General features: G+C 60.8%; 6 protein-coding genes across 18 annotated transcripts in view; 1 reads left to right on the forward strand and 5 right to left on the reverse strand.

Annotated features, from left to right (window-relative positions):
- C22H6orf15 (chromosome 22 C6orf15 homolog) overlaps positions 1 to 1,547 on the reverse strand; it is a 1,820-nt gene extending 273 nt beyond the window's left edge. Inside the window, exons 1-3 of the mRNA XM_058285144.1 lie at positions 1,484 to 1,547; positions 687 to 1,370; positions 51 to 167 (exon numbers count right to left, since the gene is read on the reverse strand). Of these exons, the coding sequence (XP_058141127.1) occupies positions 51 to 167; positions 687 to 1,370; positions 1,484 to 1,547 (865 nt within the window). The remainder of the gene's footprint in view (positions 1 to 50; positions 168 to 686; positions 1,371 to 1,483) is intronic.
- A 2,631-nt stretch (positions 1,548 to 4,178) lies between these two features.
- On the reverse strand, positions 4,179 to 8,484 carry CDSN (corneodesmosin). Its single transcript, XM_058285517.1, has 2 exons — positions 8,244 to 8,484; positions 4,179 to 6,340 (listed from the first exon to the last, which is right to left on the reverse strand). Exons 1-2 carry the CDS (start codon positions 8,464 to 8,466, stop codon positions 4,812 to 4,814), a joined length of 1,752 nt encoding a protein of 583 aa, XP_058141500.1. The 5' UTR covers positions 8,467 to 8,484; the 3' UTR covers positions 4,179 to 4,811.
- A 14,429-nt stretch (positions 8,485 to 22,913) lies between these two features.
- CCHCR1 (coiled-coil alpha-helical rod protein 1) lies at positions 22,914 to 38,819 on the reverse strand. 13 transcript variants are annotated; one of them, XM_058285528.2, is made up of 18 exons: positions 38,711 to 38,819; positions 37,866 to 37,932; positions 37,574 to 37,787; positions 32,817 to 33,120; positions 30,161 to 30,324; positions 29,920 to 30,055; positions 29,702 to 29,812; positions 29,398 to 29,547; positions 28,886 to 28,996; positions 28,688 to 28,794; positions 26,184 to 26,296; positions 25,967 to 26,012; positions 25,674 to 25,828; positions 25,413 to 25,601; positions 25,242 to 25,343; positions 24,526 to 24,677; positions 23,503 to 23,617; positions 22,914 to 23,373 (listed from the first exon to the last, which is right to left on the reverse strand). In XM_058285528.2, exons 2-18 carry the CDS (start codon positions 37,924 to 37,926, stop codon positions 23,243 to 23,245), a joined length of 2,361 nt encoding a protein of 786 aa, XP_058141511.1. In that variant the 5' UTR covers positions 37,927 to 37,932; positions 38,711 to 38,819; the 3' UTR covers positions 22,914 to 23,242. The 13 variants fall into 13 exon arrangements, with proteins under 13 accessions (XP_058141511.1, XP_058141509.1, XP_071067156.1 ...); XM_058285526.2 differs by having other exon boundaries at positions 23,503 to 23,659; XM_071211055.1 differs by lacking the exon at positions 38,711 to 38,819 and adding an exon at positions 38,156 to 38,374 and having other exon boundaries at positions 23,503 to 23,659; positions 25,674 to 25,784.
- A 500-nt stretch (positions 38,820 to 39,319) lies between these two features.
- TCF19 (transcription factor 19) lies at positions 39,320 to 41,872 on the forward strand. Its single transcript, XM_004485005.4, has 3 exons — positions 39,320 to 39,647; positions 40,230 to 40,788; positions 41,183 to 41,872. The coding sequence occupies exons 1-3, from the start codon at positions 39,410 to 39,412 to the stop codon at positions 41,409 to 41,411; spliced, it is 1,026 nt and encodes a 341-aa protein (XP_004485062.3). The 5' UTR covers positions 39,320 to 39,409; the 3' UTR covers positions 41,412 to 41,872.
- Positions 41,873 to 42,892: 1,020 nt separating this feature from the next.
- POU5F1 (POU class 5 homeobox 1) lies at positions 42,893 to 46,246 on the reverse strand. Its single transcript, XM_004457852.3, has 5 exons — positions 45,842 to 46,246; positions 43,878 to 43,998; positions 43,612 to 43,742; positions 43,313 to 43,474; positions 42,893 to 43,227 (listed from the first exon to the last, which is right to left on the reverse strand). The coding sequence occupies exons 1-5, from the start codon at positions 46,244 to 46,246 to the stop codon at positions 42,961 to 42,963; spliced, it is 1,086 nt and encodes a 361-aa protein (XP_004457909.1). The 3' UTR covers positions 42,893 to 42,960.
- A 9,242-nt stretch (positions 46,247 to 55,488) lies between these two features.
- Positions 55,489 to 55,998, reverse strand: LOC139437361 (basic salivary proline-rich protein 3-like). The gene has a single exon (XM_071211085.1). The coding sequence runs from the start codon at positions 55,996 to 55,998 to the stop codon at positions 55,489 to 55,491; it is 510 nt and encodes a 169-aa protein (XP_071067186.1).
- Between the last annotated feature and the right edge of the window lie 10,692 nt (positions 55,999 to 66,690).

Here is a 66,690-nt window from a genome sequence, read left to right on the forward strand (position 1 = left end):
AGGACGGAGAGCCCTGGGCGGGGACCAGTTACGGAGGCCTGGGAGCGGACCAGGTGACCCCCAGCTGCCTCCTGGGAACCGACCGGGTGACCCCCAGCTGCCTCCTGGGAGCCGACCGGGTGACCCCCAGCTGCCTCCTGGGAGCCGACCGGGTGACCCCCAGCTGCCTCCTGGGAGCCGACCGGGTGACCCCCAGCTGCCTCCTGGGAGCCGACCGGGTGACCCCCAGCTGCCTCCTGGGAGCCGACCGGGTGACCCCCAGCTGCCTCCTGGGAGCCGACCGGGTGACCCCCAGCTGCCTCCTGGGAGCCGACCGGGTGACCCCCAGCTGCCTCCTGGGAGCCGATCGGGTGACCCCCAGCTGCCTCCTGGGAGCTGACCAGGTGACCCCCAGCTGCCTCCTGGGTGATGGACAGTCCCCCAGCTGCCTCCTGGGAGCCGATCAGGTGACCCCCAGCTGCCTCCTGGGAGCTGACCAGGTGACCCCCAGCTGCCTCCTGGGTGATGGACAGTCCCCCAGCTGCCTCCTGGGTTTTGATGGACAGTCCCCCAGCTGCCTCCTGGGAGCCGCCCGGGTGCCCCCCAGCTGCCTCCTGGGTGATGGACAGTCGTCCAGCTGCCTCCTGGGAGCCGACCAGGTGACCCCCAGCTGCCTCCTGGGAGCCGACCAGGTGCCCCCCAGCTGCCTCCTGGGAGCCGCCCGGGCACCCCCCAGCTGCCCACCGGGGGTGTGGGCATGGGCCTCGTCCCCCCACCGGCTCCGTGACCTCCTCCTCCCCAGGACACGGTGGGGCTCGGAGGCCCCCAGGGGTGGCCAGGCAGAAGCGGCCGGTGAATCCCGTTGCTGGGAGCCCGGGGCGCGCGCTGGGCAGGGCCTTCTCCCTGGGCTCCTGGCCGGTTAGGAGGGGGTGAGCCCGTGGGCTGGGGCTCCAGGGGTGGGAGTGAAGCCCTAGGCGAGGGGTCTGCGGAGGAGGCAGAGGCGCCTGTAGGCGGGGGCCGGCCGCCCGGAGAGGGGGCAGCAGCGCTGGGAGGGAGGGCTGGGCCTTCCGGCTGCACGTCCCCCGCATGGTCAGCTGCGGCCACCAGCGTCTGCCAGGGCTCCCCGGGGGGCCCCAAGTCCGTGGAGGGCAGTCCCCTGGGTGAGGGCCCCCTCTGCACCTTAGAGCCTCCTGCAAGTTGGGGGTCCGCTGGAGAGGCCACAGGTGGCGGTGAGACCCCTGCCGAGCCGCCGGGCCCCGGGCCTGGCCCGGGCCGAGGATGCGCCGAGGCGGAGGCCCCCAGAACAGCGGCTGGTCTGAGCAGGGGCAGGCCATGCCCCCAGTGCTGGGGGGCTCCGTCGTCCACTGCACAGATGCTCCGAGCAAAGAGCCCTGAGGGGGAGGGACGAAGTGACCGCTGGGGGCTGGCCACGCCCCCTCCTCTCCCCCAGCCCCACCCGTGTCTCCCCTTCCACCTTCAGCCACCCCAGGCCCGGCACCCACACCTGGGAAGTGGAGGCAGAGCAGCAGCCCCAGGGGAGCCCAGCACCGCACCGCGCAGGCCCGCATGCTGCTCCCGCTCGTCCCCTCAGCCCTGGGCACTAGCCCTTTATCCGCAGGCGGGCGGGGGCCGGGGCGGGGGCGGCGGGCGGGGCCCTGCCTCCTCATTCCCGGCTCGTCAGGCTCGTCAGTCAGCAGGTGCCGCCGAGTGTCCCGGCTGCGCGTCCCGCCCCTCCCAGCCGGCCTGGCCACAGCGCCGAGGCCGCAAGCCCCTCCCGGCTCACGCCCCGGTCCCGAGGCTCCGTCCCCCTCCTCAGAAGGGGCCGCGGCTCCCGTCTTTCCACACCTGCGCCCTGACCCGCCAGGCGAGGCTGCAAACCCAGACCTTGGAGATGCGGCCGCAGTCGCCTGCGCGGCTGCAGCAAGTCAGCACAGACGTGGCACGTGAACCGGCGCGGGCGCCCACTCCACGGTTCTCGGTTAAAACCAGGGGAGGGGACCGCGCTCCTTCGGAGCCTCGCGGCACTGTTTCCGCCTCTCCGGCTTCGGAAGCTGCCGCGCCCTTGACCCTAACCCTTGACTGGCGGCCCGTGCTCCATCTTCAGGCCAGCAGCTGTGGGCCAGGCTTCTTCTCCCACCTCCTCCACATTTTAAGGCCCCTGTGGGTGAACCGGGCCCACCGGCTGGCCCGGGTCGTGGGCCTCTACTCCGCCGCCCTTGCGTGTCCCCTCACACTGCACAGGGGCCGCCGCTGGGTATTAGGTGAAGGAGCACAGGCGGACGCTTCCAGCCAACCGAAGACGACCCGCAAATGCCCTTGTCCGGTGGCCGTAGCTGGTCGCCGGCGGCTGGGTAAGGGGCCACAGCGACTCGCCAACTGTTCTACTTTTGGTTGAAATGTTTCATAATGCAAATTTGTGGATTTTTGTTGTTGGCTTTTTAAGAGGCACCAGGAATTGAACCCAGGACCTCGTACACAGGAAGCCCGCGCTCAAACACTTGAGCGACATCCGCTCCCAATGAAAAGCTATGAAATGCCTTTGTTTCTCCATGGCTTCCGGGGGACCCCAGACGAGGCTCTCCCCGCCGCAGCCCCAGCGGGCATCACCGTACCCCGTGCCCCCCTGCTGGCCAGCGCCCCCTTCCAGAGCGGGCCCGTGGGGGAGGCAGCGGCCCCTCCGCGGACACCCCGCAGTTTGGCAAAGGCTTGAGGAGTCCCCAGGGAGCGGCTGCGTCCACAGCGCTCCGGCTGCCGGGCTCCTGCCGTTGGCTCCAGTCCCAGGCCCGAGGCTAGACCGCGGCATCGGGACAGGGAGGGTGCATCGGGGCGGCTTGGCGTCCTGCTCCGTCTTCAGCCAACCCCGTGGCAGCCGGGCTGCCTGCCATTTCTTTTTTTTTTTCCTTAAAGATTTATTTTTTAAAATTTATTCCCCCCCCCCAAGTTGTCTGCTCATTGTGTCTATTTACTGTGTGTTCTTCTGTGACCACTTCTATCCTTATCAGCGGCACCAGGAATCTGTGTTTCTTTTTGTTGCATCATCTTGTGTCAGCGCTCCGTGTGTGCGGCGCCATTCCTGGGCAGGCTGAACTTTCTTTGGTGCTGGGCGGCATTCCTTATGGGGTGCACTCCCTGCGCATGGGGCTCCCCTACGCAGGGACACCCCTGCGTGGCACGGCACTCCTTGAACGCATCAGCACTGCATGTGGGCCAGCTCCACACAGGTCAAGGAGGCCCTGGGTTTGAACCTTGGACCTCCCATGTGGTAGGCGGGCACTCTATCCACTGAGCCAAATCCGCTTCCCTGCTTGGCATTTAAACAGCCCTGAGCTGGGGGTCGGCTAGCGGTGTCCTAACAGGAGGGGGCTTCTATCCTCGGGAAGCAGCCGAGCAGAGGTCCGGGGGCCCTGTGCTTGAGGAGAGGCCCTTCTGGAGGGCCAAGTCCAGGCCCTGCTGGGACGCCCTGGCCCGCCCTCCCCCACCTGGCCCAGGACGCAGGCCCCCTGGCCTCAGGCGCGCTCTCCTCCTGGAGGCCCTCTGCCCTCCTCCGCGTCGCCTCCCTCCGCCTGCGCGTGTGCCGTTTGGCGCTCACTGCAGCACCGCTCGCGGGCAGCAGGGGTGGGGTGGAGAGCTGTCGTCTGTCTCCTGCGCAGTCGCACGGCTGGGACAGGTATTTGGGCCAGTGAGTCACGGCGCTGGGCTGTGCTCCCAGGCACGCCCCACCCTCTCTGCCCTCTGCTCGCCCCACCCCAGCTCCCCCAGCAGCGCGCCCCCAGCCTCCTACGCGGCCACCTGGAATCCGTCGGGCTGTCCCAAGCCATCCCGAGGCTCCAGGTGCCCCAGGAGCGCAGGAAACCAACCCTGGGAACGCCTGGGAATGGCATCTGGAGGGGGAGGCGAGTTTGCAGGCGGCCGGGGGGAGGGACACGGCCAGGGCTCCGTGCAGGGGGTGGGGGTCACAGGGGCAGGGGCGGGCAGGCTGGACTTCCTGGAGCAAGGGGCGAGGAGAGAAGTGGGGGAAGACCCTGCAGGAGGCACCCGCTGCCCCAGCCCAGCAGGTGCTCACTCTTCTCCTCTTAGAGGAGCTACAGGTGCACCCAGAACGGAGACGGGCCCCAGGGGCCTCCGGGGAGGCAAGGAGCCCCACCCCGGCCCTGGGAGGAGACCCAGGGTCCCAAGAAGGCACGGAGTCGGCATCTGGTTCACACAGTTTATTGTGTTATCTGTCGGGATCCAGAGAGCAGGGAGCCTGCTCCAGCGTGCAAGGAGGCCTGGCGCTCGCTCCCACGGCATCCTGAGCCCCGAGAGCAGCCACGGCCAGGAGAGCGTCTGGGGTGTGAGTCAGAGGGCGCGGGGAGCAGTGACGGGGGCACAAGGGGACAGGGAGGCGGCGGACAGACGGGGACGACCCAGCCTCTAGGACTTTGGGCTTTGCTTTCTTTGCAAAGGAGGGGAGGGGATGGCATGTTGTGCAGGCATCAGCGACGGGGCCGGGAGCGCCTGGGGGTGGGTGCCCAGTCAAAAACCATCTCAGAGAAGTGGCACAGGGACCCCCAGGGGCTAGTTATGTGGCAGACAGGGCACCGCAGGGGAGAGAACGGGGAAGGGGATTCAGAGTCTGCCATCATGGGTGGCGAGGGAGAAGAGGCGATGAGGAGGGGTCTGCATGATGGGGCAATGGAGGAAGAGGAGCAGCCCCTGGGGAGGTGAGGGGCCGAGGCAGCCCTGCCTGAGCCCCGGATGCTCGCAGCTGGAGAGGGGGTGTCGCAGGACGCCCCAGGCATGCGAGAAGGGGTGTGCGCAGGATGCCCGGGCACGTGATGACGCGAGCCGACTTAGGAGCTCTCGGGTAACTCTCCCTCGGGCAGGAAAGCTTCAGGGTCCTCCAGCTGGGACCCCAGGGGCTTCTCTTGGGCCAGGACGTCCCGGCCGGAGCGGCAGGGGCTCTTCCCGGAGCCGCAGGGCTTGGCCCCGGCTGAAGGATCGGGCTCGGGCGAGCCATCGGGCCCCCCACTCAGCATGGAGGAAGGCACAGAGATGCAAGGGTGGCCGGGGGAGCTGGACCTGCTGCCGCAGGGCAGGAGCACGACGCGCCCGCCCGCGTGGGAGCCGGAGCCGCCACCGAGGGAGCCGGGGCGCAGCGAGGAGCAAGAGACGCCACTGCAGGGGCGCAGGGACAAGCCGGGGCGGCCGGCAACGCTGGCGCCGCCGTAGGCTCCGGAGCCGGAGGGGCCGCAGGGACCCCTGCCCGAGAAGCCCGCCCCGCAGGGCCGCACCCCGCCCGAGCCCACCGGCTGGAGCACAACGTACGGGGACGCGCCGGCGCTGGAGGAGCCGCGGCTGGGCACGATGGGGTTACTGGAGAAGTATTTGCCTTCCGAGATGGGGGGCCCGGCCGCAAAGGAGGGCACCCCCGGGGAGCCCCTGACGGGGTTCTCGTTGGTGAAGTAGCCCACGGGGTAGATCTTACCCCCGCTGAAGGTCATGCCCGGGGCCAGGTAGTTGCTGGAGGGGCCGCCCACCACCTCATAGCTGCCGTAGCTGTCCGCAGAGGTGATGGGGGGGCAGGGCTTGCCGGCAAGGGCCCCCCCGCCGCAGGGGCCGCCCCCCCCGGCGCCGGCACCCCCGGAGCCGTGCTGCTCCACCACCACCACCACCGGCCTCTTGCCCCCGGACACGGAGTGGGAGCTGGAGACGTAGGAGTGGGAGACGCCGGGGCCGCTGCAGGGTGAGTCGGCGTTGTCGGGGCTGCAGGGGCGCAGGTTGGAGCTGGCCTGGCCGCCGCCTCTGGACATCCAGGAAGTCTGGGAGACGGAAGAGCCAGAGCCGCCTCCCAACTGGGACGCGCTGATCACCACGCGGGAGGAACCGCCGCCGGCCGGGGCAGCGTAGCCGGACCCTGCCTGGGCAGCGCTGGCCGCGCCCTGCTGGAAGGGACCCGACTCCGAGGAGTAGCTGATCTGGGAATACCCGGCTCCTGGCCTAAATCCGGAAGATCCTGAAGACGCACCCTGGGAGATCCCGGAGCCGCCGGAGCCGCCACTGGAGCCACTGTAGCTGCTGTAGCTGCTGTAGCTGCCCGAGCCGCCAGAGCCGCCGGAGCCGCCGGAGCTGCTGCTGGAGCTGCCACTGGAGCCGCTGTAGCTGCTGTAGCTGCTGTAGCCACCGGAGCCACTGGAGCCACCACTGGAGCCGCTGCTGGAGCCACTGGAGCCACTGGAGCCACTGGAGCCACTGGAGCCGCTGGAGCTGCTGGAGCCGCTGGAGCCGCCGTACCCACTGAGGCAGGGGTCATTGGGTGAGGTGATGCGGGTGGGGTCCTTGCAGGGGTCTGAGAAGGGCCCAATGCTCTTGGCCAAGCTCCCTGCGGGGGAAAGTGGGGTGAGTGGGAGTTGGGGCACACGTGCCAGCCGTCTCGGGGCCCACCACTCCAATTTCTCCTGAGAGGAGCCAGCAAGCGTTCAGAGGCACCACAGGCATGGGCGCCGTGGAGGCCAAATAAGCACAGCCTCGTGGCGTTGGTGGGGGCAGGGGCGCAAACGTGTACCAGAAAATCAGTGCACCGTCCACAGCAACCGAGGCACAGAGGGACCGTCCCCAGCTCCCCGGGCACAGAGGGACCGTCCCCAGCTCCCCGGGCACAGAGGGACGTCCCCAGCTCCCAGGCACAGAGGGACCGTCCACAGCAACCGGGGCACAGAGGAACCATCCCCAGCAAACGAGGCACAGAGGGACCGTCCACAGATCCTCAGGGCACAGAGGGACCATCCACAGCAACCGAGGCACAGAGGGACCGTCCCCAGCTCCCAGGCACAGAGGGACCGTCCACAGCAACTGGGGCACAGAGGGACCGTCCACAGCAAACGAGGCACAGAAGGACTGTCCTCAGCTCCCAGGCACAGAGGGACCGTCCCCAGCTCCCCGGGCACAGAGGGGACCGTCCACAGATCCTCAGGGCACAGAGGGACCATCCACAGCAACCGGGGCACAGAGGGACCGTCCCCAGCTCCCAGGCACAGAGGGACCGTCCCCAGCTCCCCGGGCACAGAGGGACCATCCACAGATCCTCAGGGCACAGAGGGACCATCCACAGCAACCGGGGCACAGAGGGACCGTCCACAGATCTCAGGGCACAGAAGGACCATCCACAGCAAACGAGGCACAGAGGGACCATCCACAGATCCTCAGGGCACAGAGGGACCATCCACAGCAACCGAGGCACAGAGGGACCATCCCCAGCTCCCAGGCACAAAGGGACCGTCCACAGCAACTGGGGCACAGAGGGACCGTCCACAGCAAACGAGGCACAGAAGGACTGTCCTCAGCTCCCCAGGCGCAGAGGGACCATCCACAGCTCCCAGGGCACAGAGGGACCATCCACAGCAAACGAGGCACAGAGGGACCGTCCACAGCAACTGGGGCACAGAGGGACCATCCACAGCAAACGAGGCACAGAGGGACCATCCACAGCAACCGAGGCACAGAAGGACTGTCCCCAGCTCCCCGGGCACAGAGGGACTGTCCACAGCTCCCAGGGCACAGAGGGACCATCCACAGCAAACGAGGCACAGAGGGACCGTCCCCAGCAACCGGGGCACAGAGGGACTGTCCCCAGCTCCCAGGGCACAGAAGGACTGTCCCCGGCTCCCAGGGCACAGAAGGACTGTCCACAGCTCTAAGGGCACAGAAGGACTGTCCCCAGCTCCCAGGGCACAGAAGGACTGTCCACACCAACCGAGGCACAGAGGGACCGTCCCCAGCTCCTCAGGGCACAGAGGGACCATCCCCAGCTCCCAGGGCACAGAAGGACTGTCCACAGCTCTAAGGGCACAGAAGGACTGTCCACAGCAACCGAGGCACAGAGGGACCGTCCCCAGCTCCCAGGGCACAGAAGGACCGTCCCCAGCTCCCAGGCACAGAGGGACCATCCACCGCTCCTCAGGGCACAAGGGACTGTCCCCAGCAACCAGGACACAGAGGAACTGTCCACAGCTCTAAGGGCACAGAGTGACCGTCCATAGCAACCGAGGCACAGAAGGACCGTCCACAACAGCTCAGGGCACAAAGGGACTGTCCACAGCTCCCAGGCACAAAGGGACTGTCCCCAGCTCCCCAGGCACAGAGGGACTGTCCACAGCAACCGAGACACAGAGGGACCGTCCACAGCTCCCAGAGCACAAGGGACTGTCCACAGCTCCTGGAGCTCTGATCGGAGCCCTGACCCCGCCCTCCTACCCGGGACCCCCGCCCGGGACCCTGGCCCCTACCTGGCAGGAGGAGGCCGGCCAGCAGCAGCACCGCCAGCCCTCGCCCCCCCACACCGCCCACCCGGGGCGCCCGCTGGGAGCCCATGTCCGTCTGTCGGCCTCTGACTGACGGCGGCCCGCGGCCCGGGCGCTTTATGCCGGGGCTGGACATTCCCCGGGCAGGAGTCACCGTGGGGAGGCCGCCCGGGGGCTTGGCGGGGCTGGGCGGGGCCGGCAGCGGCATGTGCCAACTCAGCAGCGGCGGGGGCAGTGGGGCTGCCACGGCCGGCCGCCCCGTTGCCCAACTCGGAACCCGGCGCCCCGCCCGCGGCGCCCACTGCCCGCCGCCCACGGCCGCCCGCCCCGTCCCGGCCCCGCTGCGCTTTCCCTTCCGCGGCCCCGGGGCCCCGCCCCTCGCCTCGGCGCCCCTCCAGCTCTGCTCCTGTCGGCGCCCACGGCCCAGGCTCCGTCGCTGGCGAAAACGCCCCTTCTGGGGCTCGGGGACGCAGGCGTGTGCTGTGGGTCCAGGGACGGGCAGGGGGTGGCCGGTCAGAGCGGGGCCTCTGCGCGCAGCCCCTCCCCGCCGCGGCCCTGACTCCCGAGGTGAGCAAGAGGCTAATCAGGCTAATTGGAAGGTGGGGCCTGCGGCCAGTGAGCCCGGCCTGGGTGAGTGGACAGGAAGCGGCCGGCTGTGTTTAGGACGGAGCCAGGCCGGCTCCGGGCCCCGAGGAGGAGGAGAAGGAAGGGGAGGACGGAGGACAGAGCCTGAGTGTGCGCCGCTTCGCCCCCATGCGCCCCTCCCTCGCCGCCCCGCCCCAGCCAATTAGTTGCTCACTGGTATTGCCGAGAGTATCAGTATCAGGGGAGAGGCTGGGAGGCGGTCAGCTGCTCTCCCCGGCCCACGGGAGCCCCAGCCCACTGCCCAGACTCTCCTGTGCCCCAGGCGCGAGCCGCCCCCTCGCCCTCTGCCTCCCGACCGCCTGCAGCTCCCCAGCGCCGCCCCAGCTCCTGAACCGCACCGCGAGTGAAGTTACTGGACCTCCCGTCCACCCCGGACATGGCCAGTTCTCACACTGGGAGTGGGAAGGAGGGGCGCGGGGGTGCTGCGGGGGGAGGAGGCACTCGGGGAGCTGCCCCAGGGGGCTGGGTGGTCTGGGGGCAGCTCTGGAATCAGCTGCTGGGGGCGCGAGGCCCGGCAACACATGAGACCCCGCTGACCCTCAACTCCTCGCCTGTGAAATGGGCACCTCTAACCACGTCGCCCTGTAGGACGTTGGTGAGGAGCAGACCACAAGGAAGGGGACAAGGGGTCTTCCCAGCAGGGGCCGCGGTCGTGCTGTCACGGGGGAGCAAGTAGGACGGGCTGCCCCTGTCCAGCTCTCCTCTGAGCCCCCTGCTCCTGCCCCCTGTCCAGCTCTCCTCCAAGCCGCCCTGCTTGGCCTACTCTGGTCCAGGTCTCCTCTGATCTCCCCTGCTCCTGCCCTCGTCCAGCTCTCCACCAAGGCCCCCTGCTTGGCCTGCCCCCGTCCAGCTCTCCTCCGAGCCCCCTGCTCCTGCCCTTGTCCAGCTCTCCTCTGAGCCCCCTGCTCCTGCCCCCGTCCAGCTCTCCTCTGAGCTCTCCTGCTCCTGCCCCCGTCCAGCTCTCCTCTCAGCACCCTGCTCCTGCCCTCGTCCAGCTCTCCTCCGAGCCCCCTGCTCCTGCCCCCGTCCAGCTCTCCTCTGAGCCCCCTGCTTGGCTTGCCCTCATCCAGGGTCCAGGCAGACCGACACACTGCCGTGGAGACCCCACTGCGCACCACTGCGTCCTGCGACGCCTCCTGCCCACATCTGTCCCCGCCCTCGCGCTCGGCGGCTCCCTCCTTTCTAGGGCGAGGAGAGGTGTCGGCCTCGGGGCCCAGCACCTGCCGGCCGTCCGCGTGTGGGCGGCCAGCAGGCCCTGGTTCCCTTTCCAGCATGCGCTCCCTGGGAGCCAGACGCACGGCCGTCTCGTTGTTGTCCTCGCATTCCTCCCGGGTGCCGTCACGCCGCGGCGAGGCTGTGGCTGGCAGTCTCTCTGGGCCGGCAGCCAGGGCTCCAGCCGCCCACGCGGCCGTGTTTCGGCCATTCCTTGCTCCCGCGCTCCGTCCTCTGCAGCCACCTCCCTGGGCTGCGGGGCCCTCAGCCGCTGTCCACAGCGTGGCCCTGCCCAGCTGCCGTGCTCTCGTCCTTGATTTTACTCTGCTGTGTCCTGAGCAGCTCCCAGTAGCCTTTCCCCCAGCCCACGCCGTGGAACCCTGGAGCTAACGGGGCCACGAGGGAAGGGCCAGCGCCGAGGCCGGCTGGACGATGCCCCTGGCAGCTCACGAGGGTCTGCTGCAACCACAGCCGTGGGACGCCCGGCAGCTCACGCCCGGAGCGGGTGCCTCCCAGGGCAGGGGCTGGGGTCCTGCTCGCGGCGAAGAGGGCGGGTCCTGCCCCACCGGCCGCTGCGGTGCCCGGCCGTCGTCCCGGCCTGAGCTCGGAAGGTGCCGCAGTGAGGAGTGGAGGGGCGGCAGGTGCAGGCCTCCAGGAGGGCTCGGGCGGGAGAGCTCAGAGGCGGGTCTGGCGGCTAAAGGCTGAACGCAGGGGAACGGTGGGTGGAGGGACGGCGGGCTCCCGGTGACCTGAACGCCGTGGCCGCCCCCTGCCCCACGCCTCGGTGCTGGCGGTCTTCTGCACGCCCTCCAGAGCCTGCCCCTCGCAGGGGGAGGCAGGGGCCCAGCCATTTGCCCCCCGCCAGCGGACAGGTTTGGGCCCGACGCGGTGCCAGGCCTGGTGGGCTTCGGCCTCTGAGCCCATGTCGCGCTGTGAATCCATCCCCGTGGCTCTGGGCGCGTCGGGGCTCCTGACGCCCCGAGAACCCGAGCCATGCTCCCGTGCGCGTCTCTCTGGTCACAGGACGCCGCTCGCACTGAGCCTCCCGCGGGAAGAAACGCGGAGTGGGACGGCGCGCGGCGCGGGCCGCCCTGCCTCTCGACTCCTTCCTCCGTGTGGCACCACGGAAGTCCCAGAGCAGACGTTGGTGAGGCCGGCCTCGGAGACCCCGGCGGAGAAGAGCGCCGTGTCAGAGGGCCCTGCTGGGAGCTTGTGCTCCTGCCGGCGGGGGAGCTGGACTCAGCGGGGACCCTCTACACACGCCTCTTCTGTCCCTTGTACTGAACTTGTCATTGGCTCTGGGGTTGGTGTATGCCCAGGAGACTTGACTCTCTGGACTGTCCACGTGCCAGCTGGGCCCGAGTCTCAGCAGAGCTGTGACACCTACTCTCGGGTTAGCTGGACTTACCCAGGTCAGCTAACAGGATGGCAAGGTCGACCACCACACCAGGGAGCCGAGAGTGCCTACAGCTGCAAGCAGGAGAGTCGCACCTTCAGCCGTGTGGGATCTAAGCCCCCTCTCTATTTAGAGGCAGAGTGGACTTTTCACCATTCCGGGGGCACAGAGTGGAGGAATAAAATACGGATTAGAGTGGACTTACTGGTATTCTACTATAGAACTATTGTGACTAGCAATGGAAGAAATTGTGTCAACGATGTGGAGAAAGTGGCCACGGGAGATGCTGAGGGCAGGGAGAGGGAAAGGAGGTGTGAAGTGGGGGCATGTTTGGGGCTTGGATTTGTCCTGAATGATATTGCAGGGACAGATGCTGGACATCGTGTATCCTGCCGTCACCCACTGAATGGACTGGGGGAGAGTGTGAACTACAGTATGACAACAATCCATGTGGTGCAGCAGAGCTCTAAAACGTATTCTCCAAATGCAATGAATGCCGCACAGTGATGAAAGAGGTTCTTGATGTGGGGGGAGGGGGGAGGGGATGGGGGCTATATGGGAACCTTTTATGTTTTTCAATGTGACATTTTTTGTGACCTATGTATCTTCAAAAAAATTAGAAAGGAAGTAAAGGAAGGACGACGTGCCCCCTAGAGGAGGGCCCTGGGCAGGGAGACGGGCGCGCACCGCGCGGCTGGGGCACGTCCGGCTGGCCCTCCTCCCCTGCCGGTGGACTCCGCTGCTGGTCGCACTTGCCCCTCCCCCTGGTGTGTGCGCAGAGCTGTTTTCCCACCGTGGGGATGGGGGGACGTGAGTCACCGCATCTCCACCGGGTCGCGCGTGACCAAGAAGCCTCGGGGGGCGCCCTGCCGGGAGTGCGTGGGGGTGCGCGGGGGTGAGCGGGAGCCCCTACCAGGCGGGGGCTCAGGGTGGGGGCTCAGCCACGGGGGGGGCCCTGCTGGGAGTGTGTGGGGGTGTGCGGGGGTGAGCGGGGGTGAGCGGGAGCCCCTACCAGGCGGGGGCTCAGCTGCAGGGGTGCGCCCTGCCGGGAGTGCGTGGGGGTGCGTGGGGGTGAGCGGGAGCCCCTACCAGGGTGGGGCTCAGCAGCAGGGGGGCACCCTGCTGGGAGTGCGTGGGGGTGCGTGGGGCTGCGCGGGAGCCCCTACCAGGTGGGGGCTCGGGGTGGGGGCTCAGCCGCGGGGGGCGCCCTGCTGGGAGTGCGTGGGGTGTGCGGGAGCCCCTACCAGGCGGGGGCTCAGCCGGGGGGGGGTGCGCCCTTCTGGGAGTGTGTGGGGGTGCATGGGAGCCCCTACCAGGCGGGGGCTCAGCCCCAGGGGGGGGCTCAGCCACGGGGGGGCGCCCTATCAGGAGTGCGTGGGGTGTGCGGGAGCCCCTAGCAGGCGGGGGCTCAGCCACAGGGAGGGGGCTCAGCCATGGGGGAGGGGGCTCAGCCGCGAGGGGGTCCCTGCTGGGAGTGCGTGGGGTGTGCGGGAGCCCCTACCAGGCCAGGACTCAGCCGCAGGGGGGTGCCCGGCCGGGAGTGCGTGGGGGTGCATGGGACTGCGCGGGAGCCCCTACCAGGCGGGGGCTCGGGGTGGGGGCTCAGCCGCGGGGGAGGGGGCTCAGCCGCGGGGGGGCGCCCTGCTGGGAGTGCGTGGGGGTGCGTGGGGTGCACGGGAGCCCCTACCAGGCGGGGGCTCGGGGTGGGGGCTCTGCGTCTTCACCCCCTTTTACTCTCTCCCTCTCCGCCTCTCAGGTGCCCACCCCTTCTGGGCAGGTGACCTCTGGCCACTCCACGTCCCTCTGCCCTGGCTCACCTGCCCTGTCCGCGGCCTCTGCAGCCGGTGGTCCAGCCAGCCCCACACGGGCCACGACAGCAGCCGTTTCCCCGGGCCTGGGGGTCCGGGGCGGCAAAGCGCGTGGTCGTGGCATTCCCAGCCCTGGGCGCTGGTTGGTACTTGGTGATTTTTCTGAAACAGAAGAGTGAGTGGATGTGTGCAGGCCATGCTCCGCCTCCACGTGGCGCTGGGCCACATCTCCCTCCTCTCTGGCTTCCTGGACGCAAAGCCGTGGCGCACAGGGTCCGACTGCGAGCGGCTCACGGCCTCGTGGGCGACTCTCCAGAGCCAGGCTTCTCTCCGGAGTCAGCTCTTTTTCCCGATGCAGCTTCCAGTGTCCCCATGGCGCGGCGAGGACGTGGCGGGTCTCCCGTGGCTCTGGGGTCCCTCCCCAGCACCCCGCTCTCCTCCAGAGCTCACCTCCGAGCCTGCCTGTTCGGCCTCCATGTCCACTCTGCCGCGCCCTGCGCTGCCCTCACAGCCTCTCCAAGGGACACAGGCCGTGGCTGGACCTGGAGGCCCGGCCCAGAGCAGGGCAGGAGGGGAGCTGGGCGGCTCCTCCCCCAGGCTCCCTGGAGCCACCGGGGGTCAGCTGAGGGCCCCCCCCACCCCCAGCCCCCACTCTGACCCTGAGAGGGTGATGGCAGAGGGGTGAGGGGCTCTGAGGTCAGTCTTTCTCTTTTTATTTTTAATTTTTATTTATTTCTCTCCCCTTCCCCTCTCTCCCCCGCCGCGTTGTCTGCTCTCTGTGTCTATTCACTGTGTGTTCTTCTGCCTCCACCTGTATTCTTGTCAGTGGCATGGGAATCTGTGTCTCTCTTTGTTGCGTCATCTTGCTGAGTCAGCTCTCGTTGTGCGGTGCTGCTCCTGGGCAGGCTGCACTTTCTTTCGCGCTGGGCGGCTCTCCTTACGGGTGCACTCCTTGGGCGTGGGGCTCCCCTACGCGGGGGACACCCCTGCGTGGCTCGGCACTCCTTGCACGCATCAGCACTGCGCATGGGCCAGCTCATCACATGGGTCAGGAGGCCTGGGGTTTGAACCCTGGACCTCCGCTGTGGTAGGCGGGCGCTCTGTCTGTTGAGCCAAATCTGCTTCCCAGCCCTTCTCTTCCTGCTCTGCCGAGCCCGCGGAGGGAGCCGGGCGCTGCCCTCTACCCCTGCGCCTGCTCCCAGCCACTGTTCCTCCCACAGCCGCTGTCAATGCTGCTTATTGTTTTGGTCACCCTGGGGAGGACGGCCGCACAGGAGAGGGGCCGGGAGGTGGGCTGGGGGCTGCCTGGGGCTGGGTATGTGGGGCCCATCTCCCCCTGGCACCGAGCTCTTCCCTGGCAGGGAGCCGATGCGCTGCCTGCCCCGCAGGCGAGCAGGAACGTGGAATCGCGTGACAAGCTGGCCCCGTCCCAGCTCAGCCCTTGCACCCCTGAGGCCCCTGGCGCTGGTTTTCTTGATTCTCAGCGATCCTGGGAGACGGGGATGCTGCTCCTCCCGTGGAGCTGGAGCGCCTGGTCCTTCTGCAGGAGCGGGCGCTGCTGAACCTGCGGCCATCGTGCTGCCCTCTGCCTGCTGCACACAGCCGGCCCTCTCCCCTGCCCCAGGGCCCGCTCGCTCCCGTTTCTTCCAGTTCCTGCTCCCCTCTCCTGCCCCAGGGGTGGGGGTTCCACCCCCAGCCCCACACCGTGTCCTCTGCCCCCCCACGGGCTCCAGCTGCCTGCAGCCCCTCCCACTGGAAGACAAGCCTGGAGCAGGGCCTTGCGCAGCTCCTGCGCGGTGCGTGGCTCCCGGGCGGAAGGAGCTCAGTAAATGGATGGGAGCAGGACTGACGTGGGCACCGCTCGCCCAGTGGCCTGTGCCGGCTCTTCCGGATCGGCCTGGCTGCCCAGGGGACCCGCTCCACTGTGGGAGACGCCAGGGGAAGCAAAGGGCGAGAATCCAGGGAGGGCTCCACGCTGCCCCCTGGCGGCAGGCCCTGGAACGGCGCCTCCTGGGTCCTCGGCGTTGCACCGGGAGCTTAGAGATGATTAGAGGAGTTCCCTGAGTGCTCTGAGGCCACACAGAGGGCGAGTGGCCGAAAGGGGACAAGGGCCGGGTCACCTGCTGCTTTCACCACTGTGCTGTCCTACCCGCCCACCACAGGAGCCGAGACCACGTCACAGAAAGGAAGGCTAGGGGGTGATTGATTACAGGCTTAGACTGTGAGGGGGAAAACTTGAAGAGGGGGAGTTTATTTAATTCAACGAGGTTTTGGAGCCAGCGCCAGTCACCTGATGGACACTTATTATTAGAGGGAAAGCAGACTTGGCCCAGTGGACATGGGAGGTCCACGGTTCAAACCCCGGGCCTCCTTGACCCGCGTGGAGCTGGCCCATGTGCAGTGCTGATGAGCGCAAGGAGTGCCGTGCCACGCAGGGGTGTCCCCCGCATAGGGGAGCCCCATGCACAAGGATTGCGCCCCGTAAGGAGAGCCGCCCAGCAGGAAAGAAAATGCAGCCTGCCCAGGAATGGTGCCGCACACACGGAGAGCTGACACAGCAAGATGACACAACAAAAAGAAACACAGATTCCCGTGCTGCTGACAACAACAGAAGCAGACAAAGAACACGCAGCAAATAGACACAGAGAACAGACAACTGGGGCAGGGGGGAGGGGAGAGAAATAAATAACTTAAAAAAAAATGGAATGGATTGTCTTTGGAAAAAAAATTATTATTAGAGGGGAAAGAATGTACAGTAAGAGAGCGTAAGTTTGTACCAGAGGGAGTCACGGGCAAATCTGAAACACAAAACTGGCAGGAGCTGTGCCACCCTCCCCGGCTCCAACCTCGGGTGTGCCGTCTGACTTAATTCTGATCGCATTTTCATGCCGTGATTTGCATGTTTGTTTCCTCCTGAGACACAGAGCTCCTGGAGGGCAGGGAGGGCGGACCCTGCTCCCAGGCCTGTCGCCCCCACCCGGCATCCAACCCACAGCAGATGCTCCCTAAACGTCTGTCGTGTGGACCAGTGGACGAGCGAAGGAGGGGTGTGGGGTTTCCCTGCCTGGAGACCTCAGCGCTGGACAACCGCCTCTCCTGTCCCTTCACTGGCCCAAGGGCCTGGCCCGATGCCAGGGCCGTGCACGCTTCCCCGTGGCCGCTGTCAGTGGGTGATACCACAACACTAGGTCTGGGTTATTTTCCTTCCCTGGCCAAACGGCGCTGACTCCCTTCTCAGGGTGCTGGGCCCCCGTTGCGTCAACCTGAGCTCCGAGCCTCTTATTTATTTCCATGACCTCATGTTGACGTACACCTGGGCGAGGTCGGCCCAAGCAGGTGGGGAGGAGCTCAGCCTCGCTCCAGGCCCCCCCCAGCGAGGAAGCACGCCGCATCTGAGTCCACACCCACGGCCTAGTAATAGGCTTCAAAGTCTTCGGGGATCTCCTGCCTCCCTCTTCTTCACCCACTCACCTGCCCGTGTACTGAGCTGGGAAAACCGGGTTTGGAGTCAGGGAGCCCTGCCTTCGCACTCATGCGTGTGCCAGGGGAGTTATGTCACGTGTAGTTCCCAGCTCTGTGAAGTGGGGCTAATCTTTTGCTTTATTAAACACAGTGGACCAAGTACTAGGAGAGAGATAAGGCATACAAAAACAGTTTAGGGAAGTGGATTTGGCTCAATGGATAGAGCATCTACCTACCACATGGGAGGTCCAGGGTTCAAACCCAGGGTCTCCTGACCGGTGCGATGAGCTGGTCCACGCGCAGTGCTGCTGTGCGCGAAGAGTGCCGTGCCATGCAGGGGTGTCCCCTGTGTAGGGGAGCCCCATGCACAAAGAGTGCACCCCGTAAGGAGAGCCGCCCAGTGCGATAAAAGCGCAGCCTGCCCAGGAGTGGCACCGCACACATGGAGAGCTGATGCAGCAAGATGACGTAACAAAACGTAACAGATTCCCAGTGCCGCTGACAAGAATGCAAGTGGACATAGAAAAACACACAGCAAATGGATAGAGAGAGCAGACCATGGGGGAGGGGGAAAGGGGAGAGAAATAAATAATAAAATTTAAAACGACAGTTTATACTTTACAAGGGGAGAAAGACGGGGAGGCCAGTAAAATGCTGTGAAAAGTAAGGAAGACAGCCTGACGGAAATCTCATTCTCGGGCCACAGCACTCCCTCTCCTGGAAGAGTTTTGTGTTGTTGTTTTTTCTCTCTTTCTTTTCCCAACTCACTGGCTTGGGAGATGCCGAGGTCAGTTGAGGGGTTCAGGGCCCCTTCTTCCCTCTTCCCCTTCACCCCACGCATCCTGCTCAGGGTACAGACCCGTGTCCCTCCCCATGCTGGACACAAGACCATCCCCGACCAGCCTGCTCAGCAGGTGCTCCCTCCGCAGGCTGTAAACCCTTCACTCTCTCTTGCCCCAAATCACGCTTCATTAGTGAAGTCAGCCATTCATAGAACACTTCAGGGGTGCTTTATGGCCCAGCAGAGCAGTCTGTATTGAGGTTACAAAGATGAATAAAGAAATGGGAAACTATAGTGGTTAAAGCCAGAGGCTTAGGCCAGGCCTGAGTTCAAGTCCAGCTCTGCCATTTTCCAGCATGACCTCACAGGAGTCACCGCTCCTGGCTGGCCTGTTTCTCTTTTCTGTGAACTGGAGGTAACGACCGGGCTGTTGTGCAGAACAAGGGAGAGCGTCATCTGCAGAACTTTGGGCCACAGCGTGCATAGCACCTGGGCTGTCAAAAGCATCTGTTAGGATACACAGCAGCAAATGGTACTTTGTGTCTTAAGTTGCCTTCCCCAACTAACCCGAGAGTAGGCACTGCAATTCTGCTGAGGCTCAGGGCCCAGCTGGCACATGGATGGTTCATGATTCAAGTCTCCTGAGCCTACACCAACCTCAGTGCAACAGCCAACAGGTCAACCACCACACTAGGGAACCCAGAGTCTACAGCTGCAAGCGGGAGAATCCCATCCATCAGCCATGTGGGAGCTAAGCCCCCTCTTGATTTAGAGGTGGAGTGGACATCACCATCCCACGGTCCACAGAATGGAGGAATATAAAATATGGATTAGAGTGGACTTACTGATACTCTACTATGGAAATATTGTGACTCTAGCAATGGAAGAAATTATGTCATTGTGGAGACAGTGGCCCCAGGAGTTGCTGAAGGCAGGGAGAGGGAAAAAGAGGTATGGTCTGGGGGCATTTTCAGGATGTGGAGTTGTCCTCAATGATATTGCAGGGACAGATGCAAGGCATTATATGTCCTGCCATAACCCACTGAATGGACTGAGGGACAGTGTAAACACAATGTATACTGTGTAGCAGTGCTCCAAAATGCACTCATCAAATGCAGTGAATGTGCCACATTGATGAAAGAGGTTGTTGATGTGGGAGGAGTAGGGATGGGGGGTGCGGTATATGGGAACCTCATATTTTTTAATGTAACATTTTGTGTGATCCATGTATCTTTTTTAAAAAAACATAGAATTAAAAAGAAAAGTTGCATTCCCCAGAAGCTGACACAGGTAAGATTCAGGAGGAAGGGACCTGTTGGAAAGCGTTCCCAAGCGGAGATGGGGGTGGGGAGGCAGAGCGGTGGGTCCCGGCGTCTGGAGAGGCGCCCACCCAGACGTGTGGAGCCAAGCACCGTCTCCTGCAGGACGATCCGGGCCGCGGAGGACGGGAGCATTTAGCCCCATGTCTGGGGCAGGGGAGGGAAAAACGTCAGGTGCTTCCAGCACACCTGGCCCAGCCTGAGGCAGGAGGGGGAGTCCGCCGCGAACAATCCCTGCTCTGCGTGTCGTCCAGGCACCGCGACCCGCAGCGCACGGAGACGAGGCGGGTTGGAGAGGCTTCCCGGAGAAGAGCACGGCGGGCGGCGGGCAGGGAGGTCGGTCCAGGCGGAAAGGCAGAGGCCGGCCACCGCCTGAGGCCGCGAGCAATGTCGCTCGGGACAGCGGTCGCAATGCACCACGGCGGCCTGGGCGCCTGCCCTCGGAGCAAGGCTCCCACGCTCCTGCCGCGCCCCTCGCGGCGCACGCCCTGCCCTGCCTGGAAGCCTCCCCTGACCACTTCCGCTCCGCCGGACCCTCCTGGGGAACTCCTGGTGTTTCCTGCTGAGGCCGTTCCTTTGGTGCTTACTCATGTGATGATTCGGTTATATGCCTCCTTACGATCATTGCAATTTAAGTCTGTGTGTAAATCCCTAGGCGTAATTGTAAGCTCCCTGAGAAGGACACTTTTTAGAAGTTCTCTGTATTACGCACTGCACTTGGCATCAGGGGCATATAAAGGGCATAAAATAACGAATGAGTGAATTAGCACACTTTCGGCTCTGTGACATTCTGCTAGGATCAGCCCTACGACTTGCTCTAGGAGGGACCAGAGATGGAACCCAGGACCTCGTGCATGGGAAGCAGGCGCTCAACCACTGAGCTACTTCCACTCCCCAACGAGGGTTCTTTTTTCGTTTGTTTTGTTTTTAAGAGGCAGTGGGGATTGAACCCAGGACCTTGTACATGGGAAGCAGGTGCTCAACCACTTGAGCTACATCTGTTCTCTGCCCTAAAATTCTTAGGTGTTCTAAAATTATTTCTAAGTCCTAACTTTAGTTTCCATCCTACCACATGTAGCACTTGTGGGAGTTGCCACTGAGGGACTTCATTTCTCTGAGCCCCTCTCCAGTCCCAGCTCTGGTCAGCCCCTTGAGTGACATTAGATCACTGGGAGCTCTGGATTGTCCTGCTTTCCTGCTCAAATAGTCCCTTAAGGAATTTTGAAAAACTACACACCCCTTCCATATTTTTAAGCCAACACCTAACATTTTATTATAAGTTTAAACTTGTAAAAGTTATACATTCCAGGGAGCCATAAATACGCACGTATCGAAAGTCACATCACTCAAATGTAGTTGATGGAATGGGAAACCTTAGCAATTTCATATCCAACACTTTAACAGAGTAAATGAGCAAGCCTTTCCTTAAGTCAGAAAATGCACCTCCTTCTTTATTGATTCCTTTTCCCCTACAGAACTTAATTCTAATGCAATTAATTCTAATATATGTCTATAACAGAAATGTTTACAAATCGAAGTTTCCTATGACAAGTGCTAAAATGTTATTCTGCGGCGTTTCTAATTACGACTACAAGACACATTTGATCAAAATGACCAGTACTCTCATTGAAAGCACGTCTTAGCGAGATGCAGGGGCCGACTGTTTCCCTGGAAGAGCGTCCGGCTCGGATACAGGGCGGCCACACAGCGCTGCCGCTCTCCACCCCGGGCTCCAGCACAGGAGCTGGGAAGGGGCACCCTCCGGCCCCCCCACCCTGGGGAAGTTCCCATAAGCCTCCAGGGCACAAGCCGCGAGGACAGCGGGCTGGGTGCAGCCTCAACAGAGCTGGGAGACGCCTGTGCCTCCCACCTGCCTCCCTGCAGGACCGACACCGGGTCCTGGCGCTCACCCGTGCGCTCACCACGAGTGTGCCAAGACGAGCCGCGGCAAAGAAGCAGTCTAGATTCAGAGCTAGGGCACACGGTTTTATTTTTGCGAGGGGGGGGGGGGGTGAGGCTTGGACTGCAGCCAAAGCAGGACCTGGGGAGGCTCAGGGTCCGGAACAGAAGCGAGGGGACGAGCACGGGCCTGGGAGCCGACCCCACCGGGCGTGCCTGCCACGGGGCGAGCGGCCGAGCGCGGCGCTGGGTGGGGGCGGCTGCCTCTACTCCTCCTGGGAGCCGGGGTCCACCTCGGGGGCAGGCGGCCAGGGGTTCTCCGGAGGCTGGGGTCCCGCCGGCCAGGGGTCGTCAGGCCGGGGAGGTTGTGGGGGTTCCGTCCTAGGGGGTTCGGGGGGCCAGACCCCAGCTCCAGGCGGGTCTCTCCAGGGATGACCGAGGTCTGGAGGTGGAGGGTCCTCGAAGACAGGGGGTACCCCTGGCCAGGGGTCACCGGGAACTGGGGGGCCCCGAGGCCACGCTGGGGAGCCGGCCTCCCCTGGGGGAGGGGGAGGCGGGTGGTCCCCACCGCCTGACGTGCCTGCAGAGGGATGGGGAGAACGGTGAGCAGCCGAGCGCGCACACCCGCGGTCGCCAAGTCCAGGTCACCGCCGTCCCGCGGGGCACCCGGTGAGACTCCGCGCACCCCGGAACACGCCCCAGTAGCAGGAAACCCCACGGACTGAGCCACAGACTGGCCCTACCCCGACCCCCAACAAGCCACGGGCACCCTGCGGCTCCTCGGCACCGGGCGCTGCCCGACCCCCGCTCCCGCGCACGGTCCCCGCCACCCCCTGCGCCCAGCCTGTTCCCGCTCACCTCGGACGAGCACAAAGACGAGCAGGATGCCCAGCAGCCCCCAGGCAAGCCTCATGGCTGCTCCAGCTGCCCGGGAGGCTGGCGGACTGGGGGGCGCGCAGTGACCGCGCCAAGCGCAGAGGGAGCGCGGCGGGGCAGGGAGGACCGCACGGGCGAGAGGGCCGACGATCTTGAGGGAGCGCGGAGCACCGCGCCAGGCGGAGAGCGAGCGCAGGAGCAGGAGGGCCGCACTGGGAGCAGAGGGCCGATGGCCTTCTCATAAGGGAGCGGAGCCCAGAGCACCACGCCCACGGGGCGGGGTCGCCCAGCACCAGCCTAACTGGCCACCCCGCCCGCCCGGAGGCCCGGCTACCAGAGGCTGGGGCTTTGGTCCCCCCAGGACCCAGCGCCGTGGCCCTCAGGCACCCGAGCTGGTCCCGGCCCCTCCGTCATGCCTGCAGCAGCCGGTGCCCAGACCTCCTCGTGCCCGGTCCTCCCAGGTGGGGAAGCCGAGGCGGGCGCCGGGCGCCCAGCAGCAGCCTCTAACCTCGCGCCTTCTTCCCTCCCAGAACCGGTCGGGGCGCCCGCACCCTCAGCGCTCCCTGCCCCCACCTCCGGCACCCGCGGGCCGGGGCTCCACCCTCTCCCACCTCCCCTCCCCTCCGCTCAGCTCCCTTGTCCAGCCTGAGGTCCCCATGGATCTCTTTCCAAGGACCTCCTGCCCGCCAGCCTAAGGGGCTTTCAGAACGTCCTTCCCGGGCTGTCCCAGCTCAGGGGCACCACTGTCCACTCTGTGGCTCAAGAGAGACACCTCCGTGCCTCCCCCAGCCCCGTTCACTCCACATCCAGCACGCAGCCCCGCCGCCCTCTCCAGGGCAGGAGCCATCTGCCCCTCGCCCCCCAACACCTCCCACTCGTCGCCCGGCGCCCGCTGAAGAAGGTCCATCAATGCCCCTGTCCTGTTTAGAACTACTGGGGACTCAGTGAACCCCACACTCTGCACAGCCTCGGCCTCCCAGCACCGTCCACGCCTCGAGCCCCGGGTCTGCGCCGGCGCTTGCTTCCTCGGCTACCAGGCCGGGCGGGTCCCCTTCTCGGTGCTGCCCTCTGCCGCCAGCTTCTCTCACGGTTCCTCCTCAGGGCACTTCATCTTCTTTGCTCCTCTCGGGCCTGCCTTTTGTCTCTGTCCCTCCTGGAGCCTGCGAGCTTGGAGCAAGCCCCTTGCCTGGTGAGCCCACCTCCAGGCCGGGGTTAGGACTCTGCCCTGCACGGGTGATTCTCATCGAGTGAAACAAGTTTATCTTCCTCACTCACTCCTGGCATTTATCATCTTCTACAGGCAAACACCAGGACAAAGAAAACCCGGAGCTTTGCAAAAAGGCTCCCAGAGCAACCAGAGAGAGGGTGTGAAGGACCATCCCGAGACAAAGCCGGGACCACCTCCCACTCCAGAGCTCCCCTCTCCTCCCAGACAGCACCTCCAGCCGCGGCTCCCTCCGTCCCATCTTTATTGAGTGAGGGGTCCGGGTCTGGAGAGGGCAGGGCAGGCCCTGGGCACAGCTGCTCAGGGCGCCTGAGGCCAGCATGCTGGGCCGTTCTGGACGGCGCGTCCTCTGGAGAGGGCTTCACTCAGGCCCGCTGGGGCCGCCCTGGGGACTGGCGCCGTCCTCCCTGGAGATGGCTTCGCTGGGGCCGTCCTCCCTGGAGATGGCTTCGCTCAGGCCCTGCAGGTCGTCCAGCAGGGCAAAGAGCGACCCTGGAGAGAAGCACCAGGAGGAGGCCCCTGCAGCGGCAGGCAGGGCCGGGCCGCACGAGCCGAGGGCAAGAGGACGGCCCTTGGCCAGGGTGGGCACGGGTAAGAGCAGACCCCTGCGGTCCCGGGTACCTCTCTTGGACTCCCTGGTGGAGTCAGCCACCGTGGGAGGGGACCCGAGAGGCCTGGGGCTGGGGGCCGGCGTCCTCTTGTCCAGCAGGGAAGGGAGAACTGCCAACAGCCGCTGCTGCTTGTAACGGGAGAGGAGACCCTCCTGCCGCAAGGTGGCCTGGGAAGGAGAGGGTCAGAGGCCACCGAGCCCAACAGAGCCTCCCCTTCCTCCAGACCCCCAGCTCAGGCCGTCCTGGTTTCCGCTGGCCCCCCAGCTCAGGCTGCCCCCCCAGCTCAGGCCGTCCCTCATCTCCGCTGCCCCCTAAGCTCAGGCCATCCCTCATCTCTGCTGCCCCCCCAGCTCAGGCCGCCCCCCCAGCTCAGGCCATTCCTGGTCTCCACTGCCCCCCCAGCTCAGGCTGTCTCCCCAGCTCAGGCCGTCCCTGGTCTCCGCTGGCCCCCCAGCCCCCGCTGTCCCTCGTCTCCGCTGCGCCCCCCAGCTCAGGCCGTCCCTGGTCTCCGCTGCCACCCAGCTCACACTGTCCCTTGTCTCCGCTGCCCCCCCAGCTCAGGCCGTCCCTGATCTCCGCTGGCCCCCCAGCTCAGGCTGCCCCCCCAGCTAAGGCCATTCCTGGTCTCCACTGCCCCCCAGCTCAGGCTGCCCCCCCAGCTCAGGCCGTCCCTGATCTCCGCTGGCCCCCCAGCTCAGGCTGCCCCCCCAGCTCAGGCCATCCCTGGTCTCTGCTGCCCCCCAGCCCCTGCTGTCCCTCGTCTCCGCTGCCCCCCCAGCTCAGGCCGTCCCCCCACCTCAGGCCGTCCCTGGTCTCCGCTGCCCCCCAGCTCACGCTGTCCCTCGTCTCCGCTGCCCCCTCAGCTCAGGCCGCCCCTGGTCTCCGCTGCCCCCCCAGCTCAGGCCGTCCCCCCAGCTCACGCTGTCCCTCGTCTCCGCTGCCCCCCCAGCTCAGGCCATCCCTGGTCCCCGCTGCCCCCCAGCTCAGGCCGCCCCCCCCAGCTCAGGCTCTACGTCCCTCGCCCGCGGCCCACCAGCATGAGGTTCTTGTCCCTCTCCAGCTCCTGCAGGCGCCGGGTCAGCCGCAGCCCCTCCTCCTTCCGGGCCTCGTCCTGCAGGTGCCTGAGCTCCTGGTTCCGCTCCTTTTCCCGGGCAGATTTGCGCTGGATCTGGCGCAGGGAGACCACTATAGCACACAGAAAGCGGGACGCCATGAAGACGAGCCTAGAGGCTCGTGGGGAGTCCCGAGGACGCAGGTACGTGGCCCCGCCTCTCCCGTGCCGTGGGAGGGCCCCGTGGGTCTGGACCCCCAAGAACTTCCCCATCCCGAGGGGAAGTCTGAACAGGGACTGGACGTTGGAGTCCGTGCAGTTTTCTTCAGGTTAACGATGGTGAGGTTACAAAGGCGTTTCCTACTTGTGGGGGATGTAGCTGAAGAGTCACGACGTTTGCAAGTTAACTTGAAGTGGTTTAAAGAAATACATAAAGGCGTGTGGCTAATGCTGCTCCTGGGCCTAAGGCGCCCAGGGCCATCACTGCTCCCCTCCCCTCGGCGAGGGGCTTGCAGGTGCTCCTAAGAGCTGGGGCTGCTCTTTGGAGGGCACGAGGGGGCTCCGGGCTGGCCGCACGTGTGCTCCCCTAGTGCAGATTCGCCTGAGCCTGTCCTGTCGACACACTCCTCGTCCACGTGGGAGGCTTTAGGCCACGCTCCTGCTGCTGGAAGGCCCGGCCCTGCCCTGGCAACCCTCACCGGCCTTGGTGTGCTCCCTCCGAGCCTCGCTCAGCCTCCTCTCCGTTTCTGACAGCTGTTCCCGCAGCCGCGTCTCCACCTCCGTCACCTTCTCCTGCAGGGCTGGGGGGCAGACATGTTGGGGGACGCCTGGCCCACAGACCCGCCCCACAGTGGCACCCACGCCCCCACCTTTCCCGTAAATCTCCTGCTGCTGGGTCAGCTCGTGCCGGAGGCTGGCGGCCTCCGCTGTGCTCTCCTGCTGGCCTTGGCGCGCCACCTCCAGCTGCAGCCCCACGCTGGCCAGGGACTCCTGGGCCCGCTGCAGCTCCTGCTCCAGCTGCTGGGCCACCACGCTCAGCTGCTGCCGCTCTGCCTCCCCTGCAAGAAGGGGACTCAGCCCGGGCCCTGGGCTGGCCCTGCCATGCCGCACCGCGCCCAGCGCCCGGGTACCTTGCTCCCGGGCCCGGCCCACCTCCTGCTGGATGAGGCGGGCACTCAGCTGCAGCTCTGCATCCAGGCGGTTGCGCTCTTCCCGCAGCTGCTGCAACTCGAGGCTCACGTCTGTGGGGGGTGGGGGTGGGGGTGGGGGCGAGGGTGGGGGGCAGCTGGACCAGGAGGAGAAACAGTCAGGGAAACCACTGGCCGCCTGACCCTGCCCGGGCCTCCTGCTTGAGTCCCCGCAGCCAACACCCGACGCCCCACCCTCCTCCCCGCGGCCCACAGATCTGTGCCTCCAAATTCACCTCTCCTGGCGCAGCTGGGCAAGGGCCACTTTCCGAGCCATCAGGCCTGGAGGGGGACAGGGCATAGAGCAACGGAGAGATGAGTTTTTCAGAAAGCAAAGGGGAAGCGGGGAGTAAGAGAAAAGGGGGAAGAGAGGGAGGAGGGAAGAGGGAGGGGGGGCTGGGCCAGGAGCAGGGTGGCCAGAGGGCAGGGCGGGATGTGGCCCACGCTACCCACCCTGAATGGTGAGGACCCTGCGGGTGGCGTAGCTGAGCCTTGCGCTGAGGCTGGGGATCCGGGACGCCGCCTCGTCCACCTTCGCCACAGTGCTCAGGAGCCAGACCTGAGAGCTGGGGGACACGGTCGCTGAGGCCCTGGCCCTCCGCATACCCAGAGGACTTAGGGAGCCTCCAACTGACAGCTCACACTCTCCTGTGCTCTGCCTGAGCAGGGGAGCAGCGAAGGAATGGGTGGGAAAGAGACTGAAGCCCAGGCAGGGCCAGGAGCTGCAGTGCGTGTGCTGAGCCCTCTGCCCCTGCCGGAGCTGTGCCGTGTGTACGCTGACCCCCGTGCCCCTGCTGGAGCTGCGCCGTGCGCATGCTGAGTCCTCTGCCCCTGCCGGAGCTGCGCCGAGTGTATGCTGACCCCCATGCCCCTTCCAGAGCTGCGCCGAGCGTGCGCTGAACCCCTGCCCCTGCCGGAGCTGCGCCGTGCGTGCACTGAGCCCCCTGCCCCTGCCGGAGCTGCGCCACGCGCACGCTGAACCCCACGCCCCTGCTGGAACTGCGCTGATCCCCCTGCCCCTGCCGGAGCTGTGCCGAGCGTGCACTGACCCCTCTGCCCCTGCTGGAGCTGCGCTGCGCGCACGCTGAGCCCTCTGCCCCTGCCGGAGCTGCGCCGAGTGTACGCTGACCCCTGTGCCCCTGCTGGTGCTGCACCGAGCATGCACTGACCCCTCTGCCCCTGCCGGAGCTGCGCCGTGCATGCGCTCACCCCTCTGCCCCTGCCGGAGCTGCGCCGTGCATGCGCTCACCCCTCTGCCCCTGCTGGAGCTGCGCTGTGCGTGCGCTGACCCCTCTGCCCCTGCTGGAGCTGCGCCATGCGTGCGCTGAACCCCTGCCCCTGCCGGAGCTGCGCCGTGCATGCGCTCACCCCTCTGCCCCTGCCGGAGCTGCGCCGGGCGCACGCTGAGCCCTCTGCCCCTGCCGGAGCTGCGCCGTGTGCACGCTGAGCCCTCTGCCCCTGCCGGAGCTGCGCCAAGTGTACGCTGACCCCCGTGCCCCTGCCGGAGCTGCGCCGTACATGCGCTGAGTTTGCCCCTGCCGGAGCTGTGCTGTGCGTGCGCTGACCCCCGTGCCCCTGCCGGAGCTGCGCCAAGTGTACGCTGACCCCCGTGCCCCTGCCGGAGCTGCGCCGTACGTGCGCTGAGCCCCCTGCCCCTGCTGGAGCTGCGCCGTGCGTGCGCTCACCTCTCTGCCCCTGCCGGAGCTGTGCTGTGCGTGCGCTGACCCCTCTGCCCCTGCTGGAGCTGCGCCGTGCGTGCGCTGACTCCTCTGCCCCTGCCGGAGCCGCACCGTGCGTGCGCTGACCCATGTCCCTGCCAGAGCTGCGCCGTGCATGCGCTCACCCCTCTGCCCCTGCTGGAGCTGCGCTGCAATCCTGTCTGAGCTCCTCAGCAGGCAAAAGAAGAGAGAGCCCGAGCTCTTAAATGCCTTACCAACTGTCAGGTAAAAACAACCCAGGTGCTTATATGAAAGAGCGCTGCTGTTCCTGCTGCTGGGACCCACGGCAAGCTTCTCATTTGGTGTCTTCCCTAACAGTGCCCGGGTAAAGAGAATAGCTGCTCGGACCTGGCGCTGTGATGCGGGACCCAGACGGCCACGCCAGGAAGCTCTCCCGGCCCCAGCTATGGTCAGGCCTCAGGCCTCAAGGGCCACATCTGGGTGCAGGAACTGATGGTGCTTTCTAAGGTCAAATGCCAGAGGCTCTGACTCACCTCCGACCTTTCAAACAACCTGCTGCACTATTTCAGAACCAGTTTCTGTTCACTACTATGCACCAAAGCTCGGTGAGCCGAGGGGGCTTCTCCATGGGCAGGACTGACGGGCGGTGCCAGCAGCAGGCCAGGCCCCAGACCCCCAGGAGGGCCGAGGGTGGCTCAGAGAGGGTCAGACACTGCCCTGTAACGCCAGGGGAGCCTCAGGCACTCAGCACTAAGGCTGAGAGGAGGTCATCACCAGGGAAAGCGGTTCTTGTTTTCCACGGAGGTGATTCTACGGGACAATGAAGGCCGCGCAGCAAGTCGGTAATGGGGCTAAGAGGCTGGTTGAGAAACACAGGCTTGCAAATGATTAAGAAGGAAACTGGTGTATATTTCAGGTGGATTATCTAGCAAGTAGGTGTAGTTTTAAGAGAAATAGATGAAATGTTTTCCCAACTCAACAGGGCATGCCTGTGAAATTCTAGAGAGAAGGGAAGGGGAGAGGAGGAAGGGGAGGGCAGGGGAGGGAGGGGAAGGACGGGGGAGGGGAGGGAAGGGGAGGGTGCCCAAGCCCCCGTCCACGGGGAAGGCCTGCCCAGGACCCTGCTCGGCTCCAGCTGCTCAGACGGGGCTGCAGGAGCCGCCAGCGATCCTGGTGATGGAGAAGGCAGCGCACGCCCCACACTGCCAGCGCTCTGGCCTCTCCTGCCTGGGGCCCAGGGCCCGGAAATGGATGCACCCGCCCTCCACCCACTGGTACCTGCTCACAGAGTCCACCACCAGCCGGAGCTGCTCCTCGGCCGCAGCCGCCTGCTGCTGCTGCCTGAGCCTGGCCTCCTGGGCCCGGCTCAGCTCCCCCTGCAGGGCCTGGGGGGCAGGCTGGTCAGGAGGAGGCCGCTCCCTGGGCCCCAGGACCAGGAGTCTCCCTCCTTTCGGCCGGGCCGTCCCAGACACTGACCTTGGCACCCATCCGCTCCATCTCCACCTGGGCGGCTTTGTCCTGCAGGGCGCGCTGGAGGACGGCCTCCTTCTGGCTCTGGGACGCGACCCTCCCCTCGAGTCCGGCCACCTGGGGAGGGGAGCAGGTGCGGGGGTCTCTGAGACAAGAAGCTCAGGTTCCCGAGAACGGCCTGAGCCCATTTCCTTCCAGAAACCCCTCCGGTGTGCCGCAGCCCGCCCCACACCCATATCCCCAACTCGCCTTCCGGCCATCCCAGCTCCGGCAGGCCCATCCCGCAGCCCTCTCGCTCATTATCCACCAGCTTCTTCTCCACACCACCTCTCACCCCGTGGCATCGTCTCCCTGCTTTCTCCCTGCTTGCCTGCCCCCCAAGGGTAAGCTCCACGCAGGCAGGCGCTCCGCCTGTCCCCCCAGTGTGTGGCTCTACACTTAACAAATCCCTGTGGAGTCAACGAACACCGTCCTTGATCAAAGGAGCAAGGAACCGGCAGGGAGGGGGGTCGCGGCACCTGTGCCTTCAGCTGCCCCACGCGCTGCTGGTGGGCCAGGTCCTGAGCCTTCAGCTGCACCATGAGGGCGAACACCTTCTCCCGCCAGCAGCTCAGCAAGGACTGGACCTTCCGCACACACTCGGGCTCCAGGGGATCTGCAGGGTGAGCCTGGGTGGGGGTGGCGGGGGCGCGTGGGCTCCGGGAGCAGGGGCAGGAGCTGGCCCGCGGCTTCTTCGCCACCTGCCCACCCGCCCGCTCGAGGGGAGTTCTGACAACCCGCCACCCCTCCCTCCCTGGGTGAGCGCCAGGCAGGGGCCCCTACCTCCCGGGCCAGGTCCTCCTCCTGCAGGGCGAGGATGCAGGCGAGGCTCTGGACGCGCACCTGCAGCAGCTCTGCGGTGGAGCGCAGCGCGTCCCGGTCCTCCTGCACGTGCTGCGGGGGGAGGGCGGCCTCAGCTCTCCCCCAGGGCCGCCCGCCCCGCGCGCCTCTCGCTGTCGCCCGCCCCGTGCGCTTCTCGCTGTCGCCCGTGCCTGCCTCACCTGCAGGGTGTTGAGGAGCTCCTGCCGCTCCAGCTCCCACGGCTGGCTGTGCGCCTCAGGCGGGACCTGCTCCCCCACGTAGTTCCGCAGGGTCGCCACCAGGGCCACCTGAGCCTCCAGGTCTTCTTGGGTCTTGCTAGGGATGGGGTGGGGACAGGGGCCATCAGCGGGCGCCTGGACAGCCCGCGCCGCCCCGCCGTGCCGCCCCGCGCCGGCCCCCGCCCCGCCCCGGCCCACACACCTCAGCTGCTTCTGCAGCAGCTCGGCCTCCTTGCGGGCCATGGCCAGCTCCTCGACGTCCTCTGCCTTCCTGGCTTCCAAGCTACTCAAGGACTTCTCTAAGCCCTCAGCCTTGCTGGTCAAACTGGAAAGAGCCTCCTGGTGAGCCTCCATCAGGCGGGAGAGCTGTGGGGAGAAGAGGGCTCGGCAGGGCCCGGCTATCCCCACATCTTGCCTTCCAAATCTCCCTCCCCCATTTTGGCCTTGTCCCGTCACTTCCATGTTCTGTGGCCAACAAACCACCCAACTGCACACGGCAAAACGGAGACCCCTTCTGGGCACCTCACTGCCCCACAGGTTCCATCGTCTCCCCCCAAAACACATCTTCATCCTCCCCCCTCCACACCAACACCCTCATCTCCACCTCCCAACTAGTTCTTTAAAACCTGCGATAGCTTACCTCTGCTTTCAGCATAAAACCCAAACTCGTCCCACCGCCTGCAAAGCCCCAGGGCCCTGGCCACTGCCTGCTTCTCTGCGCTCACCTCCTCCAGCTCTCCCAGCACTCACACCGCTCCTTTCTTTAAATGAATAAGCCAAGCCTTTTTCCTCTCGGAGTCTCCCAGCTCTTCCAATCCTGGAGGCCTCACTTGGCCCTCCGCCCCTGCCGGCCCCTTGCGCTGTCCCGCCCCCCGCCGGCCCCTCGCTGTCCTGCTGCACACTGCTCACTTCCTCAAGACCGTACCTGGGTACCCCTCAGAAAGGACGCTCCGGGCAGGGAGGACCCGTCTGCTCTGCTTACTGCTCTCTCCCAGCACCTCCAGCAGCAGGTGCAGGAGAGACAGAGAGAGAGGCGGACAGTGAAGGCACAAAAAGAGTGCCCTGACCCCACCCTGACCCAATCACCATCATCTTGTAGGATATGAGCCATAAAACCAGATTTTTTAGACACAAAATACAGAACTGATTTTAGTTACCTTATGTTTTACATTATGTTTTACATTTTAGCCTATAGACTTTTATACATTTTTGGTGTAATTTAAGATGTCCTACACCCATCACTATATGATCTTATGGAATACTTCCATTGCCCCCCAGTTACCATGCTTCTATCTATTCTATACCTCTCTCACCCTCCCTTAGGGCCCAGAGTCACAAACAACCTTCACTACTTGTAGGACCAGATTCACAAATACATGCAACAATGCTGAGTGCTTGACATACTAGACTGCCCTAACCTATTGGGAGCTACCAATTCTCTCCAGAAGCACAATTCCCTCTGTTTGAGAACATCGGGCCTCCCCAGGATGTGGGTACACCTTCACTCTCATTGTATGGGTCTCCACCCAATGATATAACACACTATAACACTCATAAGTCTTCTTAAAATTTATCATTTCGTACCATCAAACTGACAATGAATTACCTACTATAATACCTGTATTTCAGTGTCCAAAAATGTACAACTTTCTAGATTGTGAGGTGCACAAGAGCAAATGTATCAATACTTATTGCCCTCTTTCCCTAGAGTGTATAAATATTCTACATAGAAATAGCACAAAGTTTCTTCTCTTTGAAGAGTACCGGGGCATGTACCTCAGCCATCTACCAATACGGGACTGAGTAGCTGGCTTCCCTTAGATACTGGCCATAATTGTATCTCTTCTCCAGCTCTTTGGAGCATTTGTGCTAAGTAATAAATTGTTCATTTATTTAAAAAAAAAAAAATACAGAACTGACAACGTCCCTTCACTGCTTACTCACTGCTCTCAGGAGAGGCCTGTGGGCCCTAGGCTGGCTCTGCCCAGGCTGGCCGGAGGCCCCCCACCCCCCACCCCCAGCCGGCTGGAGGTCGCTGCCTGGCCTGCCCTCCAGCACCAGGGCCATTCTGTCATTTTGTCAGGCAGCTCTCTCGAGTTTAGGCCATTTGGACTTCTCTCCTTTGAACTGCTGGCTGCCTGTGCTCCGCCTTCTGAGTGACCACTGGCCTTTTCCTTCTCCTGGGATGGGAGGTCTTCCCTGGTTCATCCTTTGCCTTCTGACTCTGCTTTTTTTTTATGATGCGTAACTTTACTATTAGAGAGTCAACGAAACAGTCTTTTCCGGCTTCCAGGTTTTGACTCACAGTTAAAAGGTTTTTCCCTCTCCCAGCACAGAGGAACAACCGTTTTCCTCCCGACCTTCTCACAGGCTGACTGGCTAGGCAGCCTTCCCTAACTCCCCAGGGTGGGCGCCCTTCCCTTCCTCAAGGCCCTCTCCCCGCCGAGGCTAACCAGCCGTGCCTGGATCGAGGGTTTGGTGGTGTCTCCTCACTAGGCTGCAGGTGTGTCCACCACTCCACCCCCGCGCCTAGCTCGGGAATCCGGGGGAAGCTCTGACCAGCGGTGCCTGCTCCACCTCAGGACCCCGCTCCCGCCACGCTCCCAGATAGCTGGGCTCCTGGAGCAAGCAGGTCCTGCAAGGGGAAGGGGGGCGTCCAGTGGTGGGCGGTCCCTGAGTCCTGGGGAAAGGTAATCTGAGTAAGGCCCAAACACCCCCAGCTGGCTGGCTTTCTCCTTCACCACCCCACGCCGCAGGGGCTTCTCCGCAGCACCCGTGGTCCATGCTGGACGCTGCCCGGTGAGTGCTGCTGTGACGCCGAGCCCCCCCCTCTCCTCTGCCCCTCAAGCCCCGCTCACCTGCTCCTGGTGCAGCCTCCGGACCTCCTCCAGCTCCCGCTGGCTTCCCTCCTCCAGGTTCTTCCGGACCAGCTCAGCCCCGGCCAAGGCGGCCCGCAGGCCCTCCGCCTCCGCTCGGCCCGCCTTCTCCGCCTGGGCCAGAGCCTCCAGCTCCAGGGCCTGGGCCTCCAGCCTCTTCTTCTGCTGCAGCGAGGTCTCCCGCAGGAGCCGCACCTCCTCCTCGAGCCGCCGTAGCTCCTGCAGCTGCCGAAAGATCAGCTCAGCCTGCTGGCTCAGGGCCTGTGAGCCCTGCAAGTCCAGGGACCTTCAAAGACAGGTAGCGCAGGTGAGATGTGGCTCCAGAGCTGGGAGGTGGATGCAGACACCTGGGCCTCTCTGCTCCGATGAGGGCAGGAGCAGAGACAGGAGGGGAGGACGCCTGCACTCCCACGTGGGGAGACTGGGGCGCCAGGACACAGGGCTCTGCTCTTCCAGCACCAGCGTGCTCGTCATCGCCCACCAAGCAGAGGAAGTCCACCGCCTGGGCTCGCTCGACCTAGAGGCCGGCTGAGGTCAAGAGCCCAGCACGGGCAGGTACAGCACACACCAAGCGCACAGCTCAGTGTCGTGCCAGAAGGGGACGTGTGTATGGACAGCGTGTCAGTAGACCACACGTTGTGAGTGGAGAGCTAGGAAGAACACAGCCTTCTGAATTTTGATTTAAGGGCAAGGAAAGGTTTGAGGGAGAAGTGGGGCATCAAGGTCAGGAGCTAGCTGGGAGCATCTACTGCGTGTGCTGCGTGACAAGTTCAGCAGGGACGCACTCTCCTCGCCAGGACGGCACGAGAAGCACAGTTTAAACCATTGCAAGTCGCTCTGAAGACGGTGCCCTCCCCGGGGCCTCAAGGGGCAGGGGTCTGCAGCCTAGAGAAATCAAGGGACTGGCCAAGGTCCCCTGGCTGGTAGCCAAACTAGCATCTGAGCATGTCTCCTGACACCCAGTCCAGAGCTCCCCTCTCATCCTCATCGATGGCGTCCACCAAAGAACCATCTGTAATCCCACTCTAGAGCAAAACGGCAGATGACAATCCATCAGAAGGCATCTACGCCGCCAAGGTGTCAGTGAATGTGAAGTCACTTCCACCTTACAGGACAGTTACAAAAACAACGCCACACACACTCAGACCTCCAGCACACACCTCCTCCGAGACACCCAGACCCACCAATTTAACATTTTGCCACATTTGGTGTATCATTCCATCTACCCAATCTACCCTCTCTCTCCATTTTATAAACTCTTGAGAGTAGGGTGTCACATCATGCTTCCACGTATACCTCCTAAGGACGAGGATGGTCATTTACGTGAGTACATTTATCGAGTTCAAGAAGTTTTGTCTATATTCCAGTTTTTTTCATATATTCCAACAAAGTCCTTTGAGGCTTTTCTCCTCCGTAATTGATCCAATCCAGGATCACGCACTGCATTTAACGGTCATTGTCTCTTTAGCTGCTCTGTTTTTGTTATTTATTTTTTTAGGTTTTTTTTTTTTTTAATTGAGGAACACATATACAGCATAAATTTTCCCATGTGACCCACTTCCAAGCACACCATTCAGTGGAATTAATCACATTCTCAGGACTGCCTTATCCTCACCACCATCCATTACCACAACCTTCCCATCACCCCCAAACAGAAACTCTATGCCCATTTTGCATTAAGCCCCCTTTCCTTCCCCCATTCCAACCCCTGGTAACCTATACTCTACTTGCTATCCAAGTTGGCACATTCTAGGTGTGTCTGAATTATTTCATTCAACGTGATGTCTCCAAGATTCATCCATGATATCTATAACCAAAAGAATGAAAGAGGAACCCTCTCTCACTCCTTATACAAGAATCTATTTAAAATGGATCAAACACTATATGTACAAGCTGGGACCATAGAAAGTTCTAGAAGAAAATGTAGGGAAACATCTTAAAGACTTAATGGTACGTGGTGATATCTTGGATCTTATACCCAAAACAGGCTCAACAAAAGAAAAAATAGATGAATGTCACCTCCTCAAAATTAAATGCTTTTGCACCTCAAAGGACTTTGTAAAAGGGTGAAAGGGCAACTGACTCAATGGAGAAAATACTTGGAAAGCACATGTCCAATAAGGGTTTAATATTCATGATATATAAATGAGATGTTACAACTCAACCATAAAAAGGCAAATGACCCAATTTAAGAAGGGCAAAAAATTTGAACAGGCATTTGTTCAAGAAATAAATACAAATTGGGGAAAAAAAAAAACACATGAAAAAATGTTCACCATTAGCAGCTAGGGAAACGCAAATCAAAACTACAATGAGATATCAGTTCACACCTATCAGAAAGGCCCTGTTAAAAAGACAGGGAGCCAGGAGTGCCAGAGAGGCTGTGGCGAGATAGGAACACTTCACTGCTGGTGGAATGCACAACGGTACAGCCAGCCACTGTGGGCAGTGTGGCAGTTCTTTTTTTTTTTTTAAAGATTTATTTATTTAATTTCCCCCCCTCCCCTGGTTGTCTGTTCTTGGTGTCTATTTGCTGCGTCTTGTTTCTTTGTCCACTTCTGTTGTCGTCAGCGGCACGGGAAGTGTGGGCGGCGCCATTCCTGGGCAGGCTGCACTTTTTTTCGCGCTGGGCTGCTCTCCTTACGGGTGCACTCCTTGCGCGTGGGGCTCCCCTACGCGGGGGACACCCCTGCGTGGCGCGGCACTCCTTGCGTGCATCAGCACTAGTTTGGCAGTTCTTAAGGACATTGACTAGATCTGCCACGTGACCTGGCCACACCACTACCGGGTATATATACCCAGAGTAAGAAGCGGCATTATTCACAATTGCCAAAAGTTGGAAACAACCCAGGTGCCCATCAACCGATGAACGGACAAACTGTGGTCTATTCACACAATGGAATATTGTGCAGCTGTAAGCAGAAATGAAGGTGTAAAGCATATGACAACATGGATGAACCTGGAGGACATTAAGCAAGCCAGACACAAAAAGACAAATACTGCATGGTTGTATTACTATGAATATATTGTGTAACATACTATATGAGTCTATTTATATAATATGAAAATATAAATTAACTTATAAAGTTGAAATTAGATTAGTAGTTATATAGGGTTAGAGGCAGCATGTTAAGGGGTGTGGAGTGTTTTTATTTTGAGTAATGAAATGGTTCTAAATTTTTTGTGGTGATGAATGCACAACATTGTGATTACACTAAAAACCATTGATTATATACTTTGGATAGGTTATATGGTACTTGTATATATCTCAATAAAACTGTTTAGTAAGTAAATAATTCTGCAAGAATAGAAATAGCAGCATGGGAAACAAAGAGATGGAAAGGTAAAGAATTTTGTTTACTTGTCTGTTTTTTGCTTATTATTGAAATAATGAAAATGCTCTAATAATGATTGAAGTGATGGATGCACAACTATGTGATAAGACTAAATAATCACTGACTGTACATTTTGGATGAATTATATGCTTTATTAATATGTACCAATAAATTGACTTGTTTTTAAAAAAAAAGCAATAGATGTTCTTTGTAGAAAATTTAAAAAGTGCAGATTAATAAAAGAAAATAAAAAAACAAAAAAAATAAAATAATAAAAGACTCATCCAGAAGTGGAATGTACCAGATCTTCATTTCTTTTTAAGGCTGAATAATATCTTATTGTATGTGTACACCACATTTTTTAATTCATTCATCTACTGACGACACTTGAGTTGCTTCCACCTGTCGGCCACTCTGGATGCAGCTGTTGTGAACACTGGTGTACAAATGTGTGAGTCCACGTTTTCAATCCTTTTGGGTATATACCTATAAGTGGGGTTGCCAGATTTTATGGTAGTTTTTTATGTCTAACTTTTTGAGGCTCCACCAAACTGTTTTCCGCAGTAGCTGAACCATTTTACATTCCCACCAACAAAGTACAAGGGTTGCAATTTCTCCACATCCTTGCCAGTACTTGCTATTTTCATTAAAAAAAAATAATAGTCATTCTAGTGGATATGAAGCATTGTTTCATTATGGTTTTGATTTTCATTTCCCTAATGGGGAATATGTGAACTTTTTCATGTGCTTTTTAGGAGAAAGTACATGAAAGGACTATTAAAGTCCTTTGCCCATTTTCTAATTGGACTGTCTTTTTGTTGTTGAATTGTAGGATTTCTTTTTATATTCTGGATGCTAAGCCATTATCAGATATATGGTTTCTAAATATTTTCTCCCATTCCATGCGTTGTCTCTTCACCTTCTTGATATCCTATGATGCATAAAAGTTTTTTAATTTTGATGAAGTCCAATTTACCTACTTTTTCTTTTGTTACTTGTACTTCTGGTATAAACCATCCCATTATTTTAAATTCCTTAATATCAGAATCTCTCATAATCATCTTTGTATCTTCACCCCTAGTCTCTGGCACAGTTACTTGTTACTTTTACATTGTAGGCCACCGGAATTATGAAAAATGAATAAATTACATTAATTACATTCACAACATCATACTACCATCACCATCATTCATTACCAAAACTTCACACCACTGAATTGTGTACCTGAAAGTTTTTAAAGTGGGAAATGTTATGTTGTATAGATATTACAATAACAATTTTTTAAAGTCTCAGGTCAAAAGAAAAATCGAGGAACCAAGGGCGGAAATAGGGTAAGGAACCTATTTTGGTAAAGAAGGGTCCCTGGTGCACGAGCCTAAGGAGACGGTGCTGATGGATGCCTACCTGTCTCTCCTCGCCGGCTCCTGCCCATCGCCAGGAGCAGCCCTTTCCCACATGCCCACTTGCAGTCTCTGGTTGTCTAGCCGCCTCTCTGGGACCTCTTGATGGGCCGGGGATTGGACCGGGGGACTGTCAGAGACCCACGTGGGAGCCAATCTTGGCACAGGTGGAAAGGGCCGAGCTTGGAAGTGGGATGGGGGAATCAGCCTGGTGGAACCTGAGGAATCACAAGGGCACACGTGGTCAGTTTCCCAAGGGGAGGGCTTCACCAGTCCCCTTGTCCGGTCCCACTGACCTGAAGGTCGGAACATCCCCGCAGTATGTGAAGGCTCTAGAGTCTGTCTCCAGCTATCCATGATCCCCTGGGCAAGAGGAAAAACAAGGGCTCTCCAATCCAGGGTCCACGCCCCTCCCACAGAGAAAGCCCCTCCAGTAAAGTCACCCTTCCCAAATAACAGCCAGGGCCACGCCCCTCTTCTCCTGCACCCCGAACAAGGGGAAGCCCCCAAGATGGCTCGCTTGTCCCACCCCGATTCCTGGCAGAACCCTGGCACTACTAGGAGGTGGGCTCTGGGCGGTCTTTACCCTCCTCAGATTTCCGGGCTCCCCGATGGTCCCGCACTCCTGAGGCGCGGGGCGCGGGGGCTGCGGGCCCGACCCCCAGAGCTCTCTCCACGGCTCCGCCAGGCCCCGGGGAAGCCCCTCCAGACACCACCAAGCCACGGCCCCGGGCTCCTTCGCCAGGAAGGCGCTGGCCCAGGGCCTGGCCGCGGAGGGGCGGGCCCACATGGGGGTGCCTGGGGCCCGGCCCCCCGCCCCGCGGCCCCTCCTCAGGCTGGGGCACGCAGCCGGCCCCCGCCTCCCGCGGGCGGCGCTGTCTCCCCAGGCGGCTACGTCCTATTCCGTTTCCGTTTCATCCCGCGCTCTCGCCCTCATCTCCAGGCCGAAAGCCCCGCTTCCCCAGACGCCCCCGGGCCCCCCGGGCCCACGCCCCCTGGATTCCGAGCCGAAGGCCGGTCTGACCAACGCGCCCGCCCCTTTACCAGGCCCCTGTCCCCCTCGTCCATACGGACCCCTCACCCACCCCACACCCAGTCAGCCCCTTCCCGCCCCCAACCGACGACCCGGAACGCCCCTCACCCAGCGCGAGCGCCCCCTCGGCCCGCAGGCCAAGCCCAGCCGCCTCCCCGAACTGCGCCTGCGCAGAGCGGGCAGGTTGGCGGGCCTGTTCGGAAGCCTACTTCACCCCGGAAGAGGGCGGAGAGAAGGTGCACGCATGCGTAGAAGCGTCTCAAGCCGGGCCAATTAAGGTGTTCGAGCCCCTCCGCGCCCTGGCGGCTCCTCCCAACTCCGGGAACCCGGGAAAGTTTGTGAACGAATCACATCAAGCGGAAGGCGGGACACCGGACCCCCTTCGTGCGCTACCCAATGAAATGCAGCGAGGCCGGATGGGCTGGCCAATCAGGAACGGCCAGGGGGCGGGGCCCGGGGCGACGCTCAGACCCGGGAACCCCGGGGGCGGGGCCGCGCTCTGCCCGCGCGCGGAGGCCCCGCCCCGGCCCGAGTCCTCGCTGTCAAACGGGGCGGCTGCGGGCGCGGGGCGCGGGGCGCGGGGCCGGGGCGCGGGGCGCGGGGCGGCTGCGGGCGCGGGGCGCGGGGCGCGGGGCCGGGGCGCGGGCCGGAGCGAGGCGGGGCGCGGCCGTGGTCGCCGTGCGCGGGGCAGCGCCGTGTGCCTCCGCCCGGCCGGCCCCCGGGGCGCGCGGGCTGCAGCGCTCCGGGGGACGCGGGCCCGCGGCGCGGGCATGGGCGCCTAGCGGAGGCGAGCCCGCGGGCCGGCCCATGCTGCCCTGCTTCCAGCTGCTGCGCATCGGCGGCGGCGGCGGCGGCGACCTCTACACCTTCCACCCCCCGACCGGGGCCGGCTGCACCTACCGCCTGGGCCGCAGGGCGGACCTGTGCGATGTGGCCCTGCGGCCCCAGCAGGAGCCCGGCCTCATCTCCGGGGTCCACGCGGAGCTGCATGCCGAGCGCCGGGGCGACGGCTGGAGGGTCAGCCTGGAGGACCTGAGCAGCCAAGGTGAGCAGCGAGCCCGGCCGCGAGCCCCCGAGCGCCCGGCCGGCGGACCCTCAGGGGCGTCCAGCTCCACGGCCGGGACCTCAGCCCGCGCTGACCCCGTCCGCAGCTGCTGAGGGGCTCAGCCTGCCTGAATCGTGGGGGTCACGCGTTGGAGTGGCCTCAGGAGGGCTTGGGGCCGGGTCGCGCCCACCGCTTCTGGTGGAGCCTCAGGCCTGTCTTGTTTCTTGAGGTGGGGCTCGGAAGGCTCGTTTCGGTTCTGGGGTCCCAGGGGTGCGGTTTACCAGCCAGGCGGTCTGTGTGCGCTGAGTGTAGGTGGGCCCAGGCACTGCCCTATTCCAGAAGAGGAAAAGGAGGCGCAAAGAGGCTCAGAAGCCTGTCCACACTGGCAAGTGGTGGAGCCGGGCTGAGCTGAGACACGGAGGGTGGGAAGAGCCTTCCCTCGCGGGCTCCCCAGCTCCCAGGGAGCCCTTGAGCAGAGGCCGACGGGGGCCAGCTCGAAGGCCTAGATTTCCCCGCAGCTGATTCTGCCGTTTCTTTGGTTTTTCCTGTTGTTCTCCGTCTGTCTGGTGCCGGCCACAACAGGGACCTTGGTCAACAATGTCCGAATCCCAAGAGGTCACAGGCTGGAGTTGAGCGATGGTGACCTCCTGACCTTTGGCCCCGAGGGGCTGCCGGGAACCAGCCCCTCCGAGTTCTACTTCATGTTCCAGCAAGTCCGAGTCAAGCCTCAGGACTTTGCTGCCATCACCACCCCCCGGTCGAGGGGAGAAGAGGGGGCCGGGGGTGGCTTCCGGCCCATGCTGCCCTCCCGGGGGACCCCACAGAGGCCCCTCAGCACCCCAAAGTCCACACTGATCCTCAACTCCATCGGCAGCCTCAGCAAGCTCCGGCCCCAGCCCCTCACCTTCTCCCGGAGCGGGGCTGGGCGCGAGCCTCAGGGCTTGTCCCTGCCCACCCCCCATGGGGAAGCGGGGAGCCCACCTTCCGCCCCGCCCCCGGCTCCCAGAAACCGGAGGAAATCGGCCCACCGAGTGCTGGCGGAGCTGGAAGACGAAAGGGGGTCCCCCGAAAGCCCCCCACCCGAGCACACAGAGCCCAGGAAGAAACTGCGCGGAGAGAAGTCACCGCTGACGCCCAGCGGGTGAGTGGAGGGCCCCCTGCTCAGCTTTCCATGGCCTTTGGGTTCCTTTTTAGAGGCTGGGGGGCCCCCTGCTTGCGGGGTGCGGATGGGAAGAGGTGGACAGAGGTGCAGGAGGTGTGAGTGGCCACCCCTGGTCAACCAGAAAGCACGAGGCAAGGGGGTGAGCAGATCCCAGGTGCCTGCCTGCCATGCGCCGCCGGGCCAGCGGGTGGGGAATCTCAGGGACTGCTGTCTGGGCCCACCCCACACTTCCTGGGTGTCTAGAGAGTTTATAGGTCGACTACAGGCTCTCAAGGAGCTCCCAGTTCCCCCTGGGTTCTCCAGGGGCAGTTCTAGGCTCCTGCTGCAGGTTTCCAGTGACCAGGTTTTGTGTCTCCCCCTCAACTTCCTTCAGAAATCGTCGTGGGCGTCCTCGGAAGCACCCGGCTAGCACCCCTGCGTTTGGGGGCGGGGAGCCGTGTGCAGCCCCTCGCTGCCGCCTGCCCCAGGAGGAGCCGGTGGCCTGGGTTCAGTGTGATGGCTGTGACGTTTGGTTCCACGTGGCCTGTGTTGGCTGCAGCTTCCAGGCTGCCAGGGAGAAGGACTTCCAGTGTCCAGGCTGCCGTGCTGGCTTGCCGACCTGAGGCCTGCCGGCAGGGCTGAACCTCTGGACCAGGGACACGGGGGCACACAATGCCTTCCCTTCCCAGGAGGGAAGGACTCCAGGGAAGCAGGATCCACGGCCACGGAACAGGCCATCCCAGCCAACATGACCCAGGAGGCTGGTTTCCTGTAAAGCTGTTGCCTCCAGGAGGCAGGCCAGTGAGCTGGGAATTCCGCTTGCTTCTGGCTGTGGAGGCTTGTGGCCAGGGACAGGAGAGCGTCCATCACCTGCAGAGGCTGTGCCTGAGGACTCAGAATTTGGGCCAGTGGGTTCCTAAATGTCCTTAATGTACCAACCCCCTACAGGACTCTGGGAAAACCTGGGCCACGGCCCCCAAACTTCCTTAGACTGTGGCTAATCCTGCCTGATCATGAAGCAGTTTTTGAGAACTTTGAACTTCCGGCTTCTGTTTCTAAATAAAGAATGAGGCAGCTTCTTTCACCCCTGGGTGTTTATTCTTGGGGCCTGATACCCCTTGCTTCCCAATGCTTGAGTATGGACCCTCGCAAAGGTCTGAAAAACATTCTTCAGGTGAAGGGAATGCTTGGCACAAAAAAAATGCATTTGCTCAGAAACAAATATAAAGGATAAACTGGAGGTAAGGGACAGAAAAGAATAAAAATTAAAAAAACGGGTCACTGCCCTTAAAACAAGGTAGCTGGGTGGTGGAATTTTCAGGCTTCACCTTGCACCAGCTGGAGCTGATGCTGACCTACAAGAGTAGGCAGCCTAACCTGTGTTTGGGGTACGTAGTTTTCTATAAGCTTCACGCCAGCAAAGATGCTATCAAAGCATCAAATATTCATTTCAACCTGCAGATCCATCCCCTCTGTCCTCACTGAAGGCACCAACCCAGTGAGTGGCAGCACCGGGACTAAAACGTGAGGATTTGCTGGGTCTCTTTGACAGAGCAAACAAACACCTGAAGCAGAAAGAATGGGCCCTTATAGCAGCAAACACCACGTGGTGTTTATGACTGGAGTGATGGTGTCCCAAAATTTAATATAAAGCCGCCTAGGACTGTACAGCAGGAAGGCAGGCTCCTTGTCCAAGAGCCCTCTACAAACAGAAGTGGGTTCTAAGCCCAGCTTTCCCGCTGATTGTGTGGCCACGGGCCTCTTGTGCACCCCTTGGTTTCCACGTGGCCTCTTGTGCACCCCTTGGTTTCCAGACACTTGAGCAGGGGAGTTACTATCTGGCATCGGGTGTCCCCACTGCCATCACCTCCTTCAGTAACTGCAGGAGAAGGAGCCAGACAAAATGATCAATCTACCGTGCCCCGGGATTCTTTATTGAAGAACAAAGTAATGACTGGTGTGAGGATTAAAATCAAGAGCATCATTCAATGTCACCTTCCCAACAACGGGTTTCCCCAAAACCCCTCTGCCCCCACCCTTTGTGGTCCCAATCCCTTCCTCGGTGAATTTAGAATTTAATCCCAGAACCCAATTACAAGGTTGCAAACCCAGGGTGCCATTTCTCCAGCTCCCCTTCTCCTCCTGCCCCAGCTCCCGGGAAGCTCCCGCACCTCAGCTGGAATGCATGGGAGAGCCCAGACTGCCCACCTGGACAGAGGGGAAGGCTTCCCCCTCTGGGAAAGGGACAGAGGAGTACAGGGCAGCGAAGTGAGGGCCCCCGTAGCCCGGGGCCCCGAAGTGGGGCCCTGGTGCCAGAGGAAAGGACACGGGTGCCCCTGGGAAAGGAGAGCCGGCAGCCTCGAATTCCTCCCGCTGTGGACAGTCACTGCTCGACCGCTTGCCCTTCTGGCGCCGGTTACAGAACCACACTCGGACCACCTGGAGAGGACAAAGGAGCACATCAGACGCAGCGGCTTGGCCGTCTCCCCCAAGCTCACCGTCGGGGAGGGGGGGCGGTGCTCACGTCCTTCTCCAGCCCGAGCTGCTGGGCGATGTGGCTGATCTGCTGCAGCGTGGGCTTTGGGCACTGCAGGAACATGCTCTCCAGGTTGCCCCTCACTCTGTTCTCGATGCTCGTCCGCTTTCTCTTCCGGGCCTGCTGCAGGAGGGTCTCCGTTTTGCATATCTGGGCCGATGAGAAGGGGAGGGCCTGCTTAGCAGCGGCACCTGGGGCCAGCAACGCCGGAGCCAACCGTGGGGGGGGCCCGGCCGGGGGTGCGCCCGGCTCGCCCCACCCTCCCTTCGGGGCTGGGGCGCCCTCACCTCCTGGAGGTTCTCGTTGCTGTCCGCCTCCTCCACCCACTTCTGGAGCAGGGGCCGCAGCTTGCACATGTTCTTGAAGCTCAGCTGCAGGGCCTCGAAGCGGCAGATGGTCGTCTGGCTGAACACCTTGCCTGCGAGGCCGGGGAGAGAGGGGCAGTGGGGCCGCCACCCTGGGCCGCAGTGGGGCCGCCACCCAGGCCCTCGTGGCCCCGTCCTCCTGCGGGCCCAGGTGCCCCCAGCCCCGCCCGCCTTCCTGGGGGACCCACCGAAAAGCACCCCCAGGGTGAGCCCCACGTCGGCCTGGGTGTACCCCAGCGTGATGCGCTTCTGCTTCAGGAGCTTGGCAAACTGCTCGAGTTCCTTCTGCAGGGCCTTGATGTCCTGGGCCTGAGACAAAGGAGCGCGGCTAGAACAAGCACCGGCCTCCCGCCCGGCCCGGGGCCCCCGGACCCCGGAGCCCGGAGCCCAGCTCTCCCCAGGACTGCGCCAGGCCGGGCCGCCCGCGAGGGGGGCGCCTCGGGCCCTGCCTCCCGGAGCCCGTGGGCGCTTTGAGCCAGGTGTTACCCCCCGTGCTCGAAGGCTTTGGGGACCAGAAAACAGAGCGCCACGTCTGCCTCCAAATTCACTGTTCTCTCCCTAACGTGCATCAAGGGTCCATGAGCTGACACAGGTATGAGGAGACGATACACTAGAGAGCAGGTGTCGTAATAGGGAAGAATCGAAACACGAATAAAGCAAAAAAGGGGAAAAAAAGATTCTAAACAAGAGCTAAGGATAAAGTGCTCTGTAGATAGTCAATCCTTGTTTTTTAAAAATCGGACTATTCCTCATTTAATTAACAAGGCATGGTAATTAATTCAGCCAGCTTCTGTGCAAAGTAGACCAAAATAATGATCCAGTACATTAGCAAAGCAGGCTAGGGGATTAGAGTAGAAAAGATGACAATTCATGTAAGACAGCCAAGGAAGGTAACATTTGATCTGGAGAAAGACTATTCTAGACAGGCCAGTGTGAAGGCCTGCCCGGGACCGTGGCAGGTGGGTTTGTGGCAGCAAGGCCAGTCATAGAGCGGCTGGAGCAGGGCCAGGGGCTGAGGAAAGGGGGGCCTGAGCAGGGGGTCAGGTGCATGGCAAGTGTGGCTCTGTCCCCCACCACTGACGCCTTGAGGGTACGGTGGCTTGGGACTGGGGCCAGCGGCCACCCAGAGACCAAGGAGGCACAGCCCTGCAATTCTTAAGGCAGTGCTTTTGGGGTGATCTCCGGTCCCAACTTCTGCTCTGCCGAAGGACCCTCAGCTGTCCCCTCCTTGCCTTTGCAAATCCTATTTTGAGGTTTTGGAGTAAAGTAATCCCATCTCAAATTCTTGCTTCACCACTAGCAGCTAAGACCTGTGAAAACAGGCTAATACCTGCCCTAGAAGACTCCAAGGCCACCAATGAGTTAAAGAGCTAATACCGCCCTTGGAGACCGTGGCCGCTAATGAGTTAATAAGTATGAACCGGCGCAAGGCCAGGAGCTTAGGAAGTGGTCCACACTGGGCAGCCGCTGCCTCCCCGGCCCAGCAGCCAGCTCCCGGGTCCGGGCCCACTTCTCCAGGTCCGCAGGCCGCACACTTGACCTCTAATTGCTTGCACTTGTTTTTTCAGAGGACGGACGCACATCTTTAAGAGCAGGGCTGCCCAGAAGGCTTCAACCCCTCTGCAAACTTTTCCGCAACTTAAGGAATTGAGGCTGAACTCCATCAACGTTGAGAACTTTTGCACGACCGCCCCAGGGCAGAGGCAGAGGGCAGACCAGAGCGGAACTCACTGGGGTAAAACCTGATTCCACACCCAAAGAGCTCCCATCAATCCAGTCACACCCTCAACCTCCAGAACAATAACGGCCTCCAGAGCAAACAGCCGGCTGTGTCCTCAGGCCAGGCCGAGCCCCCGGCCACAGGCCTGCCGTGTGATAAGGATCATCCTCAATGCCGGCCGAGGGTGGGAGAAGGCTCCTCGGCCCGCGCAGCCCCGTGCTAGGTGTGTGCCGGGTCAGCTTGACAGGGCTGGTCGGCCATGGCACCCCTCGCCCCGCGCCCCCCTGCAGGCCGGCTCAGGTCCCCACCTGGACGCTGCCCCCAGGCCCGCCCGCAGAGCCCCGCGCCGCCCGTCAGCCCGCCCACCCGCTCCCCTCGGGGGCTGCAGGCGACCACCGCCCCCCGCCCGGCCCCTGCCCGGCCGTCACTTGCCTCCTCGGGGTTCTGTTCCAGCTTCTCCTTGTCCAGCTTCGCCGCTCCAGGGTCCGCAGCGTGGGGCTCGGGGGAGGCCCCATCGGGGCTGCCCTCGGCCCCAGCCGCGCCCTCGGCCGGCGCGAGCTCCAGGCCGCCCTGAGGCAGCAGCCCCACTCCCACCTGGGGCCCGCAGAAGGCTGCCCCTCCGCAGAAGTCGTAGGGCGGGGGGCACGGGGGCAGCCCCCACACCTCCGCGCCCGGCCCGGCCCCCGGCCCGGCCCCCGGCCCGCCGGGAGGGCCCTGGAAGCCCAGCCAGGCCCGGGGGTCGACCCAGCCGGCGGCGGCCTCGGGCCCGGCAGGCCCCTCGCCCCCCCCGCCCGGTGGCGGCGAGAAGGCGAAGTCCGGAGCCAGGTGTCCCGCCATGGGGAGCACGGCGCCCCGAGCCGGGGCCTGCTGGAGTGAGGGCGCTTCGAGGCACTGCTCCACACCTCCTCCCTCCCCGACCCCACCCACCAGCCTTGACCCCTGGCCCCGCCCCCTGGACGGGTGGGGTGGGAGAAACTGAGGCGGAGGTGCCTGGGGAGGGAGCTCCCGCGGCGGCCCTGGGGGCCGTGCTGCAGGGCCCCTCCCGTTCCCAGCGAGCTGCTGGGAGCATCTTGGCGCTGTCGGGGCCCTACCCCCCTCCACGCTCTTTAGTGACCCCTTCTCCAAAGACCCCCGGCCCTGGCCCCCAGGAGCCCAGCCACCTCGGCTCACGTACAGGGCGCTGCGTGCTGAGGTCTGCGGGGACCACCCCTCAATTCACACCGGCGCCCAGGCCTGCCGCCCCCTCCTGCCCCCACGCCCTCTTCAGAAATCCAGGCTTCCAGGCAGACGCCCCCCACCCGGACCTCCCCGCCCTGCCGTCTTCCTAAACCCATCTCGAGGGCAGGCTGCCAGGCGCCCTGGCACCCGCCCACCCCTCAGCCTTCAGCTCCAGGGTCTCCTCTAAGCCTCGGGGGACCCCACGTCTCCTTGCCGGCCAAGGCCCCGGGCGCACCACATTGGTCCAGACAGGAGCCAGGCTCTCGGCCCCCTTGGTGGGCCCACTCGGGGCTCTGGCTCCCCGCAGGGACCTGGGAGGGGAAAGCCGAGGAGGGCGTTGAGAACAGAACTCCTGGGTCTGTTCTCCCGCCTCCGCGGCTCGAGCCCCAGCCCCGGGCCCTGGGTGGGGAAAGCTAGGAGAGCAACTGCACCTGACTTCAGGTTCAAAGCAGCCCGGGAGGGCCTGGGGGAAGGGGCCGGACAATGGCCTTGGCTGGACAATCCGGGTCCCCAGAGGGGGCAGCTCTAACCCTAAACAAGTGCTCGACCCTTGAATGGGCCTGATGGCTCCCCTGGGGACAGCTTCCTGCCCTGCAGCCTTCCAGCCCCCAGCCCCTCTCGCGGAATCCCCTCCGAGCGGCTAAAAGGAGCTCCGGCAACCCCCTCCCCAATCCCCCCAAAGACTGAGCCTCTTCAGACAGCCCGAGGCCCCCCGCGGGGACCGCGGCATCCTGCTCCTCGCTCGGCGTCCGCACGTCTTCCACCCCTCCCCCAGGCCCCGGGCCGCACTGTTTTGGGGGGCTGCAGAAAGGTGTGAGGGTCCCGGGCTACCACTTGACCATTTGCAAAACAGCCCTCGGCCAGCCCGTCCGTGCAGGATGTCTGTCCCTCTGCTCCCGAAATCTGCCCTGAACGGCGGCCGCTGGGTGAATTAGAGATGGGGGGGGGGGGCTGCGGACCTGAGCCCCCCACTGCCTGGAAGGGCAGGGTTGGCAGCCTGGGACACGGGCCTGGCCGGTTCAAGGCATCTCCTCCCCTGGGCTGTGGGGGGCTGGGGGCTGCGGGCTGCAGGGGGCTGTGGGGGGCTGGGGGCTGCGGGGGAATTGGGAGGGGGCTAGGGGCTGCGGGAGCCTGGGGGGCTGCAGGCTGCAGGGGGCTGTGGGAGACTGGGGGGCTGCGGGGGAGCTGGGGAGGCTGTGAGGAAGTTGGGAGGGGACTAGGGACTGGGGGCTGGGGGCTGCAGGGGGCTAGGGGCTGCGGGAGCCTGGGGGACTGCTGGGGAGACTGGGGGCTGGGGCTGCAGGAGGCTGGGGGCTGGGGGCCTCTGGCTGTGGCCAGGCTGGCCACTCCCTTCCTGGTGGGATCTTCTGAGAGTCTTTTTATTTCTTCCTCTGAGTGTGTCGGACTTGGCCGTGTCCTGAGCCCACCGGGTGCACCGGCTGCAGCGTCTCACCCTCTCCGGGGGCGTGGGCTCAGTCCGGGCCGGGTAGACCGGGGCCCGAGGGGGAGGAGCGCTTTGGAGCGGGAGGGGCCTCCATCCACTCCCGCGCCGGGACCAGCCATCACCGCGCCTTTGTCATGCATCGCTCTGCCGTCTGCCGAGGTGACGGCTCCGGAGGAGGGGGAGGGGTGGGCCCGGGACGCGGCTGAGCCCCAGCACCCCCCCCCCGGCTCCACGGCCCAGCCCCCCGCCGGTGCGGAGCGCCCGCGGCCCCGAGCCCGCCCCGGCGTGCCCGCTGGCTGGTAGGGTCGTTTGCAGACGCTCTGTGGAGTGTATCTGCTTGGGGTGGAGGAGCATCAGGTGGGGGAGCGGCAGAGGAGGTCTGGACGCCCGGGGCAGGTGAGGGCCCCCCCGCACCCCGACTGGCTGCGCGGCTGCGGGGAGGTGCGGCGGGCGCCGTGCTGCTGTCGCCTGCCGCCCCCACCTCGAGGGGCTTGCTGTCAGGCGGGCAAACCAGCCGGAAGGGCCCGGAGGAGGAGCTCCGCGGAGCCTTGCTCCAGACCAGGTGGACACCACCCGCTGACCCCTGGGTCTGAAGCCAACGGGAGGACAGACTCAGGCCCTGACCACCGACGCCTCAACTCACACCTCCCCCTGCTCGCTGTGGGCAGCGCCCCACCTCTGAGCAGCACCCCACCTTTGTAGACCAGTGCCCCACCTCTGTGGACCAGCACCACACCTCTGTGGGCAGCACCCCACCTCCAGGCCAGCACCCCACCTCTGTGGACCAGCACCCCACCTCTGTGGGCAGCACTCCACCTCCAGGTCAGCACCCCACCTCTGTGGACCAGCACCCCTCCTCTGAATGGCACCCCGTCTCTGGGCAGCACCCCACCTCTGTGGACCAGCACCCCATCTCTTTAGGCAGCACCCCACCTCTGGGGACCCCACCTCTGGTCAGCACCCCACCTCTGGCAGCGCCCCACCTCTGGGCAGCACCCCACCTCTGGGCAGCACCCCACCTCTGTGGGAAGCACCCCACCTCTGGACCATCACCCCACCTCCGGGCAGCACCCCACCTCTGCGGGTAGCACCCCATCTCTTTAGGCAGCACCCCACCTCTGCGGGTAGCACCCCATCTCTTTAGGCAGCACCCCACTCTGGGGACCCCGCCTCTGGGCAGCACCCCACCTCTGGACCATCACCCCACCTCTGGGCAGCACCCTACCTCTGTGGACCCCACCTCTGGGCAGCACCCCACCTCTGGGCCAGCACCCCATCTCTTTAGGCAGCACCCCACCTCCGGGCCAGCACCCCATCTCTTTAGGCAGCACCCACCTCTGGGCACCCCACCTCTGGGCACCCCACCTCTGCGGGTAGCACCCCATCTCTTTAGGCAGCACCCGCCTCTGGGCAGCACCCCACTTCCGGGCCAGCACCCCATCTCTTTAGGCAGCACCCCACCTCTGCGGGTAGCACTCCATCTCTTTAGGCAGCACCCACCTCTGGGCACCCCACATCTGGCCTCCGTCCTCCTGTCCCTGCCCACCTTCTACCCCTTCGAGGCCTGCCTCTCTCCCCAGCCCAGACAGGAGCCGCCCGAGTATGTGTCTGCCGGCAGGCCCAGGGGCAAGGCGGGGCCGGCTGGAGGCCCGGGTGAGGAGCTTGTCCAGGAAGCCCTGGGCCGGACTGGGCTCCCCATGGAAGGCGGGGCTGCACCCCGTGGAGAGTGGACAGTGGGAAGGGCAGCGCATCTCCACAGGACCTCGTCCAGGCTCAGTGTCCAACTCCAGCCCTCCCATGCACATCGCACCTGTGTGTCCAGCCCTCTCTTGAGCATCTTGACTTAGGGTCCCACATCACCCCAAATCCAACACGTCCAGAACTGAGCACATGTGTGTCTTATTGTTAGGAGGCACTGGGGATTGAACCTGGGACCTTACAAGGTGCAGCAGGCGCTCAACCACTAAGCTTCGACCGCTCTCTGAGCGTGTCCTCTTGACCCTCATCATGGAGCAACCTGCCCCTCCTCCCGTAACCCTGGTGTGGCATTGCCTGCGGTCGCGCGGCTACTCAGGCAGAAGTGGGCTGCAGGTGGGAGTCACGCCGCAGTGGCAGCCTATGGCAGCCTCTTGGCGCAGACCCACGAAACCGCCCCAGAGGTCACGGAACGGAGGCCAGGCACGGCCCGCTCTGCTATGCTCTGCGCCACATCTCCACCGAGAGTGGGGCTGCAGGGACCAGGACACCTGCGTGGAGCAGGAGGGAACGCGCCCACCAGGGAGAGCAGGGGCGGGCGGGGGGACACAGGGACCCGCCCAGGGGGAGAGCCAGGGCGGGGGGCGCCCCCTCACAGGGAGAGTTGGGGAAGGGGGGACCTGCCCATGTGGAGAGCAGGGGCGGAGGGGTGGGCACCCGCCCACGGGGGAGAGCCGGGGAGGGGGGGCACCCGCCCACGGGGAGAGCTGGTGGGGGGGACACGGGGACCCGCCCATGGGGAGAGCCAGGGCAGGGGGCGCCCTCCCACGGGGAGAGCTGGCAGGGGGACACGGGGACCCACCCACGGGGAGAGCCAGGGCAGGGGGCACCCCCTCACAGGGAGAGTTGGGGCAGGGGGGACCCGCCCACGGTGAGAGCAGGGGTGGAGGGGTGGGCACCCGCCCACGGGGAGAGCCAGGGCAGGGGGCGCCCCCTCATGGGGGAAAGTTGGGGCACGGGGGGACCCGCCCATGTGGAGAGCAGGGGTGGAGGGAAAGCCGGCAGGGGGGGGACATGGGGACCCGCCCACAGGGAGAGCCAGGGCAGGGGGCACCCCCTCACAGGGGAGAGTTGGGGCAGAAGGGACACCCACCCATGTGGAGAGCAGGGGTGGGGGGAGAGCCTGGGGGGGGTACCCGCCCACGGGGAGAGCGGGGGGAGGTTCACCTGCCCACCGGGGCGAGCAGGGGTGGGGGTGGCGCTCATGGGGGAGGGGGGCACCCGCCCATGGGGAGAGCCGGGGCCCGTTGCCCGCCCACCGCCTGAGCCGCCCTGTGCCTTTCCAAGGCAGAGGCGCGACCACGAGGGGTGCCACCAGCGGTGCTGAATCGCGCCCCGTGAATCCTGAGCGCTGGCGCGCCCGGTGCACACTCAGGGCCTCCGGACTGTTCAGTGCCTCCCCGTCCCTCTGTCAGGTTCTATCTCTTGTCGCACAAGTATGTCGGCTTATCTAGGTCCAACATTCTCACGGATTGTAAATCCCGTATCTATGCGTAGACACCACTGCCCATGAGCCCCAGCCATCCCGTTGGCTTTCTCGAATTCTAGAACAAGCTGCCGATTCTCAACGGCAAGCGTGCTTTGCCTGGGTGCTACTCCAGGTTTGCCTGGGTGCTACTCCAGGTGGCCTCCTCCCTCCACACCCCGTTACCACCCCGCCTGGCCTGCCCACTTCTTTTACCTCGTTCCTCGGGTCGGGAATCCTCCCTCCGGCCACCAAACCCGCCCTAGTTCACAGCTCTAACCCTCTTCCCGCCCGGGGCCTCACCACGTAGACCTGTCCTGCTCCCCTTCGTCCGCCTGACCTCTGGAAACCCAGCTGGCCGCACCTCTCTGCCGCTGCTCCGGGGTTCCCCTCGCCTGCACCCCACCGCGCGTCCTCCCAGCCTTCGGCCGCCTGTGTGGGCCGCTGTGCTCCTGACACTGCCCCTCTCCCTGGAGGACCCCTCCCTCCCTCCTGCTGCACACGCGTCGCCAGCTCACCGCGGCGGCGCTGCTGCCCCCCTGTCGCTCTGGAGGACTGGGGCCGTGCTGGCCTGGACTCCTGTGCTCTCCCCTCGGACCCAGAGGCGGCCCTCTGTGGCTTCTGCGGTTCAAAGCTGATCCCTGCCGCCTCCCTCGCGTCCCTTCCTTAGCCCGTCTCCAGCAGGGAATCCTCCGCGGAATATCAGCTCCCGAGAGGCAGCAGGGTGCAAGGCGGTCTCCCCGCGCGGCCAGAGCCGACGAATCACCCGGATGCTCCAGAATGTATTCGCCAGGTGCAGTGGACGTGCCGCGGTGATGGAGGGGTTGTTGATGTGGGAGGAGTGGGGTGGGGGGGATATGGGGACCTCATATTTTTTTAATGTAACATTTAAAAGAAAATAAAGAAAAAAAAAGAATCGACTGGGCTCCTGGTTTCCAGGGCCTCTCCTCTTAGAGCCTGACTCCACCCACTGGGGTGGGCCCACGAGTCTATTTTTAACCGGCACCAAGAATATTCTTCTGGGAAGCAGACTTGGCCCAGTGGTTAGGGCGTCCGTCTACCACATGGGAGGTCCACGGTTCAAACCCCGGGCCTCCTTGACCCGTGTGGATCTGGCCCATGCGCAGTGCTGATGCACGCAAGGAGTGCCGTGCCACACAGGGGTGTCCCCCGTGTAGGGGAGCCCCACACGCAAGGAGTGCGCCCCGTAAGGAGAGCCGCCCAGCGTGAAAGAAAGTTCAGCCAGCCCAGGAATGGTGCCGCACACACGGAGAGCTGACACAGATGACACAACAAAAAGAGACACAGATTTCTGTGCTGCTGACAACAACAGAAGTGGGCAAAGAAGACACAGCAAATAGACACAGAGAACAGAAACTGGGGGGAGGGGAAAGAAAAAAAAGAATATACTTCTTAGATGCAGGGTCTTGAACATAGTGTTAATTACCCCCCTCTCAGAGTGGAGGTGATGCGAAAAAGCACCTACTAGATGCCTTTAAACTAGGCTAGCAGCTGCTTTCATTGGCTCCTTTTCAGAAACAACTCCCTTTATTTATTTTTTAAGATTTATTCTTTATTTATTTCTCTCCCCATCCCCCCAGCCCTCCCCCCGCGTTGTGTCGATTTGCTGTGTGTTCTTGTGTCCACTTGCATTCTTGTCAGTGGCACCAGGAATCTGTGTCTCTTTGTTGCATCATCTTGCTGTGTCACCGCTCCACGTGTGTGGCACCACTCCTGGGCAGGCTGCACTTTTTTCCACGTGGGGCAGCTCTCCTTACGGGATGCATTCCTTACATATGGGACTCCCCTACATGGGGGATACCCCTGTGTGGCACAGCACTCCTTGTGTGCATCAGCACTGCACGTGGGCCAGCTCACTACACGGGTCAGGAGGCCCTGGGTTTGAACCCTGGACCTCCTGTGTGGTAGGTGGATGCTCTATCAGTTGAGCCAAATCTGCTTCCCTATTTATTTTTTAGGTGGTACTGGGAATTGAACCGAGGACCTCGTGCATGGGAAGCAGGTGCTCAACCACTGAGCTCCATACCATCCCCAGAAATCTCTCCCTTTAGACCCACTTCTCTTCCCAAATAAGCTCCTAGAATAACTTGTTCTTCTCTACTTCCTTAGCCCTTAGTTTTTTAAATTTCATTTTCATATTTGTGAGTCATACAATAATTCATATTTCTCTATTATTTTTTTAAGATTTATTTATTTATAATTCTCCCCTCCCCCCACCCCAGTTGTCTGTTTTCTGTGTCTATTTGCTACATCTTCTTTGTCCGCTTCTGTTGTTGTCAGCAGCCTGGGAATCTGCGTTTCTTTTTGTTGCGTCATCTTGTTGTGTCAGCTTTCCGTGTGGGCGGCGTCATTCCTGGGCAGGCTGCACTTTCTTTCGCGCTGGGTGGTTCTCCTTACAGGGTGCACTCCTTGCGCGTGGGACTCCCCTACGCGGGGGACACCCCTGCGTGGCAGGGCACTCCTTGCGTGCATCAGCACTGCGCATGGGCCAGCTCCACACGGGTCAAGGAGGCCCGGGATTTGAACCGCGGACCTCCCATGTGGTAGACAGACGCCCTAACCACTAGGCCAAGTCCGCCGCTTTCTCTATTATTTATACAATGTGTATACCAGTTAGGAAAGACTGTAGCTTCAAGCACAAAATATTTGTCAAATGTGCCCCAACTTACTTTTAACTTAAAAATATTTCACTTGACTGATTTTTTTTCCTGATAAAAAATAAAGGTGTAACTCTTCATTCCCTCCTCCCATGTATAGAATTTTGATTTGGGTGATGGAACCGTTTTGGTAATGGGTGGTGGTGATGGTAGCACAACATTGTGAATGGAATTAACAGCACTGAACTATTTCAATGTGATTAAAAGGGGAAATTTCAAGTTATATATGCTTTTTTAAAAAAGATTTATTTTTTATTACTTATTTCTCTCCCCCTCCCCCATTGTCTGCCTCTGTGTCCATTCGCTGTGCTCTTGAGTCCACTTGCATTCTTGTCAGGCGGCACCTGACTCTATACATGTTTTTAGAAAACAAAAGTACCAACGTTCTCAGAATTGTGCTCCCGAGGAGGCGACGGCTCCGCCAGCTCTGCCCTCACCTTGGTGCTCTCCCACGTCGTCATCACCACAAACGCGCTTTTTAAAACAAAAGTGAGAGCCGACTCTTCGGGACTTCTGTTCCCTGAATTCTCACGTCTCACTCAGACCTCCCTTCTGGCTCCACCCCGGGAGATACTGGTGGGGTCACCAGCGCTTCCTAGTTGGGGCCTTATCTGACGTGCCCTCAGCAGCCCGTGACTCACGCCTCGTGACTCGTCTCCTCCTTCCCTCCACCTGCTCTGCTCCCTCTGCTCAGCCTGCAGGCATGCCTGGAGAACCCACCCACCTCGGGGTCCCTTCCCTCCCAGCCTGGAGAACCCACCCACCTCGGGGTCCCTTCCCTCCCAGCCTGGAGAACCCACCCACCTCGGGGTCCCTTCCCTCCCAGCCTGGAGAACCCACCCACCTCGGGGTCCCTTCCCTCCCAGCTCCCACAGCCGCTCTCCAGTGACCTTTCCCAAAGGCAAGTCTGATCCCGTTACTGCTCGGCCTGAGATCCTTCAGTAAGACACTGCCTTACAACAGTCCTTTCTCAGCAGAGGTAGCTGCCTGGGGCGTGGGGCGAAGAGCTGGGCCAACACAGCAGGGAAACTACTTGATTCTGAGCCCCTTTCTCATCTCTCAATAAAAAACAAGACCCCAGACCATCAGCAGTTCCCTTCTGCCTTTCAGAGCTACGTGCGGTTCCCGGAAGACCCCCGCCCGGCTGCCCGGGTCCTGGGTGCCCGTCCCCTCCGTTGGTCCCGGGAACCTGGGGCCCTCAGCAGCCCCCTCCCCTCCAGGCTTCCTGCGGCCCAGCGCTCACCGACCGGCCTCGGGGGGACTCCCGGCCTGCACAGTCCACTGCAAGAGAGCTACGGGGCCGGCTGCACAATCTCTGGCCAGACCGGACGTCCCTCGAGCTGGGACATCTTCCCCTTTGCGCCTCCAGTGCCAAGCAGAGGGAGGCCGGCAGGAGGTGGCGCCGCGATAGCAGTTTGAAATAAATCACTTTTTCTCCGCTCATCTCCTGCCGTGGCGTGGGACTCCCTGCAGCGGCCAAGTTTACGGTCCGCGCGTCGGGAGGGGATTCGGGGTTTCCTTAGAGGCTGACGGCGGCGGGCCCGCCCCCGGCTCTCCACCCGGCGCCGCCCCCAGGCCGCGCGCCTGGCTCGGGGAGGCGTCGCGAAGGGCTCGGTCTGCGTTTCGGGAGCCGGGGGCGGTGCGGGTGGGGCGCGCGTGCGGGGCCGCGGGGCCCCCGCCAGGCCGCGGTGCGTGCGGGCGCGCCCGCCTTCCTCCTGGGAGCGCAGCCCCCGGCTGCGGGCCCGCGGGGTGGGGCGCGGGGTCTCCCGCGCCCCCTGCTCGGCTTCCGGAACCGGCCGCCTCCAGCCCGGGCCGCAGCGACGAGGGGCAGCGGGGCCTGCGGGGGTGGGCGGGGGGGTGGCGCGTCGCGGGAGGCCCCGCCCGCGGCCGACCCCGCCCCCGGCCCGCCGTTCCAGGGCGGCCCCGCTGGGTCGCCGCCGCGCGCGAGGCGGGACCGCGCCTTCCTGGAGGCCTGCTGGCCCCCTCGGCGGGGGCCCACGCGAGGCGGTGGATTCTGTCCCTCGGTCATCGTGGGGTTACGAGTGTTTCTGTGTCCTGACCACCCCCTCCCCCCGCATTAAAGGTTATTATTTTTTAAAATCTGCTTTTGTATCTGACCTTTCAGCATCTATTAGGCTGGTGCAAAAGTAATTGCGGTTTTACGTTGTTTGGTATTGGCATACATTCTTAAATAAATATGGTTGTTATACATCATTTTAATGTGCATTTCTTGCCTTTTTTTTTGCTAATGACTTATCACTTGCAATTTACCTTATATTTATTTTAGGCTATGGAAATGATGTTAGACAGAAAGCAAATCTGAGTGGTTTTCTTATTTGAGTTCAAAATGGGTTGTAAAGCAGCATAGGCAACTCGCAGCATCAACAACGCATTTGGCCGGGAACTGCTAACGAGCGTACAGTGCAGTGGGAGTTCAAGGAGTTTTGCAAAGGAGACAGATCCTTGAAGGTGGGTGTAGCAGCCGGCTGCTGGACGTTGACCAGGACCAGCTGAGAGCAGTCGTCAAAGCTGATCCTCGCAACTGCAAGAGGAGTTACCGAAGATTCACATCAGCCATCTACTGTCCAGCATTTGAAGCAAATTGGAAAGGTGAAACAGCTTGTAAGTGGGTGCCTCATGAACTGACCGAAAATTTTTAAAAGTCATTGTTTTGAAGAGTCGTCTTTTCTTATTCTACACAACAGCGAGCCACTTGTTTGGATTGTGATGTGTGATGAAAAGTGGATTTTACACGAAAACCACCGATGACCAGCTCAGTGTTGGACTGAGAAGAAGCGACAAAGCGCTTCCCAAAGCCAAACTTGTACCTAAAAAAGGGCTTGGTCACTCTGTGGTGGCTGCTGGTGGCTGCTGGTGGCTGCTGGTGGCTGCTGGTGGCTGCTGGTGGCTGCTGGTGGCCTGCTGGTGGCTGCTGCGGCCTGCTGGTGGCCTGCTGGTGGCTGCTGGTGGCCTGCTGGTGGCTGCTGGTGGCCTGCTGGTGGCTGCTGGTGGCTGCTGGTGGCTGCTGGTGGCTGCTGGTGGCCTGCTGGTGCCTGCTGGTGGCTGCTGCGGCCTGCTGGTGGCTGCTGGTGGCTGCTGGTGGCCTGCTGGTGGCCTGCTGGTGGCCTGCTGGTGGCTGCTGCGGCCTGCTGGTGGCCTGCTGGTGGCCTGCTGATGGCCTGCTGGTGGCTGCTGGTGGCTGCTGGTGGCTGCTGGTGGCCTGCTGGTGGCTGCTGGTGGCCTGCTGGTGGCCTGCTGGTGGCTGCTGGTGGCTGCTGGTGGCTGCTGGTGGCCTGCTGGTGGCTGCTGGTGGCCTGCTGGTGGCCTGCTGGTGGCTGCTGGTGGCTGCTGCGGCCTGCTGGTGGCCTGCTGGTGGCCTGCTGATGGCCTGCTGGTGGCTGCTGCGGCCTGCTGGTGGCTGCTGGTGGCTGCTGGTGGCCTGCTGGTGGCTGCTGGTGGCCTGCTGGTGGCTGCTGCGGCCTGCTGGTGGCTGCTGGTGGCTGCTGGTGGCCTGCTGGTGGCTGCTGGTGGCTGCTGGTGGCCTGCTGGTGGCTGCTGGTGGCCTGCTGGTGGCCTGCTGGTGGCTGCTGCGGCCTGCTGGTGGCTGCTGGTGGCTGCTGGTGGCCTGCTGGTGGCCTGCTGGTGGCCTGCTGGTGGCTGCTGGTGGCCTGCTGGTGGCTGCTGGTGGCTGCTGGTGGCTGCTGGTGGCCTGCTGGTGGCTGCTGCGGCCTGCTGGTGGCTGCTGGTGGCTGCTGGTGGCTGCTGGTGGCCTGCTGGTGGCTGCTGCGGCCTGCTGGTGGCTGCTGGTGGCTGCTGGTGGCCTGCTGGTGGCTGCTGGTGGCTGCTGCCGGCCTGCTGGTGGCTGCTGGTGGCCTGCTGGTGGCTGCTGGTGGCTGCTGGTGGCTGCTGGTGGCCTGCTGGTGGCCTGCTGATGGCCTGCTGGTGGCTGCTGGTGGCTGCTGGTGGCTGCTGGTGGCTGCTGCCGGCCTGCTGGTGGCTGCTGGTGGCTGCTGGTGGCCTGCTGGTGGCTGCTGGTGGCTGCTGGTGGCCTGCTGGTGGCTGCTGCCTGTCTGCTGCCCGTCTGCTGCCCGCCTGCTCCACTGCGGCTTTCGGAATCCCAGCGAAACCATTCCACCTGAGAAGTACGCTCGCAAATCGGTGAGATGCACCAAAAGCTGCAATGCCTTCCGCAGCACTGGTCAACAGAAAGGGCCCAGTTCTTCTCCATGACAACGCCCGACCGCACATCGCACAACCAACGCTTCAAAAGTTGAACGAATTGGGCTATGAAGTTTTGCCTCATCTGCCATAGTCACCTGACCTCTTGCCAACCAGCTTCCGTATACCCCCGATCCCAACCCCACCCCCCGACTACCACTTCTTCAAGCATCTCAGAAACTTTTTGCAAAACCTGCAGGATGCAGAAAATGCTTTCCAAGAGTTCTTTGAATCCTGAAGTGTGGGTTTTTATGCTACAAGAATAAACAAACTTATTTCTCATTGGCAAAAGTGTTGTGATTGTAATGTTTCCTATTTTAATAAAGATGTGTTTGAGCCTAGTTATAAAGATTTAAAATTCATGGTCTGAAACCACAATTCCTTTTGCACCAAGCTAATAGTTCTATCTCCAACTTCCCAAGTTGCAAGATAACTGGAAGTTTTTAAAAATTACACACATATATATAATTTTAGTAGAGATATTTTCACTAATATTTTTGTTAGAGAAACTCTAGGTTTACAGACATATCATGCATAACATGTAAAATAGAGTTCCTATGTACAACCCCATTTGGAAGCATTAGATATATTTAAACTATAAATTACAAAAGTAATACGTGCTTGTGACAGAGTGACAAATGGCCCAACCTGTTTCCACCACCAGGAAGTACGGAAACCCTAGCAACAGTCTGCCCTGTGCCCCTCCGCTCGGGTCTCTAATGACCATAAAACCCATAGCTGCATATTTGAGGGTTTTATTTTTTTGCTCTCATGAAGACAGAATAGTAGCCTTCGTGTTACTCTGCAACTCAACAGACATCCCTCCATGTACCAGGTGAAACTCATTCCTTTTAATAACTGCGTGGTAGTCTACAGTGTGGATGTATCACAATTTGCCCAGGCTTTCCACTTGATGGACATTTGGGTTGTTTCCAGTTCCACACTACAAATCAAACTGCAGGTGGTGGACTTGGCCCAGTGGTTAGGGCGACCGTCTACAACACAGGAGGTCCGCGGTTCAAACCCCGGGCCTCCTTGACCCGTGTGGAGCTGGCCCACGCGCAGTGCTGATGCGCGCGCAAGAAGTGCCCTGCCATGCAGGGGTGTCCCCTGCGTAGGGGAGCCCCAAGCGCAAGGAGTGCGCCCTGTAAGGAGAGCTGCCCAGTGTGAAAGAAAGTGCAGCCTGCCCAGGAATGGCGCCGCCCACACGGAGAGCTGACACAGCAAGATGACGAAACCAAAAGTGACACAGCAAGGTGATGCAACCAAAAGAAACACAGATTCCCGTGCCGCCGACAACAGAAGTGGACAAAGAAGACGCAGCAAATAGACACAGAGAACAGACAACCGGGGTGGGAGGGGGGAGGGGAGAGATAAATAAATAAATCTTAAAAAAAAATCAAACTGCGATAACGGTCTTCACGAATTCTTGCCTGGAATTGCCTTCTTATTCCTATAGGAGATATTCCCCGTGGCGGATTGTGAGGTCGGGGTGGTGGGTATTTTATTAAAACCCTCAGATCATGTTCACGAACGGTGGACAACACGCCCAGCTGCAGAACGAGAGCCTGCTCCTTTCCCTGCCTCTTCCTCAGCTGGACATGCTTGCTGACCGATTACGTAAGGTTCGCAGGCCGAGCCTGGAGCGTCAGGCCTCCAGGAGGCCTCCATAGAGGCCGTGTGGGCCGGCAGGCCTGTCCCAGGGCTGGCCGTGTCGTGTGAGCCACCAGGGGATGCACCGAGGGGTGAGGTCTGGAAGAAGGCTGCGCCACGGCAGTGTCGGGGGCTGGAGATGCCCCCCCCACCCGCCTCCCTTGTTGGGAACGTGCTGGCTCACCCACAGGAGACTGGAGAGATCAGCAAGACGTTATTTACGTGTCCAGACTCGAATCCCCATCTGGAGAGTCCTGGAAGCGGCCGTGCCCTGTGCCAGCCCACCCAGGCCCGCTTCCCCGAACGCCCTGCCCCCTCCTCCACCGGCAGGGAGGGCGTCTGGCCTAACCCAGACCATCACCGCCGCCTGCGCGGGGGTCTGTGTGCGCAGACCGTGGACGCCCCGGCAGGGCCTGTCCAGCTGGTTCTTGGCACATAATCCACACCAGCTGGTGGTGCTTAACGGATGGTGAGGGAAGAGTCACCCACGACGAGGCAGAGGCCCCGGGAGCGAGGCAAGGGAGGGGGGCGCTGCTGGGGAATCCCAGGGGGACATTCCAATCTGGGCAGGGGGACCTGGGGGGAGGGCCTTTCCTGGGCATTTCTCCCCAGCAATCTCAGGCCCCTCTGGGATCGCGGCCCTTTCCCAGCGTTGGGGTGGGAAGATGGGAGCAGGGCAGACGAGGAGGCCCCACGTCCACCAGCCACGCTGCTGGGCCACTCGTGGAGTGGCTGGAGGCTCTAAAATGGACTGTTCTGCCTCTGTGGGCGCTGTGGGAGTGAGAGATGACAGCACAGCTCCCGGCTAACAGAACCAGCTCGAAGTAGACCACTGCTTCCCTCGCGGCTGCCCCCTCCCCACGACAACCCCTGAGCCTGCTCCGGCCCCACGGGGAGGCGGGGCATCCCGAGCCCACTCTGGCCCCGCGCTTGGGGCTTTCCTTGACCCTGCAGGCCACACGGTGGCCCTGGCCTCCCAGAGGCCGCAGCACTGCCGGGGGGCTGCTGAGTGTCGGGCCTGAAGCTCTTCCCTCCAGCCCACGTGGCTGCTGGGCTGGGATCTCCCCGTCCCTCCTGCAAACCTGGTGGCGAATCTCCTTCCTCTCTCTCTGGGACCTCAGCCCCATACAAATGGCATTTGATAGGTTGAAAGAGCGTGGGGTGGGGGGGTACAGACAGAGTCCCAAAGCTTAAAAACAAATTGTTCGTGTATTTCTAGGAATATTGGGGCAGAATGTTTGATTTTCAGACTATCAAAACATCCGTCCTTGGGACGTCCCCTAGGTTCAAGGAGTCCACGCTCGAAGGCAGATAGATGCAAGAGTATAACGTTACATTCTAAAAAGAAATATGCCACAAAAATGGAGAATTCCATTATAGCCTAATTTATGTAACCTGCCTGTTATTCCCGATTTGGGTTGTTTCCACTGCTTTGCTTTGACATTGCTGTGGTGGGGGTCCTCACACATCTGCCTTGCCCCCCAATTATCTCATCTTTATAATTATCAACATTTCAAAATTGCGGTACAATTTGCATGCAGTGAAATGAACGGGTCTCTAGAGTGTGTGCGTCCTGAATGTCAGTGAACCTTCAGCGGTGTCATCCAGACCTCGCTGAGATGAACCCCCACTGCTCTTGGGAGTTCCCTCTGCTCCCCGCCCGCCGAGCCTCGCCTTGCCCGCGCTAAGCTCGGTGGGAAGGCCCTCAGGCAGCACAGCTCCCTGGGGCTCGCTGTGATTTCCTCCCTGCACGCCCCTGGCCGTGGGTCCTTCTCTTCTGAGGAGAATCCTATCACACGGTTGTGCCGCGGTCTTTGGATGTTCGCGGTTTCCTCGGCTTGCGGCCCTTATGAGTAAGCAACTTTAACCTTCTTGTACACATTTATCTTCGTTTCTCTTGACTACATAGCAGAAGGTACGTCAGTCAGAGAGCACTTGCTTATTTTACCTTCATGAGAATCATAGATACAAAAGTGATTTCCGAAGTGGTTGCTCCATTTTATTCCCCTCCCGGCAATGTGTGCCCCAGACCCTTGCCGACACACAGAATCGTTAACCTTTTTTTTTAGTTTTGACCATTCCAACACGTGTGGTGATTGCTCATTGTGATTTTACTTTGCATTTTTCCCTGATGACTAAATGATGGTTAGGAACTTTCTCATGTGCACGTTGGCCATTCACGTATCCCCTTGTAAAATGCCTGTCTTACACACATTATTTTTTATTATTGAATCATAAGATTTTATTATATATTCTGGAAATAAACCCTTTGTCAGATTCAAGTATTGCAAATATTCTAACAAAGAACTTTTCTTAAAAAAAACACAAAAACAAAAAAACCTCAAACCTTCCGGAGGGCAAAACCCACTGATTTCTCACACATTGTTGACAATTATGCCCTAGATTGTGAGGGCCAGGGCTCCAGGAATTTCACATTATTCCCCTTTGTATTCAGAAACCAGGCAGGGCACAGTATTTAATTTCTAGGAGGGGCCCAGAAGCTGCTGGAGGAATTCATTCCTCAATTTGTAAAAACGAATTCAGAAGATTTTCCCAAAGATTGTGTAAAAAGCTAAATAATTGTCAATTCTCTTTTCTAAGCTTTGAACCTAAAGATGAATGCTCGGTGTCAAGCCCTCCCCTCATCCTGCCTACTCCACGCCCAGCGGTTGACACCTGCTGTCTACAACGCCTCTTCTCCATCCCGGCTTCAGCTCAAACTCCTCTAGGAAACGGGCTGAAGGTCGCTGCCATCCTCAGCGCTGCGTGTCCTCATCTCACATAACCTTTAGCAGCATTCCTCACACCAGACACTCCTTTTTATTTGTATTTTTTGCTTAGTTCCTGTGGATTTGTTTCACGAATGTTATTATGAAGTGGTTCTAGTGGGAAGAAAAAAAAAAGATTTATAAGGAACTTCTGTGACGCCAGCACTCAGCTTTGTCAAATAGTAACATTTTTATAATATTTTTTATTTGCAATATATATGGCAAATAATATAAATATACGCAGGCAGTCCTTGCTTTGCATAGTTCAGATATGCTTGAGTTTCATTGCACCTTGCAAAGGAAGGACTGCCTGTGGGAGGACTTGTGTCTTGAATTTGGTCTATGCTTTTACGTTTTTCTAATTATTATTATTTTTTATCCTGTGGTTTCCATGTTTTCAGACTTCATAAATGGTTTCTTGCTGGATGTATCATTTTGCAACTTGCTTTTTTAGTTAACATAGGACATGAATACATGTTTATACAAATAGTTAATTTGTTTGTGTTGCTGGTTGGTGTTTCAAGGTATAAATATGCTACAATTTATCTCTTTTCCTCTTAATTGGCCTTTAAGTTGTTTCTAGTATTTTCCTATTAAAATGTTGCTACACTGAAATTCTGGGACATCTCTCCTGATGCCTGGTGCAAGCTCCCCTGGGGTGTGCATTTGGGAGTGGAATTCCTGGGTAGCACGTGTGCACGTTTTTGGCTGCACATCACACCAAGCGGTTCTTCCCAGCGGTTGTGTTAATTTATACCCCTTCCTTCTTCTAAAAAACATTCTCTTTCTCCTTTTTTAATGTTTTTTTCTTGGCTTCTGGGGTGTCATGCAGTTCCAGTGTTCTTCCTGTCAGTCCTGCCCCTCTGGCTGCCCCTCAGCCCCCTTGGCCCGCCTTTCCCTCGAGGGTTGGGGTGCTCAGAGGGACCCATGCCCTGGCTCGCCCCCCTGCCCTCTTAATTGCTGTTCTTTCATCAGGTCCCAAGATTTTAAAGAGATGGCCCCAAATATGTCTTTCCACATATTTTTTATAATTAAAAAATAACCACACCAAAACAATATTACTAGGAATGGCAATTTGACAATAGCTTACCAAATTAAAAATGCATATACCCACAGTCCCCCTTGGAGAATTTGTTGTCCAAAAATATACTTGCATGCCTGCAAAACAACTCTATTCAAATTACATAATGCAGCATTGTTTGGGGAAAGAAAAAACAAAGAAAGAAAAGAAAAAGGAATAGAGAAAAAGAAGAGTCCCAAATATCTATAGGCAAGGGACTGGATAAGCATCGCATAGCTAGCTATACAGTGGTATATCATGAAACAGAAACTTAAAAAAAAAAAGACTCAGAAGCTTTTGATGTACCCTCATAGGATGGGCTCCATGATAAATTGTTAAGGGGAAAAAAACCAAGGTGCAGAAAAGCATATGTAGTTGAAAATTTGAGTGAAAAGGGAAAAAGAATAAATATATACCCATTCATGTTTCCTTGTATATGCACAAAATGTCTTTGGGAGAATAAACATAAAACTAACATCAGTGGTTGCCTGTTGGGGATGGGACAAGGTGAGAGGGAGACTTTTTAACTTTTGAATTTTGAACCAAGTCAAACCGCAAAAGATAATTCTAAGAAAGACAAAACCAACAAAACAAAACCTCGAAATAAAAAACATAAAAATCTCAAATGGAAATAAATCATTTACCTTTATTAGGATAAAAACAAATAGTTTAAAAATGTTATCATTCCTTAAACAAGGATGTTTACTACCATTTTAATTCACTATGTTGTTTTCTTTTGAACTGCATTACCTTTCTTTTTTTCTCTCTTGCATAGATGCAAGAATATTACATTATTACTGCTAACCACAGTCCATAGGTCACACCAGCTGTATTTTTCCCAGGCTTCTCCACATTCCCTTCACCCTGCAGTAGTGATGGACATTTGCTCTAGCTCATGAAGGATGCTCTTGCATCTGTCCCATCCACCACAATTCTCATCCACTTCTTGGTTTACCGTGCTATTCAGTTCCTAGATTATTCTCTAGCATTCTGTCAATTGGCATTTACATCCCTAGACTACCATTTTCAACCACATCCTCGTTTATAAACCAGCTGTTACCCCATTATGTGTTACTATCCACTCTATACACTTCCACACTTTTACAGTAAAACTAATTAAAACTTCTACATATATTAAACATCAGTAGTCCATCTCACGCCTTCTCTTATCTCCTTTAAGAATCCACCACCTACCACCAGGTCTTGAAAATATTTTCTTACAATTTCTTTTAGGATGTTTGCACATCTTTTGCTGTCATTTAGTTTCCTGAGAATTTGTTCATCTTTTTCCCATTCTTTTCTTCATCTGTTCTTTTGTATGTTCACTTTCAGAGGACATTTCTTCAAGCTCACCAATCCTTTCTTCTGCCTCCTCAAATCTGCTATTAGATTTCAATGTTTTTTAAAAATTTCATTTATTGCACATTTCATTCCCATAAGATCTGCCATTTTTCTATGTATGCTTTCAAATTCTTCTTTGTGCTCATCCAGTGTCTTCTTGATATCCTTAATCTCTTTGGCCATCTCATTGAATTTATTAAGGAGATTTGTTTGAATATCTATGATTAGTTGTCTCAACTCCTTTATGTCATCTGGAGGCTTATCTTGTTCCTTTAACTAGGCCATAGCTCCTGTTTCCTGTGTGGATTGTAATTTTTTGTTGGTGTCTTGGCATCTGGCTTACTAGAGTATGTATTCTCTACATACAGTAGTTTTTCTCTTTGGTTTAGGGCTTCCTATCCTTTCTCCTGTGCTGGTTGTGCAGGAGGAGCCAAGCATGTAGTTGGTGCTGTCAGCTGTGGAGGCTCAAGCTGCCCTCATTGTGTCAGGGACCAATGAAGCTTCACACAACTTTCTCCTTTGCCAGGGGTAGGGACAGAGTCATAGGTGTGCGGAATAATCCAAGTCATGCAGGCCTAGACTGTAGTTGCCCAGAGAGATTGACGAAGTGTCATGCCTCTTTCTCCCTTGCCTGGGGGAGGGATGGAGCTGCAGGTGTGGGCAGCAATCTATGCAGTGCGGGTCCAAGATGACTGCAGTTGCCCTGGTAGACTTCCGATTTTCGGTCTGTGCCAGTCAAAGGTACCTGTAGTTGCCTGGATAGGCGGGAGTAGGGCTCCGTAGTCTCCTCCCTGCCAGAGACCCGGCTGAAGCCTAGGCTAGGACTGCAGACCGTCCTGGGTAAAAGAAACCTGTGATTTTTGGTCAGCCCAGCTTCCCCTCATGCTGGGGCAGTGTCAAAATGGCAGCCACCGCCATTTTCTGACTTGGGCAGAGTCACACCCCAGCTGTTCCCAGGGTTATACCTTAACCAGCCAAGTCTACTAATCAGTAGCTGAAATCAGCAGCCAACCGTCTCCTCCCCTGTTTCTGGGAAATGGACCTTCCAATTCCAGCCTCAGAACAGCTCCTGGGGTAGCTCATGCCACCAGAGTAGGATAATCACCGGCCTCCGCAGCTTGGCCTGTATTTTGCCGGAGAGGCTGGCGCAGGTCCCAGCAGCCTCCTCCCTGCTGGAAGTTGCAATGGGGCTAAGCTAGACCTGCAATCTGACCTGGATGCAAAGAAGCTGGTCACCACCTGCACTGTGATTCTCAGTCTGCCCCACTTCCCGTCATGGCAGGCGTGGAGCTAAGATGGCGGCTCCTGGCCTCTTTCTGACTTGGACAGGCTCAAACTTTAGCTGTTCTCAGGATTATACTTCAGCCCACTGAATTTACTCATCAGTAGCTGAGCTGGTGCCCAACCATCTGTTCCTCCCCCTTTTTGGGAAGTGGAGCTTTCAATTCCAGCCACGGACCAGCTCCCCAGGCGGCTTGTGCCTCCAGCACAGGGTGGGCACCAGCCTCCGGGGCGTGGAGCCTCTACTCACGAGTCTTCTCTGCAGGTGGGCAGTTTCCTCCCTCCACCGCTTCAAAGACGTTGCAGGGTGCTCTTCTGCTCTCCTGGAGCCCCCAAACAGTGCTTCAGCAGCTCCAGGGAGCTCTGGGGGTTTACTGACGGCCCTGTAGCAGGAGCTGAC

Source organism: Dasypus novemcinctus, chromosome 22 (assembly GCF_030445035.2).
Source record: "Dasypus novemcinctus isolate mDasNov1 chromosome 22, mDasNov1.1.hap2, whole genome shotgun sequence".
Classification (NCBI taxonomy): Eukaryota; Metazoa; Chordata; class Mammalia; order Cingulata; family Dasypodidae; genus Dasypus; species Dasypus novemcinctus.

Bases quoted from the DNA above. Each gene is read 5' to 3' on its own strand.
- CDSN (XM_058285517.1), bottom strand. From the start codon at position 8,466: ATGCCGCTGCCGGCCCCGCCCAGCCCCGCCAAGCCCCCGGGCGGCCTC. The intron at 6,341-8,243 runs GTAGGGGCCAGG...TTTCCCCCGCAG, and splicing joins GGCCGGCCTCCTCCTGCCAG to GGAGCTTGGCCAAGAGCATT.
- CCHCR1 (XM_058285518.2), bottom strand. From the start codon at position 38,359: ATGTGGGCCCGCCCCTCCGCGGCCAGGCCCTGGGCCAGCGCCTTCCTG. The intron at 30,056-30,160 runs GTGTGTGGGCCG...CCCCATCCCTAG, and splicing joins CTGCTGCAGAAGCAGCTGAG to CAAGACCCAAGAAGACCTGG. The intron at 23,660-24,525 runs GTGGGCCGCGGG...TCTCCTTCCCAG, and splicing joins GGGACAAGAACCTCATGCTG to GCCACCTTGCGGCAGGAGGG.
- TCF19 (XM_004485005.4), top strand. From the start codon at position 39,410: ATGCTGCCCTGCTTCCAGCTGCTGCGCATCGGCGGCGGCGGCGGCGGC. The intron at 39,648-40,229 runs GTGAGCAGCGAG...CGGCCACAACAG, and splicing joins GGAGGACCTGAGCAGCCAAG to GGACCTTGGTCAACAATGTC. The intron at 40,789-41,182 runs GTGAGTGGAGGG...AACTTCCTTCAG, and splicing joins TCACCGCTGACGCCCAGCGG to AAATCGTCGTGGGCGTCCTC.
- POU5F1 (XM_004457852.3), bottom strand. From the start codon at position 46,246: ATGGCGGGACACCTGGCTCCGGACTTCGCCTTCTCGCCGCCACCGGGC. The intron at 43,999-45,841 runs GCAAGTGACGGC...CCTTTGTCTCAG, and splicing joins TGGAACAGAACCCCGAGGAG to GCCCAGGACATCAAGGCCCT. The intron at 43,743-43,877 runs GTGGGTCCCCCA...CCGGCCTCGCAG, and splicing joins CACCCTGGGGGTGCTTTTCG to GCAAGGTGTTCAGCCAGACG.
- LOC139437361 (XM_071211085.1), bottom strand. From the start codon at position 55,998: ATGACCGAGGGACAGAATCCACCGCCTCGCGTGGGCCCCCGCCGAGGG.